Below are 72,089 nucleotides of genomic sequence, written 5' to 3'. Positions count from 1 at the left end.
CCCGGGGGCAGCTCAGGAGAACGGAGCAGCTCCCTGCGCCTGAGTCGCGACTGCGCGTCCCGGCTGGGATGCCGCTTTCCCCGCTCCAAGACCAGCCACTGCCTCCTGGGGACTTCTTCCACCGGCTGCACCGCCACGCCACCCGCGTGAACTGGCTGGGCCCGCGCAAACCAGTTGGGACCGCCCCTGCGCTCACGCCCCGCCAGCGCCCGCCAAAATTCCGGCGGGACGGCTCCCCGGCTAGAACGCTGCTCTCCCCGCTCCAAGACCTGTCATTGCCTCCTGGGGACTTCTCCCTCCGGCGCGCTGTGCCGCTCGCGCGAACTGGGTGGGCGCCGCCCGCGTGAACATCTGGGCCCCCCCCCGGGGTCATTTCAGGGGAATGTAGCTGGTCCCCGTGCTCGCACCACGCCAGCTTCCTGCCAAAATCCCGGCAGGACGGCTCCCCGGCTGGGACGCTGCTGTCCCCACTCCAAGACCAGTCACTGCCTCCTGGGGACTTCTCCCACCGGTTGTGCTGCCACGCTGCCCGCGCCAACCCGCTGGGCTCCCTCCCGGGATGAGTTCGGGGGCTAGGGCTGGGTCCCTTGTCTGTGCCGTCTGCCCCCCTGGGCTCTGCCCCCAATCGAGCTCCGAAGGTCACCTGCCTGGAACGCTGGCTCCTGGCTCTGAAAACAATCACTGTCTCCCCGTATTTGTTCGTTCTCCATCTCTAAATCTGTGTTTGTTGTTCAGAGTTTGTAGATTGTTATGTATGTGATCGATTCACTTGTTTTTCCGAGTCTTTGTTGCAAGAGAGATCCGCGGTAGGGTCCACCTAGTCCGCCATCTTGGCCCCGCCTCCTATTAACTTAGTTTTGTGTGAATTTTCAGTATGGTCCATTTTTCTACAAAAGTTTACCACATATTCCACAGTGTTGAGGGGATTTCTCCACCAATAACTTTGTAAGATTTCCAATAGTTCTTTCTTTTTTCTTCTAAAGGGAAATTTTTATAATAAGTCTCAATTAAAGGAAAATATAAATACTTGGGTAGGACAGTTTTATTATTGGCCCAATCCGTAATTTTGTGACTGAGTCTTTATGGCATCCAACATTTTACCATTCTGTAATTTCATCTTGCTAAACAATTTGTTGGTGAAAGAAAAGCAACTCCAAACCTCATAAAATTTAGGGTTGTGTGTAAAAAGGTTAAAGGTATATGGTTCCAAAAAGGCAAGATTTGGCAAAACTTAAGAGGTGGCCTGTTTGGCTGCTGCATCGGCAAGATTGTTACCTTGGACTTCTTCAGTCTGAGGTACTCCTTTTGGCTGATGTGCTTAGACTTTAATATCTGCATTTTCAGAAGGTAGAAATAAGTTCAGCCACTAAAGTTCCATTCTTAATAGTGGTCCCAGAACCCATTGCCTTTGAGTCAAATCTGAATCATAGCAACCCTATAGGACAGAGTAGAACTGCCCCATAGGGTTTCTAAGGAGTACCTGGTGGATTCAAACTATCGACCTTCTTAGATACCAGCCGTAGCATTTAACCAGTACACTACCATGGTTTCCAGTAGTCCCAGAGTTTCCATAGCATTCCAAAATCATGGACCCCATTAAAAGCATATTTAGAGTCTGTGGAAACACTTGTGGTTTTTTTGAAGCAAGTTTGCAGGCTCTAATTAAGGCTTTTGGAGCGCTGGTGCCACAATGTTAAGAACTCGGCTGCTAATCAAAAGGTTGGTAGTTTGAATCCACCAGCCACTTCTTGGAAACCCTATGGAGCAGTTCTACTCTGTCCTATAGGGTCGCTATGTGTCAGAATTGACTTGGCAGCAATGGGTTTTTGGTTTTGGAATGAAGGCTATTAATTCAGCTTGTTGGGCTGAGGTGGTGGCAAGAAGTGGCTCGCTTTCTAGTACTTCAGTGAAGATAGTAACTGCATATCCTGCTTGATAGTGGCCATCAGGATGAGATCTTAAATAAAATCTATCTACAAATAGGACTAAATCAGGATTGTTGAGGGTAATTTCTTTTAAGTCCTCCCTGGGGACCACTAACTGTTCTGTAAGACTCAAAATGTCATGAGCAGGATATTCATCATCTTTAATAATAGGAAAGAGTGTGCATGAATTTAAATGGGTTATGGTATGGAGTCTTATGTTGGCTGCTTCTGAAAGAATAATCTCATAAGAAGTAAGTCTACTTGTAGACAAGTGTTGGGTAAAGGTAGAATTAAGTAACGTGGACACAGCATGTGGCACATAAACATCTCAAAAATTTTCCAAGCAATATATCAGCAGTGGATTCTACAAGTTTTGTGGTGGTAAATACAGCTCAAAAGCAAGGAAGGTAACCCCTGGGCACTGGGTCAAGCTACAGCTTGTTATATCCTACAGGCCAATGTTTTCTGTTGTGTTTTTGAGCAATGCATTTCCATTTATTTCATAAAGAAAAAATCTAATTGGTAATTAGAAAATCCTAAAGCTGGGATTTATGTTAGCTTCTTTTAAATTTTCTACAGCTTGGAAGTCCTCAGGAGTATGTTGGAAAGAGTCTGGTTCTAAGACTTTAAATCTTTGTATAATGGTTGAATTAACAAAGAGAAATTTTGGAACCAAGCCTGGCAATAGCTTCATAGCCCCAAGAATCCTTGGAATTTTTTTTGTTTTGTTTTTTGTTAATTGGATAAGCCTGAATAGCATCTTTTCTCTTAGGATAAACAGAAAAATAAATGACCTAAATATTTAACAATAGGCTGAAACAGTTGTAATTTATCTTTGGGTAATTTGTGACTTCCAGAGATCAAATGTTAAAGTAAAAGGAGGCTATCTTTTAAGCAAGCCCTCTGGGAGGAGTGGAAACCCTGGTGGCATAGTGGTTAAGTGCTATGGCTCCTAACCAGAGGGTGGGCAGTTCAAATCCACCAGGCGCTCCTTGGAAACCCTGTGGGAAAGTTCTACTCTGTCCTATAGTGTTGCTATGAGTCAGAATCAACTCGATGGCAGTGGGTTTGTTTTGGCTGGGAGGAGGAACACACTAACAAGTTATCCACATATTGTAATAATGTGGAATTATTTTTAAATTGTAAAGGTTGCAAATTACCATGCAGAACCTGAGAAAACTAAGGGGATACTCAGTACAATTAAACTGTTGGTTTTCCCATGTGAAAGCAATCAAATATTGACTATCAGAGTGTATAGGAATTCTAAAAAATGCACTGCAAACATCTATAACTGTAAAGTAAGTGGCTTCTGGTGGGATATTAGAAAATAATAGATGAGGATTAGGAACCACTGGGAATCCAGGAATAACTATTCAATTAGTTGCCCATAAATCTTGAACAAATCTCCAGCCTTCATTGTTTGGCTTCTTAACTGTGAGGACAGGTGTGTTGCCAAGGCTAGTGCAAGGGATATTAAGGACCTTGAAAAGAAAGTCTTGAATTATTGATGCTAATCTTTCCTTAGCTTCTTGGTTCAAAAGTTTTGAGGGGATCTTTGGCAATTGTTTAAATACATCAACTTGAATTTTAATAGCCTCATCAGACAAACTCGTCCAAAACTAGTAAATGTGGCAACCCATAAAATTTCAGCAACTAAGGAGAGAATTTCCACAGGAGCCAGATCAGCTTCAGTTCGAGTTCAAAGTGATGGAGTGAGAACTTGCATGTTACAAGCAGCATCCTCTTTTTCTATTTCTGTTCGTAATTGCATAGGGGATTTGGGTAAATCTAATATAATTTCTTCCTTTTCATAAAATATAATCTGACTTTTCCATTTAGATAAATCTCTTCCCAAAAATTTATAGTGGCATCTGGGCTAATGAGAAAAAGGCACAGGTCCTAAATAAGTTCAAGAGAAATAGCTACTGGCTGAGAATGATACAAAGTCTGCATTTGGTTAGTAACCCAAACTACTGTAGAGGTCTCTGTACTCCAGGGCAGAGGAGTTTGCAAACAAGTGGAGTTAATAGCAGATACAGTGATTCCTGTATCAGACAGAAATTTGCAAGCTTCTCCATTAACAATCACTGTAGTTCATCTTTGAGGATGTAAAGCCACCATAGGAAAAGCCTCTGTGTGTTCCCTTGAGCCCTTTCATTCAGGTTTAGATTGAGGCTTTCCATAAGGGGAAGCCCGATTTTTTTTTTTTTTTTTTTTTTTTTAGTTTGAAAAATCCTTTTTCCAAGACTGGACTTTTTGCAATAGTTGCAAATTTTCGGGTTGTGAGTTACGACCCTCTAAGGTCTTGGCTTAAAGCCTTTCTTTGATCAGTGTGTTGCAACTGTTGCACTTGCAAATTAATTCATTTGTATGGTTTGATCTGTTTCTTTTGCCCCTGAATTTGGCCTAGTTTATGGGCTATGTCCTTCAATTCAGGAAGGGATGCAGCTTCCCAATCCAATCTTTGTCACTTAACTTTTTCAGATAATTCTGGGTGTAAGCTATTTAAAAACATGGAATTGAAAGCTATCTTAACCCTTTCTTCTATGAAGTTTAATCCTGAATGTTTGGCAAAAGCTACTAGCCATACAGTCTCTGTAATTATACACTGTTTCATCTTTTTCTTATTTGCAACTTTGTGCTTTTACCAAATCAATTTTTCAGGGAAAAGCTTTTGGTATGGCATCTAAAATTGTCTTGCAACTGTTCTAGTTTGTTATAGCAGTGTTGCTTCAGTTACTGTAGCATCAACTGTTAGAGATTGTCCAGAGTTTTTCCAACTTCCCTTTTCCATCCATAATTGGGCTTCTCCTGGCCTGACTAGCATATTTATCAATTGATATAAAGCTGACAATCCAGACTCGTAAGCCTCAATTAATATTCTAAATTCAGTAGTGAATTTTTGTGGGTCTCTGTAAGGATTAAGAAATCCTTTTACAATTGAATTAAGCTCTGCATTAGACCAGGGAGAAAAGGTCACTAAAGAGGCTCGTTGGATGTCTTACTTTAAGAGGTAACTTGCATGAAGGTTTTTTCTTTCCTTCTCATTATCGGAATAGAAGGGGAGATCAGATAGCATGTTAGAGGAGTAAGAAAGGAGTGAGGGATATAGAGATATTGGAGTCTTTGTTGGAGAAGAAGGAACAGTAGATGGCACCAAAGTATTAGAGTTTGTCATGGAACTTTGACACAATAGTTCCTTATTCTGTTTAGTTACTTTAGAGACCATGTCTTTCAGAGAGTCAGTCTTGCTCTTCCAATTTCTTTTGGTAGTTTCAAAATACCAATTAAAATATATATCCCATTGAGTTTGTTTTACTCGAGAGCCTTCTGTTCTAATTTGTTGCACAAAAAGGTTAATTTAGACAAATTAAAAGATCCCCAAAGCTGCCACATGTGTTCTAAACTATCTTTGGTAAGATTATGCCAGGTGTTCAAAAAACAGCAATTAGCAGGGCCCTAATAATGTTTGGTATGGTCGCTAGGAGTTGGAATTGACTCATTGGCAACAGGTTTTTAGGTTCAATGTCTGGTATACTTGTTAAGAGCTTGGCTGCTTATGAAAAGATCAGCAGTTCAAAGTCACCAACCACTCCTTGGAAACCCTATAGGGCAGTTCTACTCTGTGCTATAAGGTCTCTATTAGTTGGAAATGACTCGAGGGCAATAGGTTTGGTTTTTAATGTTTACTCATGTATTGAACAGGGATCCCTGAGGGTAACTCCCCATTTTTCTATTTAAAATTATCCATTGAAGAAAGAATAGCCAAATATGCACTGAAAATAAAAGCAGGGCACTACTGTTGATTGCCTCAGAGGCAAAAAAGCCATGTGGAACACTACTATTGGTTTTCTCTGAGTCAAGAAACCTAGAGAGGAACACTGTGGAATTTGTAGTGTTTTGCTTGAAACAATGTGTACCTTTGTTGCATGACAGTTGCTTGCTGGTAGCAGGCAGCCTAGTGCTATAGTCTGTCTTGCGACCACCTTATGCTGTCATGGGAGTTTTTAATGCTTGTGATGAGCAGCAGTGACCACCCTAACAGCTTTTACTGGTCGATCTGTGACCGAATTTTGTGGCTTATGGTAACCCAGAGCTCTTTCAAAGTAGAATTACCTCCATAGCTGCCAAGGTTTTGAAGGGTAGAATAACTTCCCTCTAGACAAAACTATGCACAAATCCTAGGATAAATTAAAGAGAAAGCAAATCTGGACAAAAATATAAGAAAGTAATTCTCAGTAAACCTCAGAGAACTGTATGCAAAGAGAGCAGAGTTAGCATTCGAGGGGGGTGACTTTTGAGGATGTCTGGGGAAGCAGAGAGCCAATGGGCTCTGAGTTCCTGAGCCTCCTGGAAGGGGGGGTCACTCCAGGAGCTCTCTTCAGATCCCACTACTGCCACCAAGAAATATCATGGGGCAAAATTGGCAGAGTCTGTTTGAAATTAAAAGTAAAGCGCTTTTATTGAGAGACAAGGCAATATGCAAATTGGGAATCACAATGTCCAGATGATTTTGAACTAAGTCATCTGAGGAGGAGACAGTTCAGGGACTTTTTATAAGAAAATATAATTAAATTCAGTTATTGGTTGACAATTAGGTAATTGTTACAAACTTGGGTGAGGAGATTACATACATTTCTGAATTTTTTTTTAAAAAGTTACAAAGTAATCATTAAATATGATACATCTGGCCTTGAAACAATTATAAGACCCTTCTTGCATGATTGGAGGGACCCATCCCCACTGGGGGACATATGTAATTCTAAGGTTTATCTTGAGTAAGCATTTGTTCTAGGAATTGTTTTGGACCCAGTTTCCTGAACAGGGTGTATTCCTAATCAAGCAAAACCTTTAGGAAAGCAAAATCATTTTCTTCTCTAAAATTGTTTACCAAGTAATTTTCTCAGGGTACAGTGAAGAGTTACTGTCAGGCTGTATTCTCCATACAGGAAATGTCAGGCTGTATTCTCCATACAGGAGTTACTTTTGATTCAAAATGGAGTTTTCGCTTTAGACTTTAGCATAGCCACCATCTCATGTTGGAAGCCTTAAGTTTATTTGGGGTGCTCTTACTCAAGTTTGTCCATGACTTTTTGTCTTTGTCCTAAAGTGCTTACTAATTTAATGATTGTCTCTAATCAACTGTTGGGATTTTAAGTGTATTTATCCAATTCACTTATTTCCACAAACATCTCTGATGATACTCTTCATTTTAATCTATCCTCATAAGAACTTTCCCCGTGTCCTCTTCTCCTTCACCTCTACCCTGGGCCTTATTGTCAAATTACTCTTCTCTGGACTTGTGCTGCACTTTTTCACCCTTACTCAGGTGTGGTTATCATGATTGGTTATAGTATTCCACACAAGAATGTGGTGTGCTTTTGGAAGTTTAGAATAACATATTTTTGCCATTTTATACCCATTTTTGATAATACTTAATACCTCCATGAATTTTTTGTTAAGGACATACACATTGAGAAAACTTTCAGAATGCACTGTTAAAACAAAAATCATATTAAGCCAATAATAGAAACTTACCGAAATTTATTGAATATAAGATTTGCAAATTGGGGCAGCATTTCAACTAAAGTGTCTGGAATATTCTGAAGATGAGCAGAACTTCCAAAATTTTTATACCAAATCTTACCATTGCCATGGAAAAAAGGTTGGAAACAGAGCTGATAAACAAATTTGTGGTCAGGAAAGATTTTTATGCAGTATTGTCCTGAGGAATAATTAAAATAATTACTGATTTGCTCTAAACATAGCTCCCAGTCTGGTTTTTGGAGTCTATTTTCCAAAAACTGACTGAATTCTTCGAAGAAGACAATGCCAGAGCCAAATGGTCTTACTAGTTTATCTGGACCATTGTTTGGCTGAAAAGTGGCTTTTAGGAACCTGTCTTTTCAAGGCTCAAGGTTCCAAAGGACACTTAAGGGCAGTGACCTATGCAGGTTACCCCAATTTCCACGAAATCCAGAAATCTGAATTCTAGGTTTTTTTTTTTTTTTTTTAACAGAAAGGAATAAAGAAGAAAGAATGTTATTGATAATTCCACGTAAATATCCGTTGTTGACAGTTCAATGTATATCTTTTATATTATTTCCAAGTTAATTGTAATGTTTCTGGAACCAGATTACTAGAGTTTGAATATTTGCTCTACTTATTAATAAAGGTGTGACCTTAGGTATTTTTCTTAGTATCTCCTTGTTGGTGGCTTCTCGTCAGTAAAATGAGCATATTAATAATCCCTAAAAAAAAAAAGGTTTTAATGAATTAATTACATTTAAAATTAATACATTTAAAATACATAATAACTGTTCAATGAATGTTAGCTACTTTTTTTTTTACCGTTATTATTAGTTTATGTAGTAATAGTAGCAGTATGCATAAACACATATATGTATGTGAATTCTTTAATGAAAAAATAATCAGGTGATACCTACTATTTTGTATTACGATTCTTTCAGATATAATATTTTCTCTTGCTAATGAATATTTATGTTCATAATTTTCAATGAATGCATAATATTTCAGTGTAAGAATACATTGACAATTAAAAGTTCTACATAGATAGGCATTGATCTTGTTTCTCTTTTTGTTTTAATTACAATTGTTTAGGGAAAATCTTTGTTCATATATTTTCCACGTTCTTTTTTTAATAACATTTTTTAATTGAGGCATACTGCACATGACATGAAAGTCACTATTTTAAAGTGTACGCTGCAGCAGTTTTTACGATACTCACTGCAGTGTGCAACCATCACCACTAACTAATTCCACAACATTTCCATCCCTCCAAAAATAATCTTCATAACTTTTAGCAGTTAGACCCAATTTTCTCTTTTCCGTATTTACCTGTTGTCATGGATTGAATTGTGTCTCCAAAAATATGTGTCAACTTGGTTAAGCAATGATTCCCAGTATTGTATGGTTATCCTCCATTTTGTGATTGGTATAATTTTCCTATGTGTTGTAAATCCTAATCTCTGCCTGTGGTTAATGAGGCAAGATTGGATTATGTTGAAGAGGATTAGACTGGGATATAACACCCTTCTTCAGGTCACATCCCTGATCCAGTGTAAAGGGAGTTTGCCGGGGGTGTGGCCTGCACAACCTTTTATCTTACAAGAGATAAAAGGAAAAGGAGACAAGCAGAGAATTGGGGCCCTCATACCACCAAGAAAGCAGGGTTCCTGCATGGAGAAACTTCTAGTCCAGGGGAAGATTGATTACAAGGACCTTCCTCCAGAGCCAACAAAGCCTTCCCCTGGAGCTGATGCCCTGAATTTGGACTTCTAGGCTAATGGGCTATAAGAGAATGAACTTCTCTTCATTAAAGTCCTTCACTTGTATTTCTGTTGCAGCAGCACTAGATAACTAAGACACCTGTCAACCACTAATCCACATTCTATTTCTATGCATTTGCCTATTCTGGACATTTCATATGTATGGAATCATATATATGACCTTTTTTTTCCCCCCCGGCTCTTTTAACTTAGCATACTGTTTTCAAGATTCCTCCATGTGTAATATGTGACAGTATTTGATTTTTTTTTAAGGCTGAACGATATTCCATTGAATGGATATACCACATTTTACTTGTCCGTTCACTAGCTGGTGGACATTTGGGTTGTTTTTGTCTTTTGAATATTATAAATAATGCTGTTATCAACATACATAGAAGTTTTAGTGAAAATATATTTTTTTACTTGCCTTGGGTATATACCTTAGAGTGAAATTGCTGGGTTGTATGGTAATTCTATGTTTAACTTTTTGAGGAACTGCCAAACTTTTTTCCACAGTCGCTGCTCCATTTTACGTTCCGAATTGCAATGTACGAGGATCTCAATTTCTCTACATCCTCAACAACATGTTTTATTGTCCATTTTGTTTGTTGTTATTATTGTTGTTATAACCATCCTAGTGGATGTGAAAAAGTATATCTCTTTATGGCTTTAATTTACATTTCCTCAATTACTAATGCTTTGGAACATCTTTTCGTGTGTTTATTGGTCATTTGTATATTTTCTTTGAAGAAATGTGTTTTCAAGAACTTTGCCCATTTTTTAATTGGGTTATTTAATTTTTATTTTGAGTTTTAATGATTTTTTATATATCCTACTAGATCCTTTTCAGACATAGGATTTGCAAATATTTTCTCCCATTCTGTAGGTGTCTTGTCATTTTTCTGTGGTTTTATTTATTTATTTATTTTAACCATTAAGCTTTTTATTTGATTCTCTAACATACCTATATTTTTGGATTTCTTGTGCTTTGGGTGTCATATTTAAAACACCCTTGTCTAATACAAAGTCACACAGATTTTCACCTATGTATTCTTTAAAAAGTTTTAGAGTTTTACTACTTACACTTAGGTCTTTTACCTTTTTTGAGTTAATTTTTGTATGTAGTGTGAAGTAGGGGTCCACATTCATTCTTTTGTGGGTGGATATCCTGTTGTCCTGTTAAAGAGACTATTGTTTCTACCACTGAATTGTTGTGGCACTAGTTCTGTCCTTGTGAGATTCCCATTATGCTTATATCTGTACACTTGATAGTGTCTCAGAGGTCTCTGAAGTTATGACAATTTTCCTTTATTCTTTTTTATTTCTGTTTCTCAGGTTGGATAATCTCAACATACCTATCTTAAAGTTCATTCATTCTTCCTTCTTCTTGGTCAAATATGCTGTTGAACTCCTCTGGTGAATTTTTCATTTCAGTTATTTTACTTTTCAGTTTGAAACTTTCTATATGATTCCCTTTTATAATTTCTGGCTCTTTCTTAATGTTCTCAAATTGATGAGAAATCATGTTCAAAATTTCTTTTAGTAGTTGAGACATAATTCCCTTTAATTCATTACACATATTTAAAATATCTAGTTTAAAATTTTCGTTTGGACTGTCCAGTGTCTGAGCTTCCTCAGGCACGTTTTATGTTGATTTCTTTGTTTCCTGTGTATAGACCGTACTTTCTGGTTTCTTTATATGTCTTGTAATTTTTTGGTGAAAACGGGCATTTTTAATATTATAATGTGGTAACCCAGGATATGTTGTTTATCTCACCTACCCAGATATGTTGTTGTTGTTATCATAGTAGTTTTTGTCTGTTCAGTGACTTTTCTGAACCAAATTTTAAAGTCTGTGTCCTTTGTTGTGTTTAGCCCCTGAAGTCTATGTTCTGTTATCTTAGTGATAGCTATTGACAGAACAGAGATTTCCTTAAACCCTTGGTACACACACACACACAATCTTCCAATCATTGCTGACAGACTCTATTTGTGCATGGGGCATTCATTCAATGCTTAGCCAGGCAGTTTGCAACTCTGTCTTCAGTTCTTGCTTCTCTAGAGCTGAAGTTCAGCATGAGTTGATAGCTTGAGAGACCTCATCAAGTAGTTATTAAGTATGCTCACAGCCCTAAGCATGTGTGTGCCCTTCTATATTCCCAAGAATATGTTAGTGTTTTTCAAAGCCCCTGTGGACATCCTGGAGCTCTGGTGGCACAGAAGTTCAGAGTTTGGCTGCTAACCAAAAGGTCAACAGTTTGAATCCACCAGCTGTCCCTTGGAAACCTTATAAGGTGGTTCTACTATGTCCTATAAGGCTGCTATGAGTCAGAATCACCTCAACAGCAATGGGGTTTTTAGCACGGATCTCTCATTCTCCAGCCTTTCCTCCCAAGATCTTTGGTTAGTCTATTATTTGCCCTAATATTTATCTGTTGCCTCAGGAAGCAGAAACCTAAGACATTAACATTGAAATGGTTATAACAAATGCTCCCAAGGAAGCAGCTTTTAGTTCTAGGCCAGTTCTGAGCTAGCCAAAATAAAGACATGTCTTTTAAGCTGGTCTTTCAGGGAGCTACCAGATATATATCTACATATATAACTCTGGTGGTGTAGTGGTTAAGTGCTACGGATGCTAACCAAATGGTCGGCAGTTTGAATCCTCCAGGCGCTCCTTGGAAACTCTGTGGGGCAGCTCTACTCTGTCCTATAGGGTCACTATGAGTCAGAATTGACTCCATGGCAAAGGGTAAAAGGGTTTATATATATATATATTCCCAGGTTGCTGCAAGCCTTTGATTTGTTTCCAGAGTCCTGACAAATTGATTCTTAAGTTTTTGCCCATTTTTTTTGTTGTTGTTGCTTTTATGAACCGGTGGAATTTTGAGTTTCTTCTACCATTTTCATTGATGTCCTATATTATATCTTAGTGATAAATTTTGACAGTTGGAATTGATAAGCCAAAATTTGTGAATTTTAAAGGATAGACGTGTGTGTGTTTGTGATATTTCAAATTGCCCTTCGGAAAAAGTGAACAAATCTGTCGCTGTAACTTTAGTGAATGAAAAGGTTATCCAGTATTTTGATAATCATTTTGGCTTTAGGTACACAAGCTACACTTTATATGACTTATTGTGGTGGTATGTTTGAAATATGAGACCACAGCTATATAATTGTTCAATGTTATTTTCTCCCTTTGAAAGATGCAACATGAGTAGATTGTTTTTTATTTGTTTTCTAAGCATGTCACATTTAAATACAAGTTTGTCATGAGATCTTATTTGTTTTTAATATTTATTTTCTAGAAACCTTTCTTCCCAGTTATCAAAGATACTCGTAAAATAAAATAATAAGTATAATAATAATATTATTAGCTCATTTTTACGAGTACAAATCATTAGAAATAAATGAAACTATATAGGTTGATAAAAATTTAAAATACTTTGTTTAGTTTATAATTTAAAAAATTACATTGGAGTAATTAGTACGAAAACTGTCTTGAACAAAATTAGCCTAGAAGTGACAGCAAATAAGTTCTTAGTAATTGTAATTTAGGGTAGTTATATATTTATTCTTTTTTTTCTCATTTCTATCATGCCAAAATATATTTGTTTATTTTAAGTGTATTCATAAATTCATACGAATTATTTTTATATAAATGAACTTTTAAGCATTTATGTTCACACTTGTGATGAGGACAAAGGGAACAGTTAAAATTGTAGGAGCAAATTAGAAGAACCAGTGGAATCCAGACACCAAATGCTGCTGATCCACGACCCTGACTTGTGCAGCAGTGTAGAGAAATTCTTCTAGGCAATTAGTTCAGATGATAACAGGGAAATTTATTCAAGTCTCCAGCAAACAAAACCTCTTTTGCTCCACTTTCCTTCTTATCCAAGCACTCTGGTTTCTCTGGGGAAGTCCTATCAATAAATACATACTACTTGGTAAAGAGGCTTAACCAAAAATTCATTTCCTAGAAGATGAAATGTTTATTAGGTTTGTTATTCTGAATCAAATTCTCAGTGACAATGAAAGCTTGTAAATAACAGGAAACTTAGGAGAAAGTGATCTGGTCATTGTGGAATTCACAATTCTGACGAAGGTTGAATACTATCCAGTTTGTACTTTTGATATTAGGAAAGTACATTTCAGAAATTCAGATAACAATTGGCATGATTTACCACATGAGGACCTAAAAGGGAAGCATGGAAAAAGCTCTAAAATTGTAATTCTGGCTTGTACTTTCAGATAATCTTGATAAGAAAGAAAATAAAAACTGTGGGTACAGAAAAAGTTTTCCAACAAACTTGTTTAATTATATATAAAGAAGCAGAAAGAATTCCACTTTGAACTATGGTGTTGGCAAAGGATACTGACTATACCACAGACTGCCAAAAGAATGAACAAATTGTCTTGGAAGAAGTACAGCCAGAATGCTCTTTAGAGGCAAGGATTAAGAGACTTCATCTCACATACTTTGGACATGTTATCAGGAGGGACCAGTACCTGGAGAAGAACATCATGTTTGGTAAAGCAGAGGATCAGGAAAAGAGAGGAATAACCTCAAGGAGGTGGATTGACACAGTGGCTACAACAATAGGCTCAACCATAGCAATGTTTGTGAGGATGGTGCAGGACTGGGCAGTGTTTCATTCTGTTGCACATGGGGTTGCTATGAGTGGGAACCGACTCGACAGCACCTAACAACAACAACAGAAAGAAAAGCATATAATAAAAATTAAATGTAAGAGATGGTTAAGATGAATGATAAGAAAGCAAATAATGGAAAGGGGCTAGAAAATATCCAGACTATTAGAAGTAAAAAGACCTGGAAAGAGAGATTCAATAAGACAGGAAAAATCAAGGCATCCAATAATATTTTCTCAACACTACTTACCTGCATAAATTAAACACCTAATCTGTTTTTGCCTTGTCACAAAGGGTATTTATTAACTCATATAACTGAGAATTATGTATTGAAATCTCTCTTTCTCTCCTCCTGTTTTTATCTTTGTTGGCTTTATTCTTGGGCATGTTTTCTTCACATGGTAGGGTAGCTCCAGGCTTTTATCATCCCTAGTACTCACTATCTGGAAGGAGATTTTTTTCCTCAAGTACCCCAATTAGTACCTTCCCTCTCCACTTGCCAATCCCTGGAGATAGAGAGGTTTTCTGTTTGGCTAGCTATATAAGTTATAGCCCCATAAATAGAAGAATAGATCAAGAAAGAGAAAATGTCCTCTGTAATCAGAAGAGGTTGTCTAAAAGCAGATGTCCTCTCTGCTATCTGGAGAAATTCACCCATTTTGCCAATTTAATTGTAGATATGGATTCCTGTCTTTTTCTTCTGGATAGCCTTCAGTTCAAGAGGTCATAAGTTCTGGAGAAAAGCAATCCTTCAGCAGAAAGCTTGAAAATGTTAGATACCTTCACTATGTAAGAGAGACACACGAAATCAGTGAAATTAGTGATTATTAGAAACAGCCTGGGAATAAACCTAAACTGTGTGTGACAAGTCAAACAGGGTTTTGGCATGATTGCTAGTTGTGCTCAAAGATAATGAGTCTTGTATATAGAGAAAGCTTCTCTAGGGACAATGAGTTCCTACTAAAAGGAATGCTGTCCTGTGTTTTCCCTCCATGGTTTTTGTTTTCTATGCATTCCATCACAGAAAAATTATTGGAGGCAAAAAAGGAAATCTCAGTCTTGAATTTGATTTTTTTTCTTATTTTATTTTTTGGCAATAGTTTGATTTAGTAGAGTTAAGATAATTCACTTTTCAAATGTGTCTAAATTGCTATTTATGATCCTGTCTTCTGTATTAGTAAATAACTTTATGTATATTTTATTTTATATTTTCTGGTCAGGTTATTGCAAAATTATTGTAAAGGTCAGAAAAGGAACTAACTGAACCATAAGACCTAAACTGTAAACTTCTGCTAACTATAGAGTTAGGAAAACAGTATGACATTTCAGGGGATTTCCGAGCTGGAATACCAGCGGGAGAAAACAGAAAAAAAGAACGGCTTTTTTTTTTTTTTTTAGTATTCCTAAGTAGTTTTTGAAACAAGATAAGACAATATGTATTAACTTTATCACTACTTTTCAGGTGCTTGGTGACATCGGTGGAATAAAGTTTATCCACAGTGACGTGATCACAGCTATTCAGAAGCACGTAAATGAAATGGACACTATACTGGGGTTCTCTTTTGATACTAATCGAGACAAATGCAAAAAATCCATTAAAATGAAAAGGTATTTTCCCCACTGGTTAAACGTTTAACTCATTGCTATAGAGATACATCAACTAAGAAGGAGCCTCCAATTGCTACTTCTTCCTTCTTGTTTTCCTTAAAGTCCACCATGTGCCTTCCTTTCAATCCTACTGCTTTGTAATGTTTGTTTTAATAAAAGTCAATACTGAATATTGAAAACAACAGCTACCAGATATGATCATTCCAAATACATTTTTAGAGAGAATAGAAAGCATCTCCATCTCTGTTATCTTAGGAAAAGCCACTTGGTTACTCTTGGAATTTAAAGAGGATAAGATGCCATTCTAACTTTCTCTTACAGCAGTACTCTTTCATTTGAAGGAAATAAAATGAATGGCTAGAGGATATGATCAATTCTAAATAAATGTCCTTTCCCCTTTATTTAGCCGGAAATTTTCACTTTTATTTTCTAGAAGGAACTTCAAAGGAAAAAAATGGGAAAACGAAATAACAACAACAAAAAATTAAGTCATTCAGGTGAGTTAGTTTACAGAGATACACTTTGTATTGTAAGATAACAGCAACCAACCCTTACAACTAGCCCCAAATTGGCTGGCTTGGATTTGGGCTGTTTACATTTAACTCATATCTTTCAAAAGTGATCCAAGTAGCCTACTTCCCTTTCTAGTTTTTATATAATCCCTTTTCTATTGACTGGCTTGCTTCCTCCCTTTCAACTGAAGGATTGCAGTAGGATTTATAATCACAAACAGACAATGAACCATCAGAGGGCTGATGAGTCATAAACAAGCCTGCATCATTAAAAATCCTTTGTACTGATTATACTAAAAAACACAGTGGATATCTAGGCTTTCTGACCTTCATCTTCACGTTTAAGGAAAGGTGAATAGGTACTTTTGGAGCCAAATCTCCCAAATGGAAAGCAATATTTATTAGAGGGCTCAAAACAGATACATATAATTAGGACATCTGTGAATACATCCCATACTGGCGATTTTCAATCCCAGCATTAACCATTGTCTAATTATTAGGATATCTTCAGTAATGTAAGAGTTTGCATCAAGAATTACACTAGGTGTTTCCTCTGTTGGCAGAAGGTATATACCTTTATATTTTTTCATACTCTATGGCTATTATTGAAGGCAGATCCATATATATTAATATCTCTGCCAAAAGATCTCAATTTTACAGAAACGAATAAAATTCCAAACATGCTTAAGTAGTTTAAGCTAACCTCAGGCAAATAGAATCTTCTTTCAAGATGATACTTAGATGACACCACCACTCCTTCCTTGCTTCCTCTTCTCCACACTGCAAGCAAAATTACTCCATAGCCCTGATCACTGGGTACTTACTTCCACTTTCACTTACAGCTTTTTATTCTAATCACATTGTGACATTTCTGTGTTCCCCATTAGAACATGAGTTACCTGTGGACAAGATTTTTTATCTTCCTATTAATAGAACTTAGTATAGTGCTTCACACTATGCATAAAAAATGCATAGGCTCGTAAATATTTGTTTTAGGAAACATAGCATGAAGGAGAGACAGGGATAGGTTCAGGGTCGATCTTTATTGTGTTCTCATTTATAATATAATACAAATGAAGTGAAGGCTGATATATTAAAACAAATTCTCCAATAGACCTGTATCAGCACAAAATACTATGAGAAGGAATAAATGTACACATATATGTAGATTTCTTCCTCTTAATCTGCATTTTCATGAGATTATTAGGTCAAGATCATAAATCAAATTCTAGTGAAGAAGTAATATGGCCATTTTTTCCACTGAGTTATCAGTTGTTTAGCTGAATGAATGTGAACTCCAGATTTGCAGGTCTGTTACTTTAATTTATAGTTCCGTCACTAAAACGATCTGCCAGGCACTCCTTGGAAACTCAGTGGGGCAGTTCTACTCCATCCTATAGGGTTGCTATGAGTTGGAATCGACTCGAGGGCACTGGGTTTTTTTGTTCACTAAAATGATAGCCCTATGAAGGTAGGGATCGTTGTCTGCTTCGTTGACTGTTATTTCTTGTCTATAATATTGTGCTTTCAACTAGAAAGTGCTCAGTAAATTTTTGTTGGATGAAAGAATCTAAACTAATAGGTCAAATTTCACTTAACTTTATATTTAATGTGCAATATGACAGTGAGTTGAGTGAATAATACATGGATCAGCAATCAATCAATTGATCATTTTCTTCTTTGTGTTTCCTTTAGGAAATTGGTTGCCCCAATGGAAGAAAGGGTTTAATAGGAAAAAATAAAATCCTGTTCCCTGAAGGATGGCCCTGACCACACTGTATTTCCTAATATAAGGAGTCTCGTATTGTATTATTGCAAAGAAAAGGAGTTGTTAGGCATTTGTAAAATACAAATCTGTATAATTTTGTTGCTGTTGTTGCATTGTTGTTTTATTTTATTTTCTTCATGATTGAATTTATGATTGAATCATTTTCTTCATGATTGAATTGAGTTTATCTTACGGAATGTTAAGTATTAAGTAGTAGGGTCAGCTTTTGAGTTAGTTTAAGGCTTTCATAATACTAAAAATATTTAAGTATATTATGGGTAGAGATTTACTAACGTGTTTTTCAAGAGTTCTTTCTTCTTGTTGGAAAAGACCTTCTCAATGTTCTTGGGTTCAGTGCTATAACTCAATCCAGTGTTGAAATAAGATTGTAATATTGTCTACATCTAGAGTAAAATACCACATTTGCATTGGCATTGAAAGAAACTAATTTTGATTATTCTGGATGTAAATATATGGTTAAGTTCTTAAGAGAAAAATGAAAGGACATTTTCCTTATTAGAATCAATCAGCTCTCCTTTTCTAAGGCTTTTTATAAACTGCAAATAATAATCTGATGGATAAGGAGAGATGTGGGTGATTTTTGTAAGTAGGTCTGCTGCAAGGACAGAATTCTTGCATGAGAGCCACCAATGTAATGGCCAATGTATATATTTATACACAGTCAAAAGTATTGTTTCAAAATTCAGGATAGGCTTCTGGGGAACTATGTATTTGTGAATTCGGTCATCAGTTCTTGCTAGTCTGCTGAGGATGATTTATAATGCTAATTTTTTTCAAGAGATATTAGTAAAACAAGTTGCACTTTATCCCTAAACTCAGGAATATTTTCCCAATGATTTCATTGGTAACTCCATCCCTAATATTATAGTTAGTACTGGTTGGCTTGCCTCATTCACACTGATATTTCTTCTTATGTAGAAACAACATACAATATAAAATAGACAATACATAATTGAAAGCTGTAAATAAAAAAATTCTTTTAGTAGATCGTTTTTGTTGGTACCTACTGTGCTGTTATTGCCTAAATAGATTATTCATTTGATATTCAGTTCTACTAAGGAATAAAAATATAAATATGAAATAATTAAAATTTTAAATGCTGGCTGTAAATTTAAAAGTGAGATCTATTAAATGTTCCTAGTATTAAGCTCAGTGACAATAGATAGATGACACTAAGTGTCAGTTAAGCAAGTGGATGAAAAATGAGTGATTTTCATCCATCAGTTAAATATGGTGCTAAGTGGTATGTGCTAGCATTAAAAGCAAATTACTTATCACTTCACCAGTCACAGCATGGGAGCAGCCTACTGGAAGCTGTATTTCCAACTCTTCCTTGGTCCTCAGATTTATTAAATAAATCAACTGATAATGCGTGGGTAAGCAGAGGAAAAAGCTTTGATGGCATTATGGTTTTTCCATTTTATAAATGCTTATCCCAGATGTCTCCAAAATGATGGCCTTTTCTATATATTTTAGTCATTAATAATTTATACACACACACATACACACACACACATATATATACGGACACTATAAACCCACTGCCTTGGAGCCGATTCCGACTCCTGGTGACCCTATAGGACAGAGTAGAACTGCTCAATAGAGTTTCCAAGGAGCGTCTGGTGTATTTGAACTGTATACGGACTCTACCTACCTACCTACCTATCTGTTGTTGGGTACCGTCGAGTCAATTATGATTCAGAGTGACCCATGTGACAGAGTAGAGCCGTCCCATATGTTTTTTTCTTTTTTTAATATTTTATTTTTGCTGAAAGTATATAGAGCAAAACAGGTTCCCATTCAATGATTTCTACACATAATCTTCAGTAACATTGGTTACATTCTTCAATTTACATCAACGTTTTCATTATTTCTGATCTAGCAATTCTACTCCCATTTATTTAGTCTCACTGTACCCCGAACTTCTCACCTATGCTTCAGAGTAACTGTTGTCCATTTGGTCTCACGTGGATAATTTTTAAAAGAATGCAGTTCTCAAGGGTGAAATTCTTTACTTTTGAGCTAATCTGCTATTAAAAGGTGATTTCAGTGGATATTTGCTGTTCAAGGCTTAAAGAGTATCTCAGAGCAATAGTCTTGGTGATTTCTCTAGTCTCAATGAGCCCAGTAAGTCTGGGTTCTTTGAGATTTAGAAGTCCTGTTCTACATTTTTCCCCCTTTCTGTCAGGATCCATCTATTGTGACCCTGATCAGAACATTCGGTAGCAGTTACTAGGCACCATCTTGTTCTTCTGGTCTCAAGGTAGAAGAGCTATGGTCCATAGAGACAATTAGACCTGTATTCTGGCTCCCTTTCTGATCCTTGGATTTTCTTCATTCTCTTTTGCTCCAGAGGAATAGAGACCAATAGTTGTATCTTAGATGGCTGCTTGCAGGCTTTTAAGACCCCAGATGCTACTCACCAAACTAGGACGTAAAACATGACCATTATGAACTATGTCATGCCAGTTAACTGAACTGACCCATGAGACTGTGACCCTAAGTCTTCAAACTAAGAAAACTAAGCCCATGAGGTGAGTGGTTATGTCTAAGCAGTATCCACATCTGTAGCTGTTATTAGATTAATTATTTATCTATCTATCTATCTATCTGTCTGTCTGTCTGCCTGCCTATCTATCTATCTATCTATCTATCTATCTATCTATCTATCTATCTATCTATCTATCTATCTATCTATCTATCTATCTATCATCTATCTATCATCTTTTTGGATTGTGAAATTATATACAACATGGCATATACCAATTTATTCTTTTACTTATGGACAATTTACTGGCATCAATTACACTAGTCAAGATGTGGAAATTTCAGCCACATCTGATGCTACCTTTCCTGACACGATTAACAAAAAGTGACTACTACCTAGATGATTCCCCCCTCCCTCTCTCATGCTGATAAACACCAATGAACATTGGTCTCTGTATATATACCTCTTCTTGCCATTTCATAAAAGTGAGATCATACAATATTTATTGTTTTGTGATTAACTTGTTTTCCTCAGCATAATATCCTCCAGGTTCATCCATGTTGCAAAATGATTTGGGAACTCATTTTTCTTTATGACTGGAGTAGTATTCCATTGTATGTATGTACTACTTTTGTTTATCCACTCATCCATGGATGGGCACCCCATAAGCTTTTTTTGGATATAACTTTTACAGAAGCAAATATCCAGGTCTTTCGCCTGCAGAGCTGCTGGGAGGGTTTAAACAACCACCAGCCAGGTGCTTAACTGTTGTGCCACCAAGGCTCTTTTCACTCTCTCTCTTTAAATATATGTATACATATATATATACCACATACACACACACGCACACACATACATAGAGTTTTATCTGTATGGTGTAAGGCCTAAAATTAAGACTTCCTGTTATAGGCTGCCTCAACATCTAGTAAAATCAGGAGGGCATCAAATGGCCTAAATGCAATGTCTCTCCCCGCTCTGCTCCCATGAATAAGGTTTCCTAGTTACACACCCCTCTTATTAAAGGGGACTAAGCACAGATCTTGCTTATCCCTGAGTAGTGGGTTTCAGTTTCCTACCAGCCAGTAATTACTCCAACAAGCCAATCATATCCTCCTACAAGAACTAGAAGGCACACCACTCCCCTTGAAACTACAAAACCTGCCTCCCACAGCCCCTGCTTTTGCACTCTTTTCCTAAATGCAACCCCTGTGTGGTCCTGTGTGGCATGTGGTATTGTCTTCTCCCAGGCTGTGAGTGTATGTGACTAATAAACTATTGTCATTCTCTTCTGTCTAGCATTGGGTTCTGGATATCAAGTGTTTGGCCATCCCCAAAACCCTGCAGTGAGAATCCCTCTCTCACATCAGGGTGAATGGAAGTCAAATAAAACAAGCTAGTCCAGCTATTTTCAAATTACTAGCAAGTTCATTGCATCTTTGTCTCAGGAAATTTACCAGATGAAAAGCAGAAAGTAAGTCCGGGCTCTTCTTGTCTTTTGTAAATACCTAAGACAATGAAAGAGAAGATATTAGGTGTCTTATAAGGGGAGGAAATTGCCAGGTCTTTCTTCCGAGGCAACTCTGAGTGGACTCAAAGCCCCAGCATTTCAGTTAGCAGTCTAGCATGTTGCACCACCCAGGGTTCACTCACCCAAGAGATCCCTCTAAATTGGCTCCATCTTATTTATTTACTTCATACTCCCATAGCCCTTAAATTCTGTCTCATTTTTATGCACATCAGTTTAACTGTCTTCACTTATCACAACCTAGGCTTTCATACACCCACAAGTCCTGAACGCTCAAGCACCAGACTTTTAAAAGCATTTGCTCACCAAAAATTTTACCTAGGGGGGAATTCCTGTATCAGTTCCTAGGTAAAATACATACAAGTGAAGTAGAAGTGAAAACAAAAACACAAAACACACACAAAAAAACTCAACACTAAGCCTCATTATAAGAAATCAGTTTGCAAGCTTTTAATAAAGAATCTTGGAACCAATTCTTGGATAGTTTGACTTAGGAGAGAATGGATGATCCTTAAAGACCTGCATTTAAAAAAAACTGTTGAATGTATTTCTGACGAACTTCCAGGTGTATATTAATACAGATAACATGAGTAATACAATAAATCAAGATAATTTGTATTGAAAGATGTTAATGTTGCATAATGTCAACAAAAGTCCTATTTTTCTGTGCCCATGGTACATTTCTGGAAATATATCATCCATTAAGATTTCCTGAAAAAAGGAAAAGAAAAATCACTAAATCATGCACAGCAGAAGTTGTTTAATAAGTATTTAGAAAACGATGTGTGGAAACAATAAAGAAATAATGAAAGTTTATATAAAAAGGACACGTGTGGAAGGATTTTTAAAAACTACTGTGGGCCAAAGAGGAAATAAAAATTGCAATCATAAGCTATTAAGAAATTAATGATAACAAAGCAATTAGAACACTACTTATGAAAACTTAAGAGATGTGGTCAAAGAAGTAATCAGATAGAAATACTTTTACTATTATTTAAAAAAAATTAAAAGCAAGAAGCTAGAAATAATATAAAAGAGAATAAACTTTCAAAAGCTGAATGTCATTAGGATAAATAGGAACATAAATACTAATAACATTTTTTAAGTGATACAGCTCAGTGTTGGTTCCCTCTTCTGGTAAGAATGACCAAAATGAAAAATAAAAATGGCAAACATATATGTCAGCAACCAGAGAAGCATGACTTACCCACAGATAGAGAAGTGGCTAAAATATACAAGTTTTAACCCCTAGCCCCCTGGGGTAACCTTGGTAGAGATTCAGCCAGCGCAAGCAGGCTGCACACTGAAGTGGCTAACAAGAGAATGAACAACCACGGGGAAGGAGCGACTGTTTTTGGAGCCTGGAGCCAGCATCCTAGTCAGAAAACCTTGGTGCTGGGCTTTTGGCTGCACACAGGGGAGCTGAGCATGGCTTCCTGAGACTGCGCAAACACAGGACCCAGCTCTAGCCCCCTGAAGTGACCTCAGGGGAAGCCCAGCCAGTGCATGCAGGCAGCACAACAACACGGCTGACAGGAGGAGAAGTCACTGGGAGGCAGTGACTGGTTTTGGAGCCAGGAGTGCAGTGTCCCAGCTGGGGAACCTTGGTACTGGACTTTGGACTGGGAGCAGAGTTGGTGACCGCGGCTTCTGAGACAGCACAAGCACAGGACCCGGACCTGACCCTCGGGGGGGGGCAATCTGGACCCACCCAGTGCACACAGGCTACACGCCCCTAGGGAATCTCAGATAAAACACTCATCACCAAGCAAGATAAATAGCTTTGTCTATATTGCTGGGTGCTACTCTCTTCTATCTATCTGATCTCTCCCCTCCCTGCCCCAGGTGGCTTTGTTAACATTGGAATTTCTTGGGCCAGGGAGTGAAGTGCACCGCAGTTTTGTTTTTGTTTTTTTTTTTTTCCTAACCCATTCTCCTGGCCTGAGAGAAACAGCTACTAATAACCCGGGGACGAAAAATACTTCCCTGACTTTGCTAAACTGGAATAAAAATACAGAACCAGCTCCGGCCAAGCATATGAGGTCCACAGTCTTTGGCTTTCATCCCTACAGGGAACAAGGTGGCTATTATAATGCAAAGGCAATTCTGATAGAGATCTGACTGTAATTGTTTCAGAATGACTGGAAAGACAAGTTTTCCAGGTCTGATATCTCTACCTATTAAACAGAGCCCTCACTGATCCACAATGGGGAACTGAGGGCTGAAGCTCCACCCAAACCAACTAGCCACCTGCCAAAGGGGTCTGAGGATACTGACACTTACCAACCTTTAGAGGTACAAGCATTGGATGCCTAAGTTACAGCTGCAGAGCCCACACACCAAAGTGCTTTAGGAATAGAGACACACCTACCTCACTGGCATGTGGGGGAAGGCTGTCAGCATCCTGCCCCCCTGGAGTGTGACCCCCTGCCGCTACTAGAATCTCATGCACAGAACTATCACCACTACTCCTCTAAGATAATAGGTGACAGTCTACACCACACACTTGGTGACCCAAAATCAGAACACCTAAGCTGATTCTATTCAAGAATAGTGAATGGACTCTTAGGCTCGTATATCTGGTAGTAGCCCAAACCAGCTGGTGATAGGACGTAAGTGATTCAAAGGCTACAACAATCAAGACACTGAAATCCAGTAACCAATCAATGTATATTGAAAGAAAACAAAACGAGATAAGACTCAGTGAGCAAATATAAAATAAAATAAATCATTACAATATCTTATAGATGGCTTGGAGACAGCAGTCAATATCAAACCACAAAAAGAAGCAGATCATGGTTGCTTCTACAACTTCCCAAATTAAAGAATCAAAATCTTTCCCAAATGAAGATACAAGCCTGGAATTGCCGGATGCAGAATATAAAAAACTAATATACAGAATGCTTCAAGACATCAGGATGACCTCAGAAATGAAATAAGGCAATCTACAGAAAAAGGCAAGGAACATACTGGTAAAGCAATTGAAGAAATCAAAAAGATTATTCAAGAATATATTGGAAAAATTAATAACCTTCAAGAATCCATAGAGAGACAGCATTCAGAAATCCAAAAGATTAAAAGTAAAATTACAGAATTAGACAACTCAATAAAAATCAGAGGAGCAGAATTGAGCAATTGGAATGCAGAGTCGGGGAGGTGGAGGATAAGGCAATTGACACAAATATAGTTGAAAAATCAGATAAAAGAATTAAAAAAAATGAAGAAAACCTAAGAATCATGTGGGACTCTATCAAGAAGAATAACTGGCGTGTGATTGGAGTCCCAGAACAGGGAAGGATCACAGAAAACACACAGAGAATAGTTGAAGATCTGTTGGCAGAAAACTTTCTTGGCATCATGAAAGACAAAAGGATATCTATCCAAGATGCTCATCGAACCCCATTTAAGACTGATCCAAAAAGAAAATCACCAAGACATATTATCACCAAACCTGCCAAAACCAAAGATAAAGAGGAAATTTTAAAAGCAGCCAGGGATAAAAGAAAAGTCACCTACAAAGGAGAATCAATAAGAATAAGTTCAGACTACTCGGCAGAAACCATGCAGGCAAGAAGGCAATGGGATGACATATATAGACCACTGAAGGAGAAAAACTGCCAGCCAAGGATCATGTATCCAGCAAAACTCTCTCTCAAATATGAAGGTGAAATCAAAACATTTACAGACAAATACAAGCTTAGAGAGTTTGCAAAAACCAAACCAAAGCTACAAGAAATACTAAAGGAAATTGTTTGGTCAGAAAATCAATAATATCAGATACCAATACCACAGAAGGTCACAGAAAAGAACATCCCGATATCAACTCAAATAGGGAAATTACAAAAACAAAACAAGATTAATTTCAAAAAGAAAAAAACGCTCAAAACAGGGAATCATAGAAGTCATTATGTAAAAGATCACAATAATCAAAAAGAGGGACTAAATACAGAAGGCATAGATCTGCCATATGGAGAGGAAAACAAGGTGATATAGGACTATACAAGTTAGGTTTTTACTTAAAAAAATAGGGATAAATATTAAGCTAACCACAAAGAGGTATAGCAATTCCATAATTCAAGATAAAAACCAAGAAAAAATACTGACTCAGCAAACATAAATTCAACTGCTATGAAAATGAGGAACACACAATTTACAAAGAAAAACTTAGCACAAAAAAGTAATTAGGAAAATGAAATTGTCAACAACACACACACAAGGCATCAAAATGACAGCACTAAACTCATATTTATCTATAATTACACTGAATGTAAATGGACTAAATGCACCAATAAAGAGACAGAGAGTCTCAGACTGGATAAAGAAACACGATCCGTCTATATGCTACCTACAAGAGACACACCTTAGACTTAGAGACACAAACAAATTAAAACTCAAAGGATGCAAAAAAAATATATCAAGCAAACAACAATCAATAAAAAGCAGGAGTAGCAATATTAATTTTTGACAAAACAGACTTTAAAGTTAAATCCACCACAAAGGATAAAGAAGGACACTACATAATGATTAAAGGGACAATTGACCAGGAAGATATAACCATATTAAATATTTATGCACCCAATGACAGGGCTGCAAGATACATAAAACAAACTTTAACAGAATTGAGAAGTGAGATAGACATCGCCACAATTATAGTAGGAGACCTCAGCACTCCACTTTCGGAGGATAGGACTTCCAGTAAGAAGCTCAACAGAGACACGGAAGATCTAATTGCTACAATCAATGAACTTGACCTCATAGACTTATACAGAACACTCCACCCAACAGCTGCAAAGTATAATTTTTTTCTAGTGCACATGGAACATTCTCTAGAATAGACCACATATTAGGTCATAAAACAAACCTTTGCAGAATCCAAAACATCGAAATATTACAAAGCATCTTCTCAGACCACAAGGCCATAAAAGTAGAAATCAATAACAGAAAAATCAGGGAAAAGAAATCAAATACTTGGAAACTGAACAATACCCTGCTCAAAAAAGACTGGGTTATAGAAAACCTTAAGGAGGGAATAAAGAAATTCATAGATTACAACGAGAATGAAAACACTTCCTATCAAAACCTCTGGGACACAGCAAAAGCGGTGCTCAGAGGTCAATTTATATCAATAAATGCACACATACAGAAAGAAGAAAGAGCCAAATTCAGAGGACTGTCCCTACAGCTTGAACAAATAGCAAGCGAGCAACAAAAGAATCCATCAGGCACCAGAAGTAAACAACTAATAAAAATTCGAGCTGAACTAAATGAATTAGAGAACAGAAAAACAATTGAAAGAATTAACAAAGCCAAAAGCTGGTTCTTTGAAAAAATTAACAAAATTGATAAACCATTGGCCAGACTGACTAAAGAAATACAGGAAAGGAAACAAATAAGCCAAATAAGAAATGAGATGGGCCATATCACAACAGACCCAACTGAAATTAAAAGAATCATATCAGATTATTAAGAAAAATTGTACTCTAACAAATTTGCAAACCTAGAAGAAATGGATGAGTTCCTAGAAAAACACTACCTACTTAAACTAACACAATCAGAAGTAGAACAACTAAATAGACCCATAACAAAAAGAGATTGAAAAGGTAATCAAAAAACTTCCAACAAAAAAAAGCCCTGGCCTGACGGCTTCACTGTAGAGTTCTTCCAAACCTTCAGAGAAGAGTTAACACCACTACTACTAAAGGTATTTCAAAGCATAGAAAATGACGGAATACTACCTAACTCATTCTACGAAGCCAGCATATCTCTGATACCAAAACCAGGTAAACACACCACAAAAAAAGAAAATTACAGACCTATATCCCTCATGAACATGGATGCAAAAATCCTCAACAACTTCTAGCCAATACAATTCAACAACATATCAAAAAAATAATCCACCATGACCAAGTGGGATTTACACCAGGTATGCAAGGTTGGTTCAATATTAGAAAAACCATTAATGTAATCCACCATACAATTACAACAAAAGACAAAAACCACATGATCTTATCAATTGATGCAGAAAAGGCATTTGACAAAGTCCAACACCCATTCATGATAAAAACTGTCAGCAAAATAGGAATTGAAGGAAAATTCCTCAACATAATAAAGGGCATCTATACAAAGCCACCTCCATGTGTCTGTCAGTTTGTCATACTGTGGGGGCTTGTGTGTTGCTGTGATGCTGGAAGCTATGCCACCGGTATTTGGATGCCAGCAGGGTCACCCATGGAGGACAGGTTTCAGCTGAGCTTCTAGACTAAGACAGACTAGGAAGAAGGACCCAGCAGTCTACTTCTGAAAAGCATTAGCCAGTGAAAACCTTAGGAATAGCAGTGGAACATTGTCTGATATAGTGCTGGAAGATGAGCTCTCCGGGTTGGAAGGCACTCAAAAGATGATTGGGGAAGAGCTGCCTCCTCAAAGAAGAGTCGAACTTAACGACGTGGATGGATTAAAGCTTTCGGGACCTTCATTTGCTGATGTGGCAAGACTCAAATTGAGAAGAAACAGCTGCAAACATCCATTAAAAATCGGAACCTGAAATGTACAAAGTATGAATCTAGGAAAATTGGAAATCATCAAAAATGAAATAGAACACATAAACATTGATATCCTAGGCATTAGTGAGCTGAAACGGACTGGTATTGGCCATTTTGAGTTGGACAGTCATATAGTCTACTATGCTGGGAAAAACAACTTGTAAAGAAATGGTGTTGCATTCATCCACAAAAAGAACGTTTCAAGATCTATTGTGAAGTACAACGATGTCAGTGATAGGATAATATCCATACGCCTACAAGGAAGACCAGTTAATACAACTATTATTCAAATTTGCGCACCAACCACTAGGGCCAAAGATGAAGAAATAGAAGATTTTTATCAGCTGCTGCAGTCTGAAATTGATCGAACATGCAATCAAGATGCATTGATAATTACTGGCGATTGGAATGCGAAAGTTGGAAACAAGAAAGACCAGTAGTTGGAAAATATGGTCTTGGTGACAGACACAATGCCAGAGATCGAATGATAGAATTTTGCAAGACCAATGACTTCTTCATTGCAAATACCTTCTTTCACCAACATAAACAGTGACTATACACATGGACCTCACTAGACGGAACACACAGAAATCAAACTGACTACATCTGTGGAAAGAGACGATGGAAAAGCTCAATATCATCAGTCAGAACAAGGCCAGGGGCCGACTGTGGAACAGACCATCAATTGCTCATATGCAAGTTCAAGCTGAAGATGAAGAAAATCAGAGCAAGTCCACGAGAGCCAAAATATGACCTTGAGTATATCCCACCTGAATCTTGAGACCATCTCAAGAATAGATTTGACATATTGAACACTAGTGACTGAAGACCAGAAGAGTTGTGGAATGACATCAAGGACATCATCCATGAAGAAAGCAAGAGGTCATTGAAAAGACAGGAGAGAAAGAAAAGAACAGGATGGATGTCAGAGGAGACTCTGAAACTTGCTCTTGAGCATCGAGCAGCTAAAGCAAAAGGAAGAATTCATGAAGAACTGAACAGAAGATTTCAAAGGGACTCTCGAGAAGACAAAAAAAAGTATTATTATGACATGTGCAAAGAGCTGGAGATGGAAAACCAAAAGGGAAGAACACGCTTGGTGTTTCTCAAGCTGAAAGAACTGAAGAATAAATTCCAGCCTCAAGTTGCAATAGTGAAGGATTCCATGGGGAAAATATTAAATGATGCAGGAAGCATCAAAAGAAGATGGAAGGAATACACAGAGTCATTATACCAAAAAGAATTAGCTGATATTCAACCATTTCAAGAGGTGGCATATGATCAGGAACTGATGGTACTGAAGGAAGAAATCCAAGCTGCTCTGAAAAAAAAAAAAGCTCTGAAGGCGTTGGCGAAAAACAAGGCTCCAGGAATTGATGGAATATCAATTGAGGCATTTCAACAAACAGATGCAGTGCTGGAGGTGCTCACTCATCTATGCCAAGAAATATGGAAGACAGCTTCCTGGCCAACTGATTGGGATTGGAAGAGATCCATATTTATGCCTATTCCCAAGAAAGGTGATGCAACCGAATGTGGAAATTATAGAACAATATCATTAATATCACATGCAAGCGAAATTCTGCTGAAGATCATTCAAAAATGGCTGCAGCAGTATATTGACAGGGAACTGCCAGAAATTCAGGCCGGTTTCAGAAGAGGATATGGAACCAGATGAATCCTGGCTGAAAGCAGAGAATACCAGAAGGATGTTTACCTGTGTTTTACTGACTATGCAAAGGCATTTGACTGTGTGGATCATAACAAGCTATGGATAACATTGCGAAGAATGGGAATTCCAGAACACTTAGTTGTGCTCACGAGGAACCTTTACATAAATCAAGGGGCAGTAGTTTGGACAGAACAAGGGGATACTGATTGGTTTAAAGTAAGGAAAGGTGTGCCTCAGGGTTGTATTCTTTCATCATACCTATTTAATGTGTATGCTGAACAAATCATACGAGAAGCTGGACTATATGAAGAAGAACGGGGCATCAAGATTGGAGGAAGACTCATTAACAACCTGCGTCATGCAGATGACACAAACTTGCTTGCTGAAAGTGAAGAGTACTTGAAGCACTTACTAATGAAGATCAAAGACCACAGCCTTCAGTATGGATTACACCTCAACATAAAGAAAACAAAAATCCTCACAACTGGACCAATGAGCAACATCGTGAAGGACAGAGAAAAGATTGAAATTGTCAAGGATTTCATTTTACTTGGATCCACAATCAATAGCCATGGAAGCAGCAGTCAAGAAATCAAAAGATGCATTGCATTGGGCAAATCTGCTGCAAAGGATCTCTTCAAAGTGTTGAAGAGCAAAGGTGTCACCATGAAGACTAAGGTGCATCTAACCCAAGCCACAGTATTTTCAATTGCATCATATGCATGTGAAAGCTGGACAATGAATAAGGAAGACCAAAGAAGAGTTGACGCCTTTGGATTGTGGTGTTGGCGAAGAATATTGAATACACCAAGGACTGCCAAAAGAATGAACAAATCTCTTGTCAGGATGGATCAGTCCCTGGAGAAGGACATCATGCTTGGCAGAGTACAGGGTCAATGGAAAAGAAGAAGACCCTCTACGAGGTGGCTTGACACAGTGGCTGCAACAATGAACTCTAGCATAACAACGATTGTAAGGATGACACAGGACCGGGCAGTGTTTCGTTCTGTTGTGCATCGGGTCGCTATGAGCTGGAACCGACTCGAAGGCACCTAACAACAACAACAACATACAAAGCCAACAGCCAACAGCCAACATCATTCTAAATGGAGAGAGCCTGAATGCTTTTCCCTTGAGAATGGAAACCAGACAAGGATGCCCTTTATCACTGCTCTTATTCAACATTGTGCTAGAGGTCCTAGCCTGAGCAATTAGGCTAGACAAAGAAATAAAGGGCATCCAGATTGGCAAGGAAGAAGTAAAATTATCTCTATTTGCAGGTGACATGGTCTTATACACAGAAAACCCTAAGGAATCCTCCAGAAAACTACTGAAACTGATAGAAGAGTTGGGCAGAGTTTGAGGTTACAAGATAAACATACAAAAATCACTTGGATTCCTCTACATCAACAAAAAGAACATCGAAGAGGAAATCACCAAATCAATACCATTCACAGTAGCCCCCAAGAAGATAAAATACTTAGGAATAAATCTTACCAAAGATGTAAAAGACCTATACAAAGAAAACTACAAAGCACTACTACAAGAAATTAAAAAGGACATACTTAAGTGGAAAAACATACCTTGCTCATGGATAAGAAGACTTAACATAGTAAAAATGTCTATTCTACCAAAAGCCATCTATACATACAATGCACTTACAATCCAAATTCCAATGACATTTTTTAATGTGGTGGAGAAACAAATCACGAACTTCATATGGAAGGGAAAGAAGCCCCAGATAAGTAAAGCATTACTGAAAAAGAAGAAGAAAGTGGGAGGCCTCACGCTACCAGATTTTAGAACCTATTATACAGCCACAGTTGTCAAAACAGCCTGGTACTGGTACAACAACAGGCACACAGACCAATGGAACAGAATTGAGAACCCAGATATAAATCCATCCATGTATGAGCAGCTGATATTTGACAAAGGACCAGTGTCAGTTAATTGGGGAAAAGATAGTCTTTTTAACAAATGCTGCTGGCATAACTGGATATCCCTTTGCAAAAAAATGAAGCAGGACCCATACCTCACACCATGTACAAAAACAAACTCCAAGTGGATCAAAGGCCTAAACATAAAGACTAAAACGATAAAGATCATGGAAGAAAAAACGGGGGCAACATTAGGAGCCCTAATACAAGGCATAAACAGAATACAAAACATTACCAAAAATGACAAAGAGAAACCAGATAACTGGGAGCTCCTAAAAATCAAACACCTATGCTCATCTAAAGACTCCACCAAAAGAGTAAAAAGACCACCTACAGACTGGGAAAGAGTTTTCAGCTATGACATCTCTGACCAGCGCCTGATCTCTAAAATCTATATGATTCTGTTAAAACTCAACCACAAAAAGACAAACAACCCAGTTAAAAATTGGGCAAAGGATATGAACACGCACTTCACTAAAGAAGATATTCAGGTGGCTAACAGATAGATACATGAGAAAATGCTCTTGAACATTAGCCACTAGAGAAATGCAAATTAAAACTACGATGAGATTCCATCTCACTCCAAAAAGGCTGGCATTAATCCAAAAAACACAAAATAATAAATGTTGGAGAGGCTGCGGAGAGATTGAAACCCCATACGCTGTAAAATGGTACAACCACTTTGAAAATCTATCTGGCGTTTCCTTAAAAAGTTAGAAATAGAACTACCATACAACCCAGGTATCCCAACCCTCGGAATATATCCTAGAGAAATAACAGCCTTTACATGAACAGGTATATGCACACCCATGTTTATTGCAGCACTGTTTACAATAGCAAAAAGCTGGAAGCAACCAAGGTGTCCATCAACGGATGAATGGATAAATAAATTATGGTATATTCACCCAATGGAATACTGCGCATCGATAAAGAACAGTGATCAATCTGTGAAACATTTCATAACATGGAAGAACCTGGAAGGCATTATGCTGAGTGAAATTAGTCAGATGCAAAAGGACAAATATTGTATAAGAACACTATTATAAGATCTTGAGAAATAGTTTAAACTAAGAAGAATACATTCTTTTGTGGTTACGAGAGGGGGGAGGGAGGGAGGGAGAGGGTTATTTACTGATTAGATAGTAGATAAGAACTACTTTAGGTGAAAGGAAGGACAATACTCAATACAGGGAAGGTCAGCTCAACTGGACTGGACCAAAAGCAAATAAGTTTCCGGGATAAACTGAATGCTTTGAAGGTCAGCAGAACAAGGGCAGGGGTTTGGGGACTATGGCTTCAGGGGACATCTAAGTCAATTGGCAAAATAAATTCTATTAAGAAAACATTCTGCATCCCACTTTAAAGTGTGGCATCTGGGGTCTTAAATGGTAACAAGCGGCCATCTAAGATGCATCAATGAGTCTCAACCCATCTGGATCAAAGGAGAATGAAGAACACCAAGGTCACAAGATAATTATGAGCCCAAGAGACAGAAAAGGCCACATGAACTAGAGACTTACGTCATTCTGAGATCAGAAGAACTAGATGGTTCCCACCCATAACGGATGACTGTCCTGACAGGGATCACAAGAGAGAACCCCTGAGGGAGCAGGAGAACAGTGGGATGCAGACCCCAAATTCTCATAGAACAGACCAGACTTAATGGTCTGACTGAGACTAGAAGCATCCCGGCGGTCATGGTCCCCAAACCTTCTTTTGGCCCAGGACAGGAACCATTTCCGAAGACAACTCATCAGACATGGATTGGACTGGACAATGGCTTGGAGAGAGATGCTGATAAGGAGTGAGCTACTTGTATCAGGTGGACACTTGAGACTGTGTTGGCATCTCCTGTGTAGAGAGGGTTAGAAACTGGCAAAACGGTCATGAAAGGAGAGACTGGAAGGAGGGAGTGGGCTGACTCATTATGGGAGTATGTAGTAAGGTGTATATAAGTATATATGTGAGAGGCTGACTTGATTTGTAAACTTTCACTTAAAGCACAATAAAAATTATTTAAAAAAAAAAAAGAAAAGAAAACCCTATGGAGCACAGTTCTACTCTGATACACTTGGGGGTCACCTTGAGTTGGAATGAACTTCATAGTAAGTATTTGGAGTCCCTGGGTGGTACAAATGGTTAAGTGCTCAGCTACTAACAGAAAGACTAACTTTTTTTTAATCCACTCAAAGGCATCTCAGAAGGAAGGTTTTGAAATCTACTTTTGAAAGATCTCAGCCATTGAAAACCCTACTGAGTACAGTTCTTCTCTGAAACACATGGGGTTGCCGTAGGTCAGAATCAACTTGATAGCTGGTTTGGTTTGGTTGGTTTATAATAATAATATGTTTAACTTTCTGTGCAACCACCAAACTGTTATCCACAGTAGCTACACCATTTTACATTCCCACCAGCAATGCACAAAGGTTCCAATTTCTCCACATCCTTACCAATACTTGTTATTTTCCAACCTAGTGGGTATAAAGTGGTATCTCATTGTGGTTTTAATTTGCCTTTTCTTATGATTAATGAAGAGCCCTGGTGGCACAATAGTTAAGCGCTGAGCTTCAAACCGAAAGGATGGCAGCTGGAAATTCCCGGCAGCTTCCTGGGAGAAAAAAACCTGGCAATCTGTTCCTGGAAAAATTACAACCTAGGAAGTCCTATGGGAGAGTTCTACTTTGTCCTATAAAGTCACTATGAGTCAAAATTGACTCAGTGGCATACAACAACTGTGATTAATGACATTCAGCATCTTTTCATGTACTTATGAAATGCTTGTATATCTTCTTTAGAGAAGTGTCTATTCAAGTCCTTTGCCCATTTATTGATTGTCTTTTGTTGCTAGGTTGTAGAACTTTTTTATATATTCTGGTATTATCCATTATTAGACTTATGGTTCACATGTATTTTTTCCCATTCTGTAGGTTGCCTTTTCACTTTCTTTTCTTTTTTTATTGTAGTTTAGATGGTTTACATAGCAAATTAATTTCTCATTAAACAATTAATAAATGTATTGTTTTGCGACATTGGTTGCCAAGACCACAATATGTCAACACTCTCCCCTTTTTGATATTGGGTTCCCCACTACCAGTTTTCCTGTCCCTTCCTGCCTTCTCATCCTTGGTCCTAGGCTGGTGTGCATTTTTTGTTGTTCTCACAAATTTCATCTTTATACATTCTGAGCATAGATTTATTATTATTTTTATGCAATTATCATTTAAATCATGTAAGAGATCACAGAGTCATAGCACAAAAATGTCATAAAATTGACCTTTATATTTACCCATGAAATTATTTTTACTGGAGATCTTTATTTCTTCATTCAGCTACAAGTTTTTGGCTAATACTCTTACTTTTTATCCTGAAGGACTCTTTTAGTATTTCTTATAGGGCAGGTCTTGTAACAAACTCCCTCAACTTTTGTTTATCTGGAAATGTCTTAATTTCACCTTCATTCTTAAAGGACACTTTTGTTGTAATAGAATTATTCGTTCGCAGTTCTTTTATTTCAGCACTTTAAATATGTCATCCATCTATATTTTGACCTTCACAGTTTCTAAGGTGAAAACAGAGATTAATCTTTTTAAGGATCACTTGTATGTGATGATTCCCTTGTTTCTTGCTGCTTTCACGGTTCTATCTTTATCTTAGTTTCCAGAGTTTGACCATAAGGTGCCTTGGTGTGGATCTCTTCAGGTTCATCATACTTAGAGTTTGTTGAACTTCTTGGATATGTAGATTAGTGTCTCGTTCCAAATTTGGGAAGTTTTTAGCCATTATTTCTTCAAATAATCTTTCTGCCCCTTTCTCTCTTCTCCATCTAGGACCCCTACAATGTGTGTGTTGGTCTATTTGATGATGTCTCACAATTCCTTTAGGATCTGCTTACTTTTCCTCATTCTTTTTTTTTCTCTCCTCAAACTTAATATTTTCGATTGCCTATCTTCAAATTCACTGATTTTTTTCCCTTCTGCCAGTTTAAATCTGCTGTTGAACACTTCCAGTATTTTTTCATTTCAGTTATTATACTTTTCAAATACAGTATTTCCATTTGTTTTCTTTTAAAATCTTATCTGTTTATTGTTATTCTTGTTTTGTTCCTGCATCATTTTCCTGATTTCTTTTAGTTCTTTGTCCATATACCTCATTAGCTATTTGAGCATATTTAATTCTGTTATTTTAAATTTTTCTGTAGTAACTCCATTATCTGTGCTTCCTAAAGGGTAGTTTCTGTCACTATATTATGTTCTTTTGAGTGGGTCATCCTTTCTTATTTCTTTGTATGCCTTATGATTTTTGTTGAAATTGAGGCATTTGCTATTATAATAATGCTGTAAATCAAATTCTTTCCCTTCCCTGTATTTTTTTTTTTTTGTTGTTGTTGTTTTTCCCCCAGTTGTTGAATGCTGTAGACATTTATTTAGTGACATTCTATAACTATTTTTGCTAAGACTTCCTTCCTGGACATGTGTGGATACTGAAGACTTCATTTCTTAGCTTGTATTCATCTAGTATTTTGACAGAAATTTCCTTGAATGCCAGGGGGGAAAATGATAATAATAAATCCATAAAAACCTCTTAGTCATTGCAAATTGCATCTGTGCTGGGGCCCTTCTTAAGCTCTTAGCCAGACTTGCACTGAGCCAAAGGATCAGCCTGAGGTGAAAACACAGGGTCTTTTCAGGTAAATTCAATGCATATGTCTTGTCCTGAGCATGTGTGTTGCTTTTGCAATTCACCTGTATACATGGTGTTTTTTCAGCCTTAATATCCAAAAGAAACTTTCTCCCCAGTTTCTCCTTCAGTCTGTTGTATATTTTAATGGCATTCTTTCATCCCAGGTGGCTGCAGGTGGTCACAGCCCTAGATCACTTCTGGCTGACCCTCAGCCTCGCACAAGGCCCAACGCAGACCCAAAAAAGATAAACCCTTTGCTTCAGTTCTTCAGGCACCCTTCAGACAGGTTAAAACAGTCACATAGCAATTTGCTTATAAAATCAGCTTTGGTTTTTCTAGGTCCAGAAACCAGGCTCCTGCTCTGGAAGTGTGATCAGCACTGCCATTTTAAGAATGCAACACTGATCAAGAAAGGAGTGCAGTACAAATGGTAGAAAACCAGTTTTCCTACAATTTATATGTCATCTTTTTATTACCTTTCTTTTTTATTGTACTTTAGGTGAAGGTTTACAGAGCAAACTGGTTTCTCATTAAATAGTTAATACACATATTATTTCGTGACATTGGCTGCCATCTGCATGGCATGTCAACACTCTCCCCTTCTTGACCTTGGGTTCTCCATTACCAGCTTTCCTGTCCCCTCCTGCTTTCCAATTCTTGCCCCTGGTCTAGTGTGCCCATTCAGTCTCGTTTTGTTTTATGCGCCTTTCTAATCTTTGGCTAAAGTGTGAACCTCAGGAGTGACTTTATTACTGAGCTATAAGGGGCCGTATTCTTAGGGTTTCTCCAGTCTCTATCAGACCAGTAAGTCTGGTCTTTTGTGTGTGTGTGTGTGACTTAGAATTTTGTTCTACATTTTTCTCCAGCTCTGTCTGTGACCATCCTCCCTGTTAGAGGAATCAGTGGTGGTAGCCAGGCACCATCTAGTTGAACTGGACTCAGTCTGGTGGAGGCTGTGGTAGTTGTGATCCATTAGTCCTTTGGACTAATCTTTCCCTCGTGTCTTTGGTTTTCTTCATTCTCCCTTGCTCCAGATGGGACATATGCCACGATCTTTTTTCACCTCCAGAGTATATTTCCTTAATGGAATTTCATGTTCTTGAAAAATACGGGTGAATCCTGAAATCTCAATAGCACACACAAAAGAATATTTCTTACTCAAAACCATCTGTCTCATATCTATCTTATGTAAGGCTACAGAAATGGAGGAAGAGAGAGCTGGAGGGTTTGGAGAATTGCACAGGCATCCTTATGTCAAGGCCTGGAAGTGGTTATATTGATTCCACCCCTGTCTCACTGCCCACCGTTTGGTCCTATGGTCCCAAACATACTGTATGGCAGAAATGCAGTCTTCCAAAGAAGAAATGATTTACTATAGGGGTTTGTAAGTTGTTTTTTTTTTTTTTTTTGTAAATGGCCAGATAATAAATATTTTAGATTTATGGGCCGTATGATCTCTGTCAACACTCTTATAGTACAAAATCACCCATAAACAATATTTAAAGGAATGAGTATATCTGTGTTCTGATAAAATTTTATTCATAAAAACAGATGGCGAGTCAGATTGGGTCTGTCAGCCATAGTTTGCTTACCCCTTGTTTATAGTGAGTCCTTACCATAGTTTTTGCCACAATATATTAACTGACTTGTAAATACATCTATGATGTATTTTAAAGAAATTACATAGACTGCTATTCATAGTCTAAATGTGTTTTTATTAAACTCTTTCTATATTCTTTTTTTTTGTATTCGTACAGATATATGTATACAATTGCATTAAAATTGTGTAAGAATATATACCAAAATATTGTTGTTTTGTGCCATTGAGTCAATTCTGACTAATAGTGACCTTATAGGACACAGGAGAGTTGCCCCATAGGGTTACCTAGGCTGTAACCTATAAGGGAGCAGACTGCCAAAAAGGCAGGTAGGTTGAACTGCTGACCTTTAGGTTAGCAGATGAACTCATAACCATTGCTCTTAACCATTGTTGTTACATGCCATTTGGTTGGTTCCAACTCATAGCTACCCTCTGTACAAAGGAACAAAACATTGCCCAGTCTTGAGCTACCCTCACATTGTTGCTATGTTTGAGCCCACTGCTGCAGTCACTGTGTCAATCCATCTCATTGAGGGTCATCTTCTTTTTCACTGACCCTCTACCTTACCAAGCATGATGACCTTCTCCAGGAACTGGTCCCTACTGATAACATGTCCAAAATATCTGAGATGACGTCTTGCCATCCTTGCTTCCAAGGAGCATTCTGGCTATACTTTTTCCAAGACAGACTTGTTCATTCTTCTGGCAGTCCATGGTGTCCTCAATGTTCAATGACACGGTAATTCAAAGACTTCAACTCTTCTTTCGTCTTCGTTATTCATTGTCTAGCTTTCACATGCATATGAGGCAATTGAAAATATCATGACTTGGCTTAGGCACGCCTTAATCCTCAAAGGGACATCTTTGCTTTTTAACACTTTATAGAGGTCTTTTGCTGCAGATTTGCCCAATGCAATACGTCATTTGATTTCTTAGCTGCTGCTGCTATGGGTATTGATTGTGGAGCCAAGTGAAATCAAATCCTTGACAACTCCAATATTTTCTCCATTTCTCATGATGTTGCTTATTGGTCCAGTTGTGAGGATTTTTTTATGTTGATGTGCAATCCATACTAAAGACTGTAGTCTCTGATCTTCATCAGTAAGTGCTTTAAGTCCTCTTCCCTTTCAGCATGCAAGGTTGTGTCATCTGCATATTGCAGTTTGTTAATGAGCCTTCCTCCAATCCTAATGCCACATTCTTCTTTGTATAGTCTAGCTTCTTGGATTGTTTGGTCAGCATTCAGAATAAATAAACATGGTGAAAAGATACAATCCTGACACACACCTTTCTTGATTTTAAACCACACAGTATCCCCTGGTTCTGTTTGAATGACTGCCTCTTGGTCTATATACAGGTTCCACATGAGCACAATTGAGTGTCCTGGAATTCCTATTCTTCAAAACATTATCCATAATTTGTTATGATGCACACTATGCCTTAGCATAGTCAATAAAACACAGGTAAAGATCTTTCTGTTGTTCTTTGATCTCAGCCAAGATCCATCTGATATCCCTGGTTCCATGTCGTTTTCTGAATTTGGCTTGAATTTCTGGCAGTTCCCCGTCAATGAACTGCTGCAACCATTGCTGAATTATATTCAGTAAAATTTTACTTGTGTGTGATATTAATGATACAAAAACAAACCAAACCAAACTCAGTGCTGTAGAGTCGATTCAGACTCATAACGACCCTATAGGACAGCATAGAACTGCCCCATAGAGTTTCCAAGTAGTGCCTGGCAGATTCGAACTGCCGACTATTTGGTTAGCAGCCATAGCACTTAACCACTACACCACCAAGGTTTCCGATATTAATGATATTGTTCAATAATTTCTGCATTCTGTTTGATCACCTTTCTTTGGAATGGGTACAAATATGGATTTCTTCCAGTTGGTTGGCCAGATAGCTGTCTTCCAAATTTCTTGGCATAGATGAGTGAGCGCCTCCAGTGCTGAATTCCTTTGTTGAAACATCTCAGTTGTTTTCAGTCCATTTCTAGAGTCTTGTTTTTCAACAATGCCTTTAGCCCAGCTTGCAGTTCTTCCTTCCATACCTCAGTTCTTGACCATATGCTACCTCCTGAAATGGTTGAACATCGACCAATTCTTTTTAGTACAGTGATTCTGTGTATTCCTTCCACCTTCTTTGGATGCTTCCTGAATTTTTCAATATTTTGTCCATAGAGTCCTTCAGAATTGCAACTGAAGGCTTGAATTTTTTTTTTTTTTTAATTCTTTCGGTTTGGAAAATCCTAAGCGTATTCTTCCCTTTTGGTTTTCTAACTCCAGGTCTTTGCACATTTCATTTAATGCTTTACTTATCCTTCACGAGCTGCCTTCTTAAATCTTCTGTTCACTTCTTTTAGTTCATCATTTCCTTCACTCACTGTAGCTACTGTACATTCAAGAGCAAGTGTCAAAATATCAACACTAGTTATTTGTTGATGTTGGTGTTTGAGACATTATTTTTTTCTTGGTATCAACTTTTTGGAAACCCAGGTGGTGTAGTGGTTAAGTGCTACGGCTGCTAACCAAAGGGCTGGCAGTTCGAATCCACCAGGTGCTCCTTGAAAATTCTATGGGGCAGTTCTACTCTGTCCTATAGGGTCGCTATGAGTTGGAATCGACTTGACAGCACTGGGTTTGGTTTTTGGTTATCAACTTTTTAAAATTTTTAAAAATAGATAGGCAGTAACTAAATAACTAATAAATGAAGATGAAAGACAAGTGAAAAGTAGGTAAGCAAAGAAGATTTAAAAAGTATTTAAAATTGCATTCATTATCAAAATACTTTACTGACACAGTCGTAAACAGATAAATCAGTTGAACTAAGTAGAAAGTCTAAAGATAGAATAAAAATATAAGAACTTGATGTTTGGTAAAGATGGCATTTAAAAATTATTACTTAAGCGTTTTTATCTGGATAAATATATATAATTGTATGTATATATGTACTTGATAAAATGCCTGACACACACGAGTCTTGAATAAATATTTAACTTACTGATTAAATGACTAATTCAAGTTTTTTACTCAGGATGTCACATGCCATTTAATTTTTTTAAGGTGTTGATGGTTATTATCTGTTTGTTGTTATTATTATCTTTTTTTTTTGTAGAGAGTCTTCATTGTCTATGTAGTCAAATATATCAGTGTTTTCCTCTATCTGGTTCCCTTCTCTACTCTAAAACAATGTTCTTAATCCTGAGGTCATATTCTCCCTAGTTGCTTCATACTCTTATTTTTTAGAATTAACCCTTTAATTCCTGGAGAATTTACTTTATTGAGGAAATATCCAATCTCATTTTTTTCCCCCACCTAACCAATTCTCCCTGGGCCATTAATTCCATAACACTTCCTTTTGTAACCAAACACTACCTTTTGCAAACTAAATGAAGGGGAATTTAACCTTGCCCCCCAACTACACAAACCAGCTGCCAGAGCTGCCTTCTATGGGTTATGTCAATAAAAACTCTAACCCCTCAGGTCAGATAATTAGATGTATGATAATTAACTGTATGAATAATTATTGTGCTGTGCAAATAAACCAGGTGGATGAGTCATTTCATTAAGTAAGCACCATGGGATCATTAGGTTTTGATCTCTGTCCTACTTTTTTGGGGATAAGTAGTTTCTATGAACCACTCTTCTGAACCAGCAATAAAACATCACTAGTAGGCTCGCATTAAGCTGGATAATATGCACACTGCTTGATTTGTATCGAATATCTGTCTGGTGGTTGGGGCCCACTATAATGAACTAGCCCACAAATCACAGCTTAATGGGAATCTACTTTTACATATTGCTTAATTGAAAGTTGTGAGCTTATTAACATGTGTCTTTGGCACTGAGCTTTGGGGATGTAATCTTTGTGCAAATAAGACTAGGTTGTTAAAGTTTTATAAACTGACAATGATATTAGAGTCCATACCTTAATAACCCAATATTTTCCCAAAGAATTTTTCATATCTTATGTTCTTATATACAGCTGGAAAAGATTCTTTTTTAAAAAAATGTTTTTCAATGTGCAGGGCCAACTGCAATACATACTGGTACCAAAAAAAGGTTGTACCTTAAATATTTCATCTGAACACTGCTTATTCATTTAGTTTTACTAACAAAGCTATCTGGCAGAGTCCAGAGCCTGCCTTTCATTAGATGGGCTCCAGGTAGTATAGATCCATTAGGTACGGGTTTCCAGAATTTCCATTATAAATCTCTATTTTCAGGGATTTATAATTTAGCTATAAAAATTTGCCCAGGGCTTTAACTTAGAATACTAGGTCTAAGCCTGAGAGAGCACATTGTTAACACATGGGGGGGAAAAAAAGTTATGTTGTTGTTTTCATCTCACCAAAGGGAAAAAAAGTAATGGCATGTAACCATTTTCAAAAACTTTCTGATATGCCACTCTAAGATGGTTTTTGGAGTTTTTTTGTTTTCTTTTGCTTTGACACGATATTATACGATATGTTTGTAATTTTAACTGATCCATTCTGTGGCTTTTTCTTTTTAATGTTAAAATGAACAATGTTTCCTACTTGCCTGACACTAAAGTTCTTGGTCTGGACATCTTTAGTCTTTTTGGTGGATCTTTTGATGTGGAACATTTTTGGAGTTCTTCGGTGAAGTATCTCAGTAAACTAAAAAAAAAAGCCCACCAATATTTGGGGGAAAAAAAGTGTTAATTGTTCTAAACAGCTGAATTCTATTACATTGCTTTGGGGAATGGGTAGGACTATTTTAATTTAAAAAATTAAAAAAAAAATTATCTCCACGATAGTGAGGAATCAGTGGCCGTGGAATAATGGAAAGAGCTGTGGGATAGGATACAAGCCTAAATTTTGCAATAAATGGCCGTGTGACCTTGAAAGATCTACTTGAATGCTTGAACTTGTTTTTACATCTGCCAAAAGAGTTCGAAGACAAATTGATCTGCCAAATTCTTTCGGAATTTGAAAATATCATATTACTGCTAATTACACACAAAGCTTACTAAATTCACCAGTCACTTCCTTGTCACTAAAACCAGTGGAAACATTTTCGTCTTCAACTTACTTAATCTCTTCCAAAGCATTTAAATAGATAACCAGCCATTGCTTATGGACACATGGCTTCTAATTTGCCTCCATTTCAAAGGTTTGTGGTTTTTTGTTTTCTTCTCGTGTATCTCTGCTGTTTCCTTCTCACATCAACTCAATCACTAAATGCTGAAGCTCACAAGACTTGGCTTTTTGGATTCCTCTTACTGTCCTATATTCGTTCTCTAAGACACCTGTTTCTTTCAAAAGGCTTCCAATGTCATCTTTTATGGATTGAATTGTGCTCCCCCTCAAAATGTGTGTTGAATTTCTGGCCCCATACCTGTGGATGTGATCCTGTTTGGAAATAAGTTTTCCTTTTGTTATGTTAATGCAGCCATACCAGAGTAGGATGAGAGTTATTAAAAGAGCAGAGTAGACACTGAGACACACGTAGGGGGAAGACACCATATGGAGACAGACACACACGGCAGATGCATCTACCCAGAACCCTACATCTATAAGCCTGGAAACACCAAGCATTGCCGTAGCTACTAGAAGCTGAAAGAAACAAAGAAAGACAGTTCACTAGAACCACACTCTGAATTCCAATTGCCAGTCTCCTTAACTGTAAGAAAATAAATTTCTGCTCTTTAAAGCCACCCACTTGTATTTTTTGTGATAGCCGCACTAGGAAACTAAGAGGCCATCCATGTTTCTTCTCCCAAATATCTATTTGGGGTCCAGATCTCTCTTTCTTCTAAATCCCCCAAACCAAAAAATAAAATTCACTGCTGTCGAGTCGATTCTGACTCATACTGACACTACAGGACAAAGTAGAACAGTCCCATACAGTTGCCAAGGAGGAGCTGGTGGCTTCGAACGGCCGACTTTTTGGTCAGTAGCTGTAGCTTTTAACCACTATGCCACCAGGGCTCCTTTTAAAGCCCAGACCTTTCATATCCCATGTCCACATAAAGTTTTCTCTTGAATAAATCAATCATTGTTGTTTACAGTTTTTCTCACCTTCTCCTCCAAATCTGCTCCTTCTTTTTTCTATTAAATGAATGGCATGACTTTTCATCAAGTTATTCAAAATCCTTAACTTCATTCTGATATAATTTCTTCCTCTCCACATGATACACATTGTTCAAATATAGAAATATGTTCATCTCGTGTTGTTACTATTGTCACTTCCTTAGTTTAGGTCGCTAATATCCTTTTTGATGGCGGATACAACCTCATCTCCCCTCTTCCACTTCCCATCTTGTCCTACTCAATTCATTTGTCAGCTTTTTTTAAGAGTGACACTGAGAAAAAAAGAAACTCTAACCTTGTCACCAGCTAGCTTAAAGCCATTCAATAGCTGTACAAATCACAAATCCCTGATATAAAGCCCTATGTGATCTGAGTCTCTAGCCGTGTTGCTTATGACACTCCCGTTACTCTCTCCATTCTAGTCCTCCTGGATTTCTCCCATTTCCTCAAGATCATCTTTGCCTTTTTTGCTTTGGGCCTTGGCCTGCTGTTCCTCGTGCCTGGATACTCCTCTCGCTTTCCAGTCCTCCTCTTAGGTAACCTCTCCACATCCTTCAGGCCTTGCTGGGATGAGTTGGGGGAGGTTGTCCTCTGAGATAGGGTCCTTGCACTGTACTCGATGCCCGTCTTCTTCTCTAGGCTCTAAGCCTCATGAACAATGGGCCTTTTCTGTCTTTTAAGGATCTGACCACAACTCCACCTGGTGTCTGGCACAAAAAAAAAAAAAATGGCAGGTGCATAATGAAAACTTACTACCTGACAGACTGCAGAGACTGTAGTCCAGCAGAAGGCATAGACCAAGTCTAGGGCACAGCCACGTCTGAGACCTTGTTATCAGGGGGAATTAAACATCCCACTTACCATTGTCTAAAATAATTATGCATCATGCCATATCACTCCACAAGATAATAAAAACAATTAAGTAATAGCTTCTGACAACATGATCTGGACCTTTGGTTTCTAATAACCAGGATGTAGGGGAAGAACTTGCTCAAAGCTATCAGGCAGCTCATCAGTGCTAAGTTTTCCATTGACTAGTCACTTTATTTCAGGTATGTACCTTCCCCTCTTAGATCCATCTTCTCCCCTTCTTTTAGTTTCTTTTGTTCTGAGTGTTTGTATATTGCTTGGACTGTAAGGGAGAAACATCTTTAAAAAAAAAATAAATAAATTTTAGAAACTTTATATATTAGTACTTTTCATAGTTATTGCATTTTGTAAGAAAAAAAGGCTACAGATTGACAAAATGAAAGTTCTGTAATGAGGGAAATTTGAGCTTTATGGCTTGAATGAAGCAGAGATTCTGAGGCCATGCTAGTCTTCTCTGAACTGCTCAAATCACAACAAAAAGGGAACAGAATCTATATAAGTTTCTGTTTTTTAATTGAGAAATTCTATGCCTTTAGAAAGAGCCCTTGGGTGGTACAAATGGTTAAGCACTATACTGCTAATGGAAAGGCTGGTGGTTCAAATCCACCTAGAGGTACCTTGGAAGTAAGACCTGGCAATCTGCTTATTCTTGGTGTCACCAAGTGTCCCCCCAAAATATGTGTCAACTTGGTTAGGCCATGTGTGGTTATCCTCCATTTCATGATTTTCCTATGTATTATAAATCATAATCTCTGGCTGCGGTTAAAGAGGATTAGGGTGTCATGTAACACCCTTGCTCAGGCCATATCCCTGATCGAATATAAATGGAGTTTCCCTGGGGTGTGGTCTGTATCACCTTTTATCTTACAAGAACTAAGAGGAAAAGGAAGCAGACAGAGAGTTGGGGACCTCTTACCACCAAGAAAGAAGCACCAGGAGCAGAGCGTGTCCTTTGGACCCAGGGTTCCTACTTGGAGAAGCTCCTAGGACAAGAATCTTCCTCCAGAGCCGACAAAAAAGACTTCCCCTGGAGCTGACACTGAATTTGGGCTTCTAGCCTACCGGACTGTGAGAAAATATATTTCTCTTGTTAAAGCCATTCACTTGAGGTATTTCTGTTATAGCAGCACTAAATAACAAGACACCATGAGTCAGAATCGACTCAATGGCAAATAACAACAAAAACAACGACATGACTTTAGAGATCTTTCTTTGCTCAGAGCTTAGCAGTGAGCCGAGCTCACCAGCTTGTTACCTACGTCTAGGTCTTCTTCCATGGTTGAGTTTACATCATGTGTATTTCATTGACAATGGCACAGGAAACATCGTAGACCATGAGAATGGAAAATACTTCTATTCTCTATGCAGGAACATAAAACCAAACCGGGTGCCGTCAAGTCAATTCTGACTCATAGTGACCCTAAGTGAGATCATTATAGTTTTCCAGCACAGATCTCTTGAGGGCTTGGCAGATATTACTGGGTAGACTCCACCACTGAAATGTGGATTGAACTAAATGACCCCTTTCCAACCCTTGGATACCATTAACCTAACGTTTCCCCTCACAGCACATAGATAACACTCCTGCTCCTAAGCCATTAAAAAAAATGCAAGGAGTTAATAGGACCGATTCTACTGACGTGAACAAGGAAAATCTTGCAGAATGGTCTAGAAGGTCATGCCCATTGAAGCATGATGCCTTGGCAACATTAAGTGGATTTTAAAGAAAATGTGACTGATCTCTAGGCCAGGTGACTACCTGGAAATCCATTCACATCTGAAAATCATTTGAGTCCTTTTTAAATTATTATTATTTTTTCCAACGGGTTTTCCTTAAATGAGAAAAGGAATGCTGGTTTGTGGCAAATGAACAGAAAATACTTTATTCCAGCATCTCAGGAAAGCTTTTTTTTTTTTCCTTTTCTTTTCCCCAGTTGTATGCATAGAGCTTTAACAGTAAATCCATGCATCTCATGGTGGTATGAGGAAAAAAAAAAAATTAGTAGAAAGAGTGGGTAGAATGACACCCAATCATTTTGCTGCCCAGTTTGATCAGTTAGCAACCACAGAGTTTCATTCACGTTAATTTCAGTTTTTTTCTGAAGAACAATTTTTAGCTGTTTCAAATTCAGTCCTAGTGTAGCATGGATATGGAGCAGGCTTAATATTCATTATATTAACATGGTTTAATAATCCTGGTCTAATACTGTTTGGACTGCTCTGCAGTTACTGCATAGTAGATATCAAGTAATGCTATAACTGTGGTTATTTTTATCAACAATTTCAGTTCACAATACTTACAAGCCTCCTACTGTACTCCAAGAATTGTGCTGTGGAGTTAGAAATTTGTGTAATACATGGTTTCTACTTTTAAGTAGTTGTAATCTATTTGACAAGTCAAGGTATATAAGAAATACAGTATTTCGTATTTTAATAATATTTATAAAGTATAGCAGCTAAATTCTAATTATTGTCAATTGATCAGTGAAACATAGATATTTTGGCGGGGGGCGGGTGGGCTGAGGCCATGGATAAGGAGCCCTGGTGGCATAGTGGTTAAGTGTTTGGCTGCTAACTGAAAGGTCAGTGGTTTGAACCCACCAGCTGCTTCACGGGAGAAAGATGCGGCAGTACACTTCTGTAAAAATTACAGCTTTGGAAACCCTGTGAGGTAGTTCTACTCTGACCTACAGGGTGACTCTGAGTCGGGATCAACTCTATGGCAATGGATTTTTTGTTTGTTAGTTGGCTGGTTTGTTTGAGGCCATGAATATAACACAAAGGAGGACAACTTAGCGTAATTACCTAGTTAGTAACTTTGGCATTGGTTAAGAAGACATCAAGATGAATCGAATAATGCAGAGTTTTCTTGCCTTGTCATTTTGCTCTCTATCCTTAAACCCATGCCGTAACCAAGTTCAGACTGGTTTTGAGTGAGCTCAAATTTACTGAAAAATTGTTATAATGTTGACCATGGGGTAGGCACAGGTTCAAATAAGCAGATTTTAAGAAACCCCGGTGGCATAGTGATTAAAAACTGTATGGTTGCTAACTGAAAGGTTGGCAGTTCCAGTCCTCTGCTCTGTCCTATAGGGTCACAATGAGTCGGAACCAGCTCAATGGCAACGGATTTCCTTTTTTTTATGGCTTGATCTTGGAAAGTTACTCAGCTTCCCTTGGAAGCAGTACAGGGGAAATTCACTACATATAGGTAGCATGTTTTCAGTTATGGGGCAGGAAACCACTGCAGAGCCATAACCATTATTACTGCAGCACTCAGCTTAGTGACCTAGGTGTAGTCGATCCATCAAATACCTATATTACACAAATTCTTTTCACTCTTTACTGGCAGGTATCTCCTCACCATTCAGGATATCCTGTGAATGTGTAGTGAAAATCAGATCTGAAATTTATAAACACTTCCCCGAAGGCCCATCCCCAAAAGGATGGTATTGTTGGAACATAAAAGCCAAAGAGTGCTTTGAATGTTATTAGGAGGCATGTTTCTCACCTGTGGACATGAATAGTGGGAAGCTCCAGTTTCTATCACTTTTCTGTCACATTTCTTTTTCTTTTCTCTTCTTTCCTTCTCCATTCCATGTTTCTTTCATTGTATCCAAAATAATTAGTCAAAGATCCCTTACAAATTATTTTGAGTCTTGCAACTTCCTAAATGTCTTTGAATATTTGGATCAATTATAATATGAAAAGAAATGCTTCTAAGACTGTAATACCCATTAAACCCGTTGCCAGTCGAGTTGATTCAAACTCATAGCGACCCTATAGGACAGAGTAGAACTGCCCCATAGGGTTTCCAAGGAGCACCTGGTGGATTTGAACTGCTGACCTTTTGGTTAGCAGCAGCTCTTAACCATTATGCCACCAGGGTTCCTGAGACTGTAATAAGAGAAGGGAATTCTCCAAAGAGGTAACGTTTTATTTTATGAACCTGTTTAACTTAGGTTTACCAATCTGATTGCTATTTTGTTGTGTGACATCAGTATTAACTCACCTGACTTTTGAATATATGAGATCCTGTAAGTTTTTCATTCAAATCAGGGACATCATATAAATAAATTTTTTGATTAGTTGATATTCATATGAAATATTACCATTTTAATAGAGCCTATAGTTGTTCTTCAGGGAGAAGTCAGCATTTTTATGTGAAATTGGATATATATTGCTTAATCAAGCTTTTTCAGTTTAATTTACTCACAAGAAGTATTCATGCTGGTTCATTTTCTAGAGACCCTTTGCTTCATTATAGCTAATAATTTTTGATGCAGTTATAGCTAATTATCAAAGAAAAACTAATGAGGCTTCTCATGACATAATAAGATAACCGTTTTTATTAAGTTGCTAGGTTTTTGTTGGGATGGTATTTTCAGGAACTATCGTAAAATTATCTAATGTATTTAAAAATTAGAAAACAGATACACGTTTGACAAAGTAAACTCAAAACTGTATTTGACCTCATTTATTGAATTTTAATGCTTACAATGCACAACATTGTTGTTGTTGTTAGGTGCCGTTGAGTCGATTCTGACTCATAGCGACCCTATGCACAACAGAACTAAACACTGCCCGGTCCTGTGCCATCCTTACAATCGTTGTTATGCTTGAGCTCATTGTTGCAGCCACTGTGTCAATCCACCACGTTGAGGGTCTTCCTCTTTTCTACTGACCCTGAACTCTGCCAAACATGATGTCCTTCTCCAGGGACTGATCCCTCCTGACAACATGTTCAAAGTATGTAAGATGTAGTCTCGCCATCCTTACCTCTAAGGAGCATTCTGGTTGTACCTCTTCCAAGACAGATTTGTTCATTCTTTTGGCAGTATATTCAATATTCTTCACCAACACCACAATTCAAAGGTGTCAATTCTTCTTTGGTCTTCCTTATTCATTGTCCAGTTTTCACATGCATATGATGCGATTGAAAATGCCATGGCTTGGGTCAGGCGCACCTTAGTCTTCAAGGTGACATCTTTGCTTTTCAACACTCTAAAGAGGTCCTTTGCCACAGATTCGCCCAACGCGATGCATAAATTTATTTCTTGACTGCTGCTTCCATGGCTATTGATTGTGGATCCAAGTAAAATGAAATCCTTGACAACTTCAATCTTTTCTCTGTCCTTCATGATGTTGCTCATTGGTCCAGTTGTGAGGATTTTTGTTTTCTTTATGTTGAGGTGCAATCCATACTGAACGGTGGTCTTTGATCTTCATCAGTAAGTGCTTCAAGTCTTTTTCACTTTCAGCCATCAAAGTTGTGTCATCTGCATAACACAGGTTGTTAATGAGTCTTCCTCCAATCCTGATGCCCTGTTCTTCTTCATATAGTCCAGCTCCTCAGATTATTTGCTCAGCATACAGCTTGAATAGGTGTGGTGAAAGGATATAACCCTGATGCACACCTTTCCTGACTATGTACAGCATTACCTACTGTTAAAAATGCATTTTTTCCACTGCATTTTTAATGGTAGGTAATGTTGTGCATTGCCTACTTTTTTAACGGTAGGTAATGCACAACATTATCTACCGTTAAAAATGCAGTGGAAAAAATGTAAATATCAGTCATGATATTCTGTTACTTTTAAGCAATTATGAGCTTTCAGCAGATATCAAAAACGAAATTTTACTGTTGAATCTCCACAGTCAGTACATAGTGATGCCTTCAAAAAAGTCAATTGAAAATTTACAACTTTTTTTCTTTAATATATTTGGATAGAAGTAGGTCTTTCTTTTAAAATTTTCATATAGTTTCCTGGGTGCCTAAAGGAATAAGATTCAGTGAAACTTACAACTGTGTGGAAATCAAACGAAAGACAAGGTACATCTTAATAATATCTGAAATTTATTTAATGCCTTGTGAGTATATGGCTCAGTTAAATCCTCAAATACTCCAATAAGATAGGTCTATTAGTTTTACTCTACTTATGCGTAGGATAACTGAGGCTCAGAGTGAAGTAACCTGCCCAAATTCCCAGGTTAGAGAGTGAGGAGGCCAGGCCCACACAAGGTGAGTTGAATCCAGAACACTTCCTGCTTCTTTCACACTCTCCCATCTGCTGATCACTGAGCCACTTCCCCTTTACCCCAACCCTACACTAAAAGAGGAAATTTAGCTCAATAGCTAAGAAAACAAATTAAACTAGCTGCCATCAAGTCAACTCCAACTCGTGGCACCCTGTGTATGTCACAGTAGAACTATGCTCCGTAGGGTTTTCAGTGGCTGATTTTTTGGAAGTAGGCCACCAGGCCTTTCTTCCAAGGCACTCATAACTGGGCTTGAACCTCTAACCTTTCAGTGACAAGTCAAGTGTGTTAACCATAAACACCACCCAGGGACTCTGTTCAATATATTTGAAGGTCTAATTCCTTTGTTGAAAGGCTCTTGGACTGGCAATGAAATAGTTTACATCCTGAGAAAAGTGTATAAATTTTATGTTTCAGTGGAACAAACATATAATTCAAGCTTTTGGCCAGGATGTACATTTATAAAACATTTGATTTCTTCATTCAAAAAAACATTTTCCCTTGGTACTTTAAACCTAAAATTATATCCCAAGGGAGACAATGAAGAAAACATTCTTTGAAGCACTGAATACAATCAGCTGACTGGAGACAGAGTGCATACCTTACTTAAGTGTATTTATTGATCATTTAGGGTACACGTGGACAATAAGAATCCATCTCATGAGTAGTTACCTACTGCTAAAATGCACAGATAAACTTACTGAAGCTTAGCATGGCCAAAATGAAAATAAATCACATTATCATATTGAAAGTTTAAACTTATTACTAATTTAAACTTATTACTAAAGATTCCCTAAGGTCGGCTCTTAGAAACGTTAATGGTGGAGAATTTGGGTCATAATTTCCCAAATTATGACTTTGGCAAGGGAGTTTTTAGAAGCCAGCTCCGGGTGACGGTTAAATCCAATCTTCTTAGATTTACAGTACCACAACCACTTAACCATTACAGACTATGGTACTCCACTGGCAGGCAGGAACTGAATAAATCCTCCTCAGGTAAGTCACCTGACTAAACATCTCAAATGTTCTGCCACCAAAACCTTTGGGGACTTAACAAGATTAATGGGCCGCATTGCTTGCCAAAAGTTGTTTTTTTAAGCAACTTCTCCATATAATTCTTTCTGGATGAATTGAAAACTTAATCTATGTATTGCAATACTTCCTTCAACATTTTAGAAAACATTTTCTGAGATGACAGTTAAACCTTTATGTCTGCTAACAGCTTAAATAATGTATGTGTTTTGGATCATTTTAATGACTCCATTATGAACCAGTGAAACTTCTTCTAGCTCCTTGTACAGAATGAGTCCAAAATCAAGTTAAGCCCCTTTGAAGTTCCCGCTGCATTTTCACTGGCTCTTGGCTCTGGACAGAGACCTGCAATGGAGCCAGCTGCTCAGCCCTGACGGAGATGCACCCCTGCTTGACACACAGACAAACCCTGCGTTGTTAGTCTTCCACATTCACAAGTGAGCAGGAGTGCTTCCCTGAGAAATTAGACAATAATCTCAACCAATTTAAAATAGTGACATATACTCTTCTTCCTTTTGACTTATCTGCTAACAACCAGTTTATTTAAAATCATTTCAAGTAGTTAGCGATCAAGAAGAAAAACCAAACTGGCAAATACAGGAGAAAATTCAAATTGACCTAAGGCTTTTCCTTTATAACAGCAATATGACAGTGTTCTATGCCTTTATAGTTTTGAGAAAAAATGCTAAGTCTAGAGATTTCTACACCTCAAGAGGTGTCATCTACAGGTCAAAGTGACAGAAAGGGTATATTTGCAAGAGGATACCCTGTTCCGTCCAAATTACTCAAAAAATGAAAGACTGATCAAAATAAAGAACACCAAATGAGATGCTACTATAGCAAAGAATTATAGTAACAAGTAGATGCAATATAATAGCAAAGAATTATAGTAACAAGTAGATGCAATATAATAGATGTGATCAAAATAAACAATGCCCATGATGGAATAATTCTTAGCTTTGAAAGCTCATAATACAAACAATAATTCAGTGGCAACTGTGTCTAAAGTATGAGATTATAACAATGAAAATCAGAAAGGGAAGAGTAACAGGAAGGCCTCTGGATAAACATGGAGGTTAGATACCTGCATTTACCACTACTCTCTGTGATAATCCCACTAAATGCAAGTAAATTGCCTTTTAAAAGGTATAAGTGCACAAAATAATAGTGTAGACATTAATAATGACACTTGGCAGATTTGCAAGGAAATGGCCAAGTGACAACTTATTGAGCAATCAAGAGAAAGATGAAACATACTTCATGAGTAAGAGTTCCGAATTAGACTCATTCGTGTTGCAAATCTCAGAATTATCTGTGGAGCAGGGATAGAAAGTCTTTATAAGAAGCAATTAGAACTCCAGATGCCCAACCCACTCTGTGCAACTATCAGAATGACCATTCTCCACTTTGACCACCAAGAGTTTGCTCTCTGAAAAAATGAACCAGAATCAAACACTCTGGATTGAGGATATCAAACAAACTAAGCGTGAACAGTATCATACAGAAACAGGTAAACAAAAGAGACAATATTGAACGGCGAAGGCCTTGAAGCTGCTTCTAACATTTGACTCCAAGAACACTACCAGCCAGACATATTCCAGATATGAAATTGGTAAAAAGAAAGCCAAAAAACTAAGCATTGAGGGTTTCCCAACAAAATGGCTCACCTAGATCATTCTGTAGTGAAGCTAACCATTTGAAAAGCCCCGTCTGTGTACACAAAGCTTTCTAGTATCTTAATCTTTGGTGTTCATAGTGCTTGGGGTTCTTTGAGTTTCTTGGATCTGTAGTTTTATAACCCAACAAAAAACCCAATGCCGATGTCTCATAATTTTTTTTTTTTAATTCTTAGCAATTCTCTCTTTAAATATTTTCTCTGCTCTGCTCTCACTCTTCTTTCTTTTTAGGATTGTGTGTTAGAACCTGTGATATTATCTCACAGCTCTTGGATGCTCCATTCTTTTTTTCCATTTCCTTTATTTATGTCTTTTTCCCTCTCTGTCTGTGTTTCAGTTTGGGTAATTTTTATGGACTTTTATTCAAGTTCAGGGTTCTTTCTTCTTTGTGTCAAATTGACCACTGTACCCTGTTAAGCCAGAATGTGAAGAGTCTAAGATTTTCCCTTACTTGAAGAACACAAAACCCCTAGGTAAGAGAAACACACTATTGATTACTTACAGCAGAAATAGAAGCCAGAGAAATATCTTACGTTGGTTTCTCATCCCACAACCCCCATGCAGCAAACTGATGGGGGCAGGGCATTTACCTGCACTTTCAGCCAGGTACACCACAGGTGAGGAATTTGAAATGAGGAGACGCTAAGCTTTATGCTGCTGCTGGTACACCTACCTGTCATATCCTTCAGAGAGAGATTGCTCATTGCCCCGGAATGTAAGCAAATATTATGTAGGAGAGACAGGTGATGTATCTCTAAGTTTATTACATGGAAACGTAAAGCCATTTCTCTGGGGAGAGGAAGGAGAGATCTTTATCTTTACTAGCCTGGAACATCTCCAGGGAGGCAGGTCTCCAAAACTGTTTCAGTTTGTGACACTTTCTGCTGTTCAAACATACTTTTTTCTCAAAAGGCCAGGACAATACAGGAACTCAAGTGATCTATGGATAATTGTCTTCCGATAAGCCTATTGAAGACATTCTTTATCTTTGTTACTGTGTATTTTCTTTTTTTTAATTACTAAAAGGCCTAAACCCTGTGTAAGAGTGAGTTTTAATTACTAGACTACTTTTTTGAGGAGATTTAGTTTTACAGAAAAGTTGAGCAGGAAGTATAGAGTGGTTTCTATATCCCTCTCCTCTACCCTTGTGCTGCACACAATTTCCCTAATTATTAACATCTGTGTTAGTGTGGTATAGTGGTACAATTCAATTAATTGAAATTCGTAGTTTATATTAGGGTTCACTCTTTGCGTTATACAGTTCTTTGGGGTTTGGAAAAATTCATAATGTCATGTAACTACCATTAGAGTATCCTACAGAATACTTCCGCTCCCGAAAAATGCCCTGTGTTCTACGTATTTATCCTTTCCCCCTGCCAGCTCCTGGAAACCGCTAATCTTTTCACTGTCTTTATAGTTTTGCTTTTTCCGGAATGTCATATAATTGGGATCATACAGTATTTAGTCTTTCAGGCTGGCTTCTTTCATTTAGAGACAGGCATTTAAGGTTGCTCTATGTCTTTTCATGGTATGATTTTTTTTCTATTTTTTTTTTATGATAGCTTTTTAAAATTTTATTGCTAAATGGATTGTCCGTTGTATGGATTTACCACAGTTTATTGACTCATTCACCTATTGAAGAATATCACAGTTGCCTACAATTTTTGCTATAGACATTTGTGTGCAGGTTGTTGTGTTTACAGAAATTTTTAACTCATTTGGGTAAGTACCTAGGAGTGCAGTTGTTGGATTGTATGGTAAGACTATGTGTAGGTTTGTAAGAAACTGCAGGAATGTCTTCCAAAGTGGCTGTACCATTTGCGTTCCCAGCAGCCATGAATGAGGGTCCTGCTGCTCCACGTCTTCACCAGCATTTGGTGCCGGTTTTCTGTTCATTTGTTTGTTTTCTTTTCTTTTAGTTATTCTCATTGGCTTGTAGAGGTACCATATCTCATTGTTATTTCAATGACATATGATGTTGAGCAACTTTTCATTTGTTTGCCATTAGTTTATTGTCTTTGGTGAGTCATCTGTTCAAAACTTTTACTTACTTTTAAGTTGGTACTTTTTTTCCTTATAGTTAAGCCTTAGAAGTTTTTTTTTTTTTTTTTTTTTGTATATTTTGGATACAAATTCTCCATCAGAGATGTGTTTGGCAAATGTTTTCTTCAAATATGTGACTTATCTTTTAATTCTCTTAACAGGCTTTCACGGAGCAGTTTTTAATTTTAATGAGGCCAAGTTATCAATTTTTTCTTCATGAACTGTGCTTTTGGTGTTGTATCTAAAAGCTCATTGCCAAACCCAAAGCTACCTAGATTTGCTCCAATATTATCTTCCAGAAGTTTTATAGTTTTATATTTAGGACTATATCCATTTTGAGTTAATTTTTTGTGAGAGGTGTAAGGTCAGTGTCTCTATTCATTTTTTTGCATGTGGACATCCAGTTGTTCCCACCTTATTCATTAAAAAAAACCATGATTTATCCATTGATTTATCTTATGGATTGAACAATGTTCCCCAAAAATGCTGAAGTTCTAACCTCTATATCTGTGAATGTGACCCTGTTTGGGAATAGTGCTTTTCTCTTGTTATGTTAATGAGGTCATACTGGGGTAGTCTGGTCCTAAACTTAATCCCTTCTGAGTGGTGCCTCGTAAAGGGAGTACAGACACTGAGACACAGACACTCAGGGGAGCTGCCATGTGACGACCAAGGCAGCTGCATCTATAAGCAGAAAAGGAGCGTCAAGGATTGTGACAAGCATCAGAAACTAGGAGAAAGGCCCACAGAAAGAATTGACACAGCTAAGAACTTGATTTGGACTTTTAGCCTCCAGAACTATGAGAAAATAGATTTCTGCTCTTTAAAGCCACCCACTTTGTGGTATTTTGTTACAGCAGCCTTAGGATACTAAGACAGTTTTGTCAAAGACCAGTTAACTATGCTTGTGTGAGTCTCTTGTGAGCTCTCTATTCTGTTCCATTGATCTATTTGTCTGTTCTTTCATAAATACTGCACTGTCTTGATTAGTGTAGCTTTATAATAAGTCTTGAATTTGGCTAGTGTCAATTCTCCAATTTTGTTCTTTTTCTTCAATATTGCATTGGGTGTTCCGAGTCTTTTGCCTTTCCATATAAACTTTTGAACAAATTTGTTGATATCCACAAAGTAACGTGCTAGGATTTTGATTCGAATTGTTTTGAATATACAGGTTAAGTTAAGAAGAATTGACATCTTAATAACATTGAGTCTTCCTATCTGTGAACATGGAATATCACTCTACTTGTTTAGGTCTTCTTTGATTTCTTTCACCAGAATTTTGTAATTTTCCTCATATAGATCTTGTATATATTTTATTAGAGTTATTGCTTAGTATTTCATTCTTTCTGGTGTTCATGTAAATGAATTGTATTGTATTTTTCATTTCAAACTATATTTTTATTTTTAGAAATTTCTCTTGAATATTTCTAGTAGTTAAAATCTCTTTGCTAAAAATTCCCATCTTTACAGGCATATTTCCCAACTTTCCTCTAGAGTCTTTAACATATTAATCATGTTGTTGTGTGCTCTTGAGTCAATGCTGACTCATAGTAACCCTATAGGACAGAATAGAACTGCCCATAAGGTTCCCAAGGCTGTATCTTTAATAGATAACTAGGTCTTTTTTTCTGCAGAGTGACTGGTGGGTTCAAACCTCCAATTTTCCAATTAGCAGCCAAGTGCATAACCATTGTACCAACAGAGCTGCATATATTAATCATCCAAAAACAAACAAACCCATTGCTGTCAAGTCAATTCTGACTCATAGTGACCCTATAGGAGAGATTAGAACTGCCCCATAGGGTTTCCAAGGAGCTCCTGGTGGATTTGAACTGCTGACCTTTTGGTTAGCATCACAGTAGCCTTAAATTCCCTGTCTGATGACTCCAACAAATGGGTCATCGTTCGGTTTGGTTCTGCTGATTGTTTTTTCTCTTGACAGTGGATTGTTTTTATTTTCCTTTTTGTGTGTCTTGAAATAATTAACTGAATGCTAGGCAATATTGCTAGAAGAGTAGAAACTGAGGTAAATGGCACTTATTCCTGGAAATTGGTACAGCTATACTTCTTCTGGATTATTTGTGTGAGGGTTGAGTCCAAGTGATTCAGCACCTGAATAATAAAAACCAATAAGTTCAGAAATACAGAAAAAGAAGAGGAGGGTGGAGGAGAAGAAAATTATTCACAGAACAAGTAAAAGAAAGTTCCCAAAATTGATGGATGTGAGTTTCCAGATGGGGAGGACCTGTGCCTACACCAATAGATAAAACAGACAGACCATGGCAAAATTTCTGAAATATGACAAAAAGACATGATTCTAAAAATATTCTAGAAAGAGGAATAAAAAAAAGAACATACCTAGACAGTAGACAAAAATCATCTTAGGTGAAGGGAAGGACAACACACGATACAGGGGAAGTCAGCAAAACTGGACTAAAGCAAAAGTTAAGATATTTTATGAATGCAGCCAAACACCTTGAGGGCCAGAGTAGCTGGGGCTTGGGCCTGGGAACCATGGTTTTGGGGGACATCTAAGTCAATGGCATAGCAAAGTTTATTAAGAAAATGTTCTGTATCTCACTTTGGTGAGTGGCTTCTGGGGTCTTAAAAGCTTGCAAACAGCCATCTAAGGTGCATCAACCCACTTAGAGCTAAGGAGAATGAAGAACACCAAAGACACAAGGAAAATGTTAGTCCAAGAGCCATGTAAACCAGAGACTCCATCAGCCTGAGACTAGAAGAACTAGATGGTGCCTGGCTACCATCAATGACCGCCTTGATAGGGAACACAGTAGACAGTCCCTGATGGAGCAGGAGAAAAGTGTAGAGCAGAACTCAAATTCACGTAAAAAGCCCAGACTTAATGGTCTGACTGAGACTGGGGGAACCCCTGAAGCCTTGGCCCCCACATGCTCTGTTAACTCAGAACTAAAACCATTCCCGAAGCCCGCTCTTGAGACATACATTAGACTGGGCTATAAAGCATAAAATAATACTCATGAAAAATGTTCTTCTTAATTCAAGCAGATACAGGAGACCAAATGGGTGGCTCCTGTCCAGAGGCAGGATGAGAAGGCAGGAAGGGACAGGAACTGGTTGAATGGACACAATGGAAATGGGGAGTGTGCTGTCACATTACAGGGATTGCAACTAATGTCACATAACAATATGTGTATAAACTTTTGTATGAGAAATTAACTTGAGCTGTATACTTTCACCTAAACACAATTAGAAAAAAAAAAAAATATATATATATGTAAGACAAAGAATCAGAATGGCATCCAATTTTTCAGTAGATCTCCTGTTAACTTGAAGGCAATGAAGCAATGCCTTCAAAATTCTGAAAAATGATTTGAAATAATGTTTTTTTTTTCTCTCTCTCTTTTGGAAGTAAGTATATATGCCACAAATAATTTATGATTTCAACATTTTTCATGTGTACAATTCAGCGACATTAATTATATTTGTCATGTTGTTAAACCATTTGATAAATTATCTTCAAATAAAATTCTCTACCATGACAAACTATGAATTAGTGGGAGGATACACAGGAACTTTTGAAACATCAAAATTCTCAAAAATTATCTGCCATGCATACCATCTTATGAAGTAAATCAAAAAATAATAAAACATGGATGGGAATCCAATACAATATAGAGGTGAAAAGAAATTTCAATGAAAATTATATCACAACCTTTGAAAACTACACATCCTGAGATGAGCAGAAGTATGAAGATTCTAGAGAGAAGTCACCAATTTAAAAATAAAAAAGTGACATTAAAAGAATCTCTGATTGTTGAATGTATCTACATAAGAATTACTCACAGAGGATTTGAGGATGGAGTAGTTATTGAAACATTGTTTCTTAGTCTGAGTTCTCTAGAGAAGCAAAACCAATGAAATATACATATAAATATATTTAGAGAGATTTGCTTCAAGGAAATGGATTTATGCAATTGTGGGGGCTGGCAAGTCCCAAATCTGTGGGTCTGGTGGCAGGCTAGAGATCTCTCCTGGCCCACAGGGTTGCAGGGGCTGGTGAATCCAAGATCTGCAGGTCAAATGACTTCTGCAGGCTTAAGTCCCCAAAACCAGAGATGAAGCAAGGAGAAGAGTGTGGGGAGGAAGAGGGAGAGAGAGCTTTGCCAGAACACCATTTATATACTGGAGGCAGTCCACACCCACAAGGAAACTCCCCTTTCAACTGATTGGTTGCTCCCATCATATCAGAAATGGAAAGTGATTACATCACAGAAGAGTACATGTCAAACCACTGAGAATTATAGCCTTGCCAAGTTAACACTTAACACTAACCATCACACACGCAGGTAGCTAAATAAATGAAAAAAAAAATTAAGACAATTATTATCTCCAGTAAAATGAAAAATTTTATATAAAAATGTAATTAGAGTGGACTTCCCATGCATAATATGTACAAAGTCATAATAATGTCAACACTGAATATTGACCTAACCAAAAAGCATATTTCAACTATTTTAAGACAGTTGAAAGGAGAGGGGAGAAAGAAAGTGTGTATGTATGCCTGGTGGGAGGAAATCTACCCTGTTTTTTTCCATGTCAAGAAATAATATATAATACTAAAACTCCAAGTAACAGAAATAAAAGCCCAAAACTAAACCCATTGCCATCAAGTTGATTCTGACTCACAGTGACCCTACAGGACAGAGTAGAACTACCCACTATTAATAACTATAAATAATTGATGATGGATGGACTACATCTTTAGTGATTTTGAAAGCCTGGGAGGAAACTAAAGAATTTGAAGTAAAAATCATATTTGACTCCATTTTCCAATTGAAGCTCATAATTGTGGAAGAATCTATGGAAAATAGTAATGGCTGACTAAAAAGATGATGATAAAAAAAATTAAACTTGGTGTTTGGGACCAAATTGTATAACAGAAAAATTAGCACCAGGTATGGGGCAGAGTAATCTCATGAAAGCAGGAGTGTCTGAAATACTGATCAAGAAAGTTTAAACTAAAATTGCATTAGCAAAGAGAAAGTGTATCGTGAGGAAATATTTTAAACTTACACTAAATGGAGAACAATAACTGTATGGCAAAATAAATTTTAAAAAGAATAATATTGGAAGGTATTCATAGGACAAAAAACTAGGGTCAGAAATAATACTTTGGGTTTAAATACAAAACACTTGCAGGCAGTGTGCATAATACTTATAACAAACTGGATTGCCTGAGCTTGAATCTGGAATAAAGAACTTACTTCTGTGATCTTGGACACATCTTTGAATTTGAGATTCTTCCCCTATCTTGTAGTTGTTAGGTGCCCTCGAGTCAGTTCTGAATCATAGCGACACTATGTACGACAGAATGAAACACTACCTGGTCTTGTGTCATCCTCACAATCATTGCTGTGTTTGAGCCCATTGTTGTAGCCAGTGTATCAATCCGTCTTGTTGAAGGTCTTCCTCTTACTCACTGAGCATCTACTTTACCAAGTATGATGTTCTTCTCCAGGGACTGATCCCTCCTGATAACATGTCCAAAGTATGGGAGACATAGTCTCCACATCCTTGCTGAAATAGGTCAAATGTGCAATCAGGGTGCATTGGCAACTGGAATGTGAAAGCTGGAAACGAAGCAGAAGGATCAGCAGTTGGAAAATATGACCTTGATGATAGAAATGACACCAGAGATCACATGATAGAATTTTGCAAGACCAATGACTTTTTCATTGCAATACCTTTTTTCAACAACATAAATGGAGACTATACACATGGCCTTCACCAGATGGAAAGCACAGGAATCAAATCGACTACATCTGTGGAAAGAGACAATGGAAAAGCTTGATATCATCAGTCAGAACAAGGCCAGGGGCTGGTTGTGGAATAGATCGTCAGTTGCTCATATGCAAGTTCAAGTTGAAGTGGAAGAAAATTAAAACAAGTCCAAGAGAGTCAAAATATGACCTTGAATATATCCCACCTGAATTTAGAGATCATTTCAAGAATAGATTTGACACACTGAGCACTAACGACCAAAAGATGAATTAGCTGTGGGATGACATCAAGGATATCGTAGATGAAAAAAGCAGAAGTTCATTAAAAAGTCAGGAAAGAAAGAAAAGACCAAAATGGATGTCAGAAGAGCCTCTGAAACTTCCTTTTGAACATAGAGCACCTAAAGCGAATGGAAAAAATGATGAAGTAAAAGAGCTGGACAGAAGATTTAAAGAGCAGCTCAGGAAGACAAAGTAAAGTATTACAATGAAATGACTTGGAGTTGGAAAACCAAAGGGGAAAAACAATGCTCGGCATTTCTCAAGCTGCAAGAACTGAAGAAAATTTCAAGCATTGAGTTGCAATGTTGAAGGACTCTATGGGCAAAATATTGACCAATGAAGGAAACATCAAAAACAGATGGAAGGAATACACAGTCACTGTGCCAAAAAGAGGTAGCAGTACTATTTCAGGAAGTAGCATGTGATCAAGAACTGATGGCATTGAAAGAAGAAGTCGCACTGAAGGCATTGGTGAAAAGGCTCCAGGAATTGACAGAATGCCAGTGGAGATGTTTCAACAAATGGATACAGCTCTGGAGATGCTAACTCATCTATGCCAAGAAATTTGGAAGACAACTACATGGCCATCCAAGTGGAAGAGATACATATTTGTGCCCGTTCCAAAGAAAAGTGATCCAATAGAAAGCAGAAATTATCAAACAATATCACTAATATCACATGCAAGTAAAATTTTGCTGTAGATAATTAAAAAATGGTTGTGCAGCAATACATCAACAAGAAACCTTCAGAAATTCAAGCTGGATTCAGAAGAGGTTATAGAAGGAGGGATATCATTGCTGATGTCAGATGGATCTTGGCTGAAAGCAGAGACTACCAGAAATATTTAACTGTTTACCTGTGTAATATTATATTACCAATAAACCAATAGTAAAGTTTAAATCTTGACACAAATGTTTAAATACTATTCCAAAGCTATCAACATTTCTTGAGTCAGGGCTAATAAATATCATAGTGGAAGAATACATAAAAAATAAATAGATTTGTTTAAAGGGATGCATTAGTAATACCATATTGTAGGAAAATGGACACTAGTGTGAATATTTTGTGGCTAAGATCAGAGCATGATGGAGAGTGGTAATGAATTAGGCACCTCTTGTGCATCAATTCAAAATCCTCCTGACATCACCTCTTACTCTGGCTACTGCTGTGACAACTAATTTTGCACAAGATTTGAGTCGATTCATGCAGGTTTAACAGCAGCACCTTGCCTCGGTGCTATGATAAAGACTTTTACTTCCTGTCCTGAGACTTCTCAGAGATACTCATAGGAAACCCTTCTGCAGTAACACATGATTAGCCTGGAAGTGCGAGAAAGTTGATGTCTTCAACCCGCCCTTGACCAAGGGAAATGGGAGTCCATAGTTAAATGCTTCCTACAAGTGTTTGACCCCAGGGGAGACAGTTCTGAGATGCATTTCATAGGCCTCCTCAGAATACTTGCCATTAATGGTGGCCAACTTGATAATATATTATTGGGTTGGTTTTCATTAATTCCTGTTTCACTCCCTGTCAGGACCTAGGAAGAGACTCAAAGTGTCTCTCAGAACTTCCTGCCTGATGGAATCATCACAGGATTGAGCACCCGTGTCTTACAGCAGGGATTAACTCTTTAATGAGCTCTGTATTGATTTTTCCCTACTTTCCTGTTTCACTCCCAGGTTTGGCCTGCCTGCTCACTGGGATTTTATTCCAGACTTGTAGGCTTAGCTTTCAGGTGAATGGAGCCTAAAATAATTGGGTTGAGACTAAATGGGAGAAAATGATAGAACTGATGATACTGTGTGAATCAGGATTAATCATGCAGGTAGAAAGAAGATATGGGATATGCTTTCCTAATTACACAACCGACCTAAAGATGTACGGATGCCCTTCAACGCATCTTCAGGAATCCTAAGTCTGCCAGCATCTGATAAACTCTTGGCTGTACTTACTAGATACTGATTGTGCTATCAACTTAAAATATACAGAAATGGTAACTTGTTTTAATTTCTTCCATATGGAAGACCTGGTGAGTGACAGAGAGGAATGTTGGGAATCCTGGAGAAAAGTGATTATGCCATTCTGGAGTTAAAAATAATTAAGGGATTTCATGGTTGGTTCAGTCAGATAAGGGCCCAGATTTTTTGAAGTTGGATTTGATAATTTTCAGATTCACAATAGTATGGCCCTGTTTGCAAAAAACCTGAAAGTATGGTACAAGAAAGATAAAATAAAAGTCTGGGACGGGCCTCTAAGAACTGTATCAACACCGCTGAAGCATAAAGCAAAAAAAAAAAAATGATGCTAAAAACAGAAGACCAAAGGGAACCTCTTAAATTCTGTGTTTAGAAAAAGAAAATAAAAAAATGAAAGAATAAGACTTCTATCTATGGAAAGTATAAGAAAATAAACATATGACGCCAAGCTAGGAATGAAAAAGGCATGTATTCCGAGGATAAAGACAGCCAAAGGTAACCTGTATAGAAGGGAAGAACAACAACAAAAATATATATTATTTTTGAATATAATTTATTTCCGAAGATTGAGTATGTTATTAGCCTGTTCTGAACGATCAAAACTCTTTCTCTGTAAACATATTTGTGTGTGTGGAATGCAAGGCTTAGAAAATTCCAACACATTTATGAAATAAAAATAGCATCAGTTTTCCAAGATTCTGTGACTGAGGCACAATCTTTTACTTCCCTAGCAAAGAGTTCTTAGAGTTATCGACGCTAGGAGCACAGGCGTTCTGTGCACGCACAGGCCTATAGAAAAAAACACCCATTGATGCATATTGTTCCACAAGTGAGTATACTTTAGGTCACTAGTAAGTCTAGTTTTGACGTCGGAGGCTAGGATAAGCAATTTATTGGGGGCAGAGAGAAAGAGAGCCATGGCATTTCCAAGTCCAGACTGAGGCGTGTGGGAAAAGGTGTCAGACAGCTCTGAACCATCCAGGAAGTCTTTGTGAGGCAGACAACTTAAGGGATTTTAAAATGTCTACAGATGTGTAAACCTCGTCATTTCAAGCATGTATTTACCCCTGAAATTGAACCCATGTGTGTTAAATCACAGACTACAGATTTCAAAGGGGAAACGGGACTGAATATTTCTGTTCCAAGCAGGTTTTTTTGGAGTAGCAGCTGCATTGGTTTCAAGATAAGGGCTTCTTTATCCAGGCAGATGCGGCAGTCATCAGAAGCTAATTTGCTGGATATTCACATATGCAAATCATGTCACAACGCTGAAATGCAACCACATAATGACTGGAAAATGTTATACTCATAAATCATAGCACCACGATCATCAAAATTTCCACTCAGCCAGGACAAATTCAACAGCATTTATGTCTTTCCAGCTTTTAGCCCATAAAAACTCTGTTTTTGGAGAGTGTGTTACTCTGGTGATCTTAAAACTCCCAAGTCTGGTATAATGAGTCCTCAAGTGCGTTATAACTTACCAGTAATTACATTTCAACATATCTGCTTTCAGCAGTTAGTGTTTTATTCATAAACATTTAAACACTGAATTAGGCATAAAATAAGAATGTTGGCAACAACCCGGCTTAATTTCATTAACTATTAGGTAAACTTAGTATTTCTTCTTCAAATAATCCTCGGTTTTGAATGCTAAAGATGTAATGAACTTCATGGTTCATAGCAGCTGACATTGCTTAATTAATGGGTGCATTTATAGTACATAGGCCTTGGTAATTGATTTATATGCCTGATTTGCACATACAGCTGTTAGTTCCTGGAGGAAAGTCATAATTCAAATGTGTGCATATTTTACAGATAGGCAGGAAGACTTTGAACCTGACAAGTTCTCCCAAAACATGATAGCAAATTAATAGCTTAGAAACAAACCTACAGGATAAAGCATTAAAGTTATAGTCTTGAATTTTAACATGTGCCTTGCAAAAAATATTGAGATAACGCTATCGTTTTTTGTTTTTTTACATATTTACCTTAAAAGCAACAAGAATTAAGTTAAATGCCCTTCTGTTCTAATCTACACGTAGGAAGGAAACTATGGTTAGATAATCTATTGGCTGGGTCAGTTGCGTTAAAATGTATCAAAAACTTCAGAGACGGTCACCTACATTGTTATGGGTCCTTTTGTGGGTATGTAAGCCACATGCCTCTATAAGGGTTTATATGTATTATTCTCTTTACATAGAAGGCCTACACAGCTCATAATGTTTGAAGAGTAATGAATGCCCTCCTATGGTAATGATGGATTGTCATTTACATTCTCTCAACTCTAAGTGAACAATCATACCAATTTATAAGCAAGCTGCCCTCAAGTAAGTGCATAGTTTGAAATGGAGAACAGGGAGTGCTGTGGGTAATAGCCAATAATAAGTCTACTGACCAGAAGTGGCTGTTCCATTATATAAGCAATAGCATGTAAGCCAATGCGGGCACTGTATTTCCTCCATCGCACCTAGGGACCTATATCATCAGGAAGAAACTAAGATTTCTCTCTATTCTGGGGTCACAGGTTAAGTCTTCTCTAAATGTAAGATGCACATTTTATGGGCAGGCGTGGAAATTTCACCCTTAGCTTGTACAACAGGTGACTCAGGAAAGCCAAACTTCGCCACCGAGGGGTTGTAATGGAAGACCTCAGTTCTGAGGGCAGGAGCCTCCTGTGGCGGTTCAGAAGGTTGAAGCAGAGACACAGTTGTTCTTGGATTATCCATCATCACAAAGGAAGAACACCGTCCTCTTGACTTCACGATCCATGCTGTACCCTAGGCCTCTCACTTACTGTGCCATTTGCCAGACTCATTAAGCAACTTTCCCCACATCATTGATGAGGACTCACCCTTTCCCCTTTTTTAGGTGCTGGAGGCATTTCAGTGGGGCTTTCAAGAAACACTGGCAAACATTACCAATTTTTTTCTTAAGGCAGCTATCAAAGTGCTTTATTGTACATTAAAACATTCACAGCCCAGGCATCTTGATGGCTTTCACCAGGCGGGTTCTATTTCCTGGTGCTCCAAGGCAGTGCTTAGCTTTTCACTTTCTAAGCCTGTACCCTACATCTGCTATTCTAATGCCTTCATTCATCAGAACACCAGCAGTTGTAAATTTTTCCAAAGGCTTTCCCACACACGCTTTTGCGTGCACACATCCACACGAGCCTAAAGGTTTCTCTAGCACCAATCTATATTTGATGGGAAAGAGAGGCTGCGGACAGCAAATCTACTTTATTTGGCCATTCGTTGAAACCCTTTTAAATTTTTCAGTGTTTACTTGATTCTTTAACCTCTCTTCAAAGGTTGAAAAGTATAAGTAGACTGTGTTCTGTGGTAAGGAATTAACTGGTTTAATCTAGCAAGGCACCCTATTGAGAAACTGTACATTCTAGTCTCAAGCTTATAATAATTTATAGTCCTATGCATAAAAAAAAAACATAATAATACTGTATGCATAAAGAAAATATGCATACAGTATTATTATTCCCATTATACGGATGAAGAAACTGATTCAGTGACTTGGCAAAGATCACAGGCTACACATTCTTTGACTTCTGGATGTTTCTCTCCAAAACACTGCTTTTACTCACTGTGCCATACTGCATCTCATAATCATAATCATTTAACACTCTTTCAATTTTAAAAGAAGGAGCCTGGTGGGACAGTGATTAAACCATTTGATTGCTAACTGAAAGGTCGGCCGATGGAAACAACCAGCAGCTCCAGGGAAGAAAGATGTGGCAGTCTGCTTCCATAGAGATTTATAGCCTTGGAAACCTCGCTATGAGTCAGGATCGACTTGATGACAGTAGGTTTTTTTTGTTTTTTTTTTAATAACTTTTATTAAGCTTCAAGTGAATGTTTACAAATCCAATCAGTCTGTCGCATATAAGTTTACATACATCTCACTCCCTACTCCCACTTGCTCTCCCCCTCTTGAGTCAGCCCTTTCAGTCTCTCCTTTCTTGACAATTTTGCCGGCTTCCCTCTCTCTCTATCCTCCCATCCCCCCTCCAGACAAGAGTCGCCAACACAATCTCAAGTGTCCACCCGATATAATTAGCTCACTCTTCATCAGCGTCTCTCTCCCACCCGCTGACTAGTCCCTTTCATTTCTGATGAATTGTCTTCGGGGATGGTTCCTGTCCTGTGTCAACTGAAGGTCTGGGGACCATGGCCGCCGGGATTTCTCTAGTCTCAGTCAGACCATTAAGTCTGGTCTTTTTATGAGAATTTGGGGTCTGCATTCCACTGATCTCCCGCTCCCTCAGGGGTCCTCTGCTGTGCTCCCTGTCAGGGCAGTCAATGATGACAGTAGGTTTTTTGGTTTGATGTAAGAATCAACTTCTGTCACAGAGTGAAATGATGTTGGGGTTTATGGACAACCCCTACTGACACACCCTGTACCATATTGTTTTTCATGTCCAACCTCCTGCATTGTCAGGGACTGAAGATGCACAAACAGTAACACATGAAATACACTCATACATTCTTCAAGGAAACCCTGGGCTTGCAACTCACTACTATTAGATACTAGAATTTTGCTTTTGGTCCAAGTTTCCAGTTTCAGAATTAATTCCAAACTATTTCCTCTTGCCATCATTAATAATCTTCATGCAGAGTTAATCAAGAGACCAAAAAGGTGGTTTTGGTGATATGTTAAATCCCTATTAGAGGGCAATACAAATAATTAACACTAGGGCAGTGTCCCAGAGTCCACTAAATGACAATTATTTATGTAATTCTGCCAGATACAAGGTTAATCCCAGGGTCATTATGAGGCACCTTGGGAAATTATGGATAACGACTGCTGTTTGCATGTGTAGCACATCTCATTTTACAAAGCTCTTTCCCAAACATTGTCTCGTATCAGTCTCAAAATAATTCAGGGAGCAAGCACATTAATATTACACCTTTTCTATAACAACGGAACTGGGTTTGAGAACAGTAAACTAAATGGAGCTAGTACTACATTTAAATCTTCTAAATTCCAAATGTTATGACCTTTATGTTATGCTCAGCTATTATACAGTATCGCCTCTAGGTATTAAAATATAATTCTTTTAAGACAATTATCTTCCTTATAAGATAACATGAGAAGACAACCATGGAGTTGTTGATCATTTGCATAATTAGACACTTGCATGACACATGCTAAACTCTATTGTAGAATGGGCCTATGAGAAAAAGAAAATTGGAGAAGTTCCTTCCTTCCTTCCTTCCTTCCTTCCTTCCTTCCTTCCTTCCTTCCTTCCTTCCTTCCTTCCTTCCTTCCTTCCTTCCTTCCTCCCTCCCTCCCTCCCTCCCTCCCTCCCTCCCTCCCTCCCTCCCTCCCTCCCTTCCTTCCTCATAAAAATGTTAATTGAACACTTGCAATCTATGTGCCAGGCACTGGTGTTTAAAGAAAAAAAAAAAAAGGTAGTTAAATTAATGACACTTTGGGCCCAAAGTGTGTTTACTCAAGATATGTGCAGAGAAAATTGCAAAATGAACAGTTCTAAGAGTTGGGGAAGCTATATTCTAGTTGGACAAGCATCATCTCTCTCTGAGGTTTTTTGTTTTTAATCTGAGAAATGGATTAGATTAGATAATAAGAGCTCTAGAACACCAGCATTTTATTAATTTGAATTTCTCCATATAAGTTGGGCCTCAGAAGAGCTAAATATTGTGTCTAGGTCTTAATAAAAAGGCCTGAAACAGAAACCAAACCCATTGCTGTCCCAGTCGATTCCAACTCATAGTGACGCTATAGGACAGAGTAGAACTGCCTCATACAGTTTCCAAGGAGCACCCAGTGCTGACCTTTTGGCTAGCAGCCATAGCTCTTAAATACTATACCACCAGGGTTTCCAGGTCTTAATGGGTGTTCAGTAAAGCACTGAATGAGCTTATAGGAATCTTGGAAGTTCCATAAACCAATATGCAGCATAACAGCATAAACCAGTTGTGAAGACACTATATGCCGAAGACTGCCTTTCTACAATTTATAAATATGTATAAAGAAATGTTTCTTGTAATGAAATGGAGACTTGAATTACCAAGATTTAGAACTTCAATATCTAAATATCAGAGAAGAGCTAACTTTTCTTGAGCCTCTGATGTTCTCAGGCCTGAGTAGCTTAGTTTATCACATAGAAGGCCCTGTAGTAGCTTGCCTAGTCAGATTGACTCACTCACTGCTTAAAGATTATTTATTTTATGGGTTATTAGTATTAATCACTCCATATACATTCCTACCTTTCTCCCCACATGTCTGCTTTGCTGGAATCATATTACTCTCTTCTGTTTCCTCAGCCCACACATTCCCTCTCTTCCTCCCTCTACCTCATGCTCCTTCCCTCCTACCCTCCCTCCCTCCTTTCTTCCAGTTCTTTCTTCCTCCAACAAATGTTCATTAGGCACCTACTATGTACTGGGCACTAGTCAGCTGTGATGTGGATATATCAGTGGACAAAACAGATCCCCGATATTATATGGTAATAAGAGACGGATGATAATTAGGTAATACACAGACACTAGGTTGTTTTAAGTGCTATGATGAAAAATAAAGCAGGGTGAGGGGACAGATGGGGCCTGGGTCCTGTCCAGTCTCTGTTCCTTCTCTTTTTCTTGCCATGAGGGTTGGCTCTTTGTCTACGGGAATCCTAACCATCCCTCAGTTCCCTGTCCTTGCCTCATCTTTCCCTATAACTCTTTTCAGCATTTGGGGTTCATAGTTATTTTTGTCCTAAGCTCTTCTTTTGCACTTATTGTTGGCATCAATGTATTTAGAACAAGAGAACTTTCCACCGGTTTGGACAACCACAGCCAGGTTAATTCAGTTTGAGAGCAGGTATCATGAATTATATCACTTTTGTCTTTTTCACAACACTTATTTTAAGACAAAACACCTATCGGGTGCTCCATCAGTCCTCAGAGGATGATACATTAATATATTTTATAGAAACGTGAGGGTAGATCTTTGGAAAACATAGGTATAACAATAAGACTGAACTAAGCTTCGACGTGCTAGAAGCCATGTAGACTACAGAGTGGAAAAAAAAATTTTTTTTTTCCATTTCGAGACTAATGGTATTCAGTGATATAAAATTTTATATAAATCAAAGCAAGATTCCTTAACTTTTCTTGAGTCGTGGTCATTTCTGTCAGCCTGGGGAAGCCTAAGGATTCCTTTTCATAATTAATGGTTTTAAATGTGCAAAATAAACTATTTAACATCACAAAGAAGGCTGATTCTATTAAAATAAAGTTATTGCAGTGTAAAGAATTTTGATGTACTATATGCTCCCTTAATACTTTACTAGATGACAAAATCTAGTGGAGGATCTAATAACCACCACAATTGCAAAGTAGCGATGAACATAAATAATGTTCCAGAATATCTGCAACCAAGTGATATGAAAATATCTGTAATTTCTGCTGGTGACAAGCCCCTAAGTACTGCTAACGCTACTGTGCTTTGTTCACTGCATTAAACATGAAAAGAAATACTAATTTCAGAGACTTTTGATAATATAATAAAAGAAGTCATTTTTCCTATCCCGGCTCATAGATTCCCTGGATTCTGTTGATAAACTGTGAGGACTGGGGGTCGAGGGGTGGTTGCTGTGACTCTCAGGCAAAGAAAGCTGGTTCTATAGTCGATGCAATAGCGAATCTCTATATTTCAAATTTAAAATCCTGTCAGTTATTAGGAATCACGAGTCCACTTTAATCCACAGCAGAAGATCCGCAAACGCTAATGGCTGAGAACACCGAGATGTACTGAGGAAAGCAAAATTAATCATAGAAATGTATACTGAAAGGAAGCACAGCAGGTGGACAGAGATCCTGTGTGGATTTCAAATGATACCACACATCGGTGCACTGACACACGTTGTCTTTCTATTTCTGCTGCAAAAAGGTCTTATTGGAAACAATTAACTATGCAAATAAGAACTGAGAATTTAAAGAATAGTCTTTTGTTATTTCATAAAATGTTTCAAGTTTGCCTTGTAATACCTTGGGTATTAAGGTTTTCTTAATACCTTCTACCCTGGGTTTAGGTTCCAGGGTTTTCAGTGGATAAGGGGATTATATTTACTTAATTTGATCAATTATCTTTATTTAGAATATTTTAGAAT

The sequence above is a fragment of the Loxodonta africana genome, chromosome 1 (genome assembly GCF_030014295.1).
Source record: "Loxodonta africana isolate mLoxAfr1 chromosome 1, mLoxAfr1.hap2, whole genome shotgun sequence".
Taxonomy (NCBI): Eukaryota; Metazoa; Chordata; class Mammalia; order Proboscidea; family Elephantidae; genus Loxodonta; species Loxodonta africana.
The sequence above is the reverse complement of the archived record's forward strand: the minus strand, read 5'-3'. Positions refer to the sequence as shown.